Source organism: Monodon monoceros, unplaced genomic scaffold, assembly GCF_005190385.1.
Source record: "Monodon monoceros isolate NGI ecotype Baffin Bay Population unplaced genomic scaffold, NGI_Narwhal_1 Super_Scaffold_19, whole genome shotgun sequence".
Lineage (NCBI taxonomy): Eukaryota > Metazoa > Chordata > Mammalia > Artiodactyla > Monodontidae > Monodon > Monodon monoceros.
Window position 1 is genome coordinate 54,443,497 of NW_021703775.1, and position 70,733 is coordinate 54,514,229.

At 49.2% G+C, this 70,733-nt stretch overlaps 1 protein-coding gene and 1 long non-coding RNA gene across 2 annotated transcripts; one reads left to right on the forward strand and one right to left on the reverse strand.

Annotated features, from left to right (window-relative positions):
* Positions 1-1,161: 1,161 nt before the first annotated feature.
* On the reverse strand, positions 1,162-11,232 carry PKDCC (protein kinase domain containing, cytoplasmic). Its single transcript, XM_029232674.1, has 7 exons — positions 10,400-11,232; positions 6,053-6,175; positions 5,186-5,457; positions 4,435-4,514; positions 4,074-4,181; positions 2,259-2,432; positions 1,162-2,063 (listed from the first exon to the last, which is right to left on the reverse strand). Exons 1-7 carry the CDS (start codon positions 11,051-11,053, stop codon positions 1,978-1,980), a joined length of 1,497 nt encoding a protein of 498 aa, XP_029088507.1. The 5' UTR covers positions 11,054-11,232; the 3' UTR covers positions 1,162-1,977.
* Positions 11,233-15,975: 4,743 nt separating this feature from the next.
* On the forward strand, positions 15,976-41,924 carry LOC114900965. Its single transcript, XR_003794975.1, has 5 exons — positions 15,976-16,461; positions 25,738-26,069; positions 27,064-27,184; positions 40,210-40,414; positions 41,651-41,924. It is a non-coding gene; the product is annotated as an uncharacterized LOC114900965 (long non-coding RNA).
* The last annotated feature ends 28,809 nt before the right edge of the window (positions 41,925-70,733 follow it).

Here is a 70,733-nt window from a genome sequence, read left to right on the forward strand (position 1 = left end):
GAATCGTGGTGTGAGGTTCTGTGGAGGCTCTGACCCTCCCCGCCCTCCACGATCAGCAAGCCCAGGTAACCAGAGGCAAGATGTAGGGTGCGTGGGCTGGGCATGGTGGTGGTAAGGTGCAACCCTGAGGGTCTGAGCGGGCATCCACGATGAGGACTCCAGAGCTAACATCGGCTCTTCAACCACTCAGAACTACGGGGACGTCCTGTGCATGAGAAATTTCACCGACTGCATCTGCTGAGAAAACACTGGGTTCTGAGTTGAACTTTGGTTATTCTTTTTTAAGCCCTCAAAGGCTTGTGCACGTTGAGAATATTCTAGAAGTAGAATGGTGTACAGGGGAGAAGATGTGGGATTTCAAGTTAGAAGACTTGCATCCACACTGGGGCTCTCTCTGGCCTCACTGTGATCTTGAACTCTTTCACTTTGGGCTTCCATATACTCGGGCCTTTCCCTGTTAGACCCTCCCTCCCAAAACCCAGGAAGAGGGGACCGGGCTTTCCATTGACTTTTCTGTCTCCCCACTTTCCATATATTTATTTCTTGCTCAAAGAAAGACTCTGAGGGCTTCCCTGGTGGCGCAGTGGTTGAGTCCGCCTGCTGATGCAGGGGACACGGGTTTGCGCCCCGGTCCAGGAAGATCCCACATGCCGCAGAGTGGCTGGGCCCGTGAGCCTGTGCCTGTGCTCCGCAACGGGAGAGGCCACAGCAGTGAGAGGCCCGCGTACCGCAAAAAAAAAAAAGAAAGGCTCTGAGAAAGGCAAGTGTGCATTACCACGTGGTGGGCAGTGGTGATGATGGCCAGGCCCAACCCTGCACAGAGGCAAAGCTGACCTGAGTGGAGGCTGCCCAGAGCACCCTGGAGTGGCTGACATCCCACCGTTAGGACATGAGTCCTCTGGGTAAAGGCTTTGTATAGAAGAAGCGAGTGTGTGTTAAAATTTTAACCTTGTTAGTCCCTCCTGTCTTTTGTTAGGACATGGATGTGGAGGGCCAAGGATGCAGACGGGAACCATGGGAGCAGGGCCTGAACACACACTGTGTCAGCCTCAGTGTTTGCATGGAGACTTCACTCCTTCATCACACGCTGCCCCCGCCCCCAAACAGACACCAAAGACAAAACTGAAGACGAGAAAGGCAGCCCAGGAAAATGCGGCTTGAGAAGAGCCCTTGCCATGAAATGTCCTTTTATTAATTGATTTTTTTTTTCTTAAAAAAATAAACATTTTAATGAACAAGAAGTACAAAAGCTTCTGGATATACAAACTCCAGGAGCAGGGAGAGGCTGCTTTTGGCTGCTTTGCGGCTTTCACTGAAAGCAAATGAGGCAGAAAGGCCCCGGCCCCACCCCTGCCCCAGGTCCTGGCTCAAACTGCTACCTGCCCCTCAACCCCATGACCTGGCTCATACCTCGCGTGCTCCTGTGCCCCTGCTCCTGGGCTGGCCGGTCAGCGCCCCTGTCGGGCCCAGAGGCGGCCTCCCCAGGTACAGAATCACCCATCTCTCGGAGCATCCCTTCAAGTCTCCAGTCTGGAGCTTGGCTAAGAGAACACTCTGTGACTGACTGTCCCCACGCGGCCCCCGCCGGGCCATGGCACAGGCAGCAGCAACGGCAGCAGGGTCTCTGGCTACATTCTCACGCTACGAACACAGTGATGGGGCTGCCCACAGAACTGTCCCAGTGAGGGGCAGAGCCCCCAGTGGCGAGACCGTCCTGAGCTGAGCCTCGCTGGCAGCCCAGAGGGTGAGAGGGGCAGTCAGCCCTCCGTGATTCCTGCCCTGGAGCCAGCAGTCCCAGACCTAGACTGGTAAACTCACATTTTAACATGTGGCATTATTGCACGTTGTCCTGGTCACCTCGGTCTGTCGGGGATGTCAGCCTTGTCTGCAGGGGTGCCCAGGTGACATGCAGTGCTGCCAGTGCAAGTCACAGGCAAGCCCAGCTGGCAGGGATGGTCAGCTGAGCCCACAGACAGGTCAGCCAGAGGCCCTCACATATGTGGTCTTGCTGGGATCAGGGACCACGTGGCTCCATCCTGTCTTGAAAAAGACTAGTTGCCGACCTGGGGGCAGAGGTAAGAGGTAACAGGACTGGATGATTCGCTCCCTGGATGCAGGGCCACTCTCCTCATAACGCAACTGCCCTGAGGACACTTGTCTTCTCACCATCGCTGGCTTCTGATGGGGGACCGCTACCTGTCAATCTCTTCCGGGGAGTCCAGTCACCTCCCTCAGGATGTCCTTTCCCACTGGCTCACCTGTCCAAGTGGTCTGGTTGGTGACCACAAAGGCCTGGCACTGGGCATGGCTCTCACAGATGTCCACAGCCTCGGCCAGGTTGAACACTGAAAGCAGGCAGCTTCCGTGGTGGTAGGATGGCCAGCAGCGGTAGTCTTCCTGGGGGATGGTACTGCCTGGGAGGTGCTGGTACTCTGTGGGTTGGGGATGGAGCTCAGATGAGAACTCTCTGTGCCCAGGGGTAAGGGCTGGGGTCGCTTTCTTTTAAGGGCTGTGAGCCACATTTCCTAGGTGAGGGCTGAAATCCAGCCCAGTCCTCCTAGCATGGAGATGAAAGCAGCTACCACTGTGAAACTGGGATGACCACACAGGAAAGGCAAAGCTCAGGTTTACTTTTTGGGAGACACACGTCTCCCATATATAAGGGCACACAACTCGTTCAGGCTACACGTGACGGCGGGCACAGGCATGGGATAAGTGCACACACAGAGCCATCGGCTGACCAGGAAGGTCACTGAGCTCAGAACATTTTAGACATTTAAAGCCGGGCTTCTCAAACTTCAGTGTGCATGTGACTCTCCAGGGAATCTTGTTAAAATGCAGATTCTGATTCAGAAGGTCTGGGGTGGGGCTTGGGAACTGGCATTGCCAACCAGCTTCTGGTGCTGCTGGTTGGCAGACCACACTTTGAGTGGCAAAGAGTTTAGAGCTGCCCTTTGGTCCCATTTCCTCCTGGCCTTGGGGAGAGAGGCTAGGCCAGTTCCTCAGACAGGGGGTCAGTCATGGAGTTTTTGAAGTTCAGAGGCGTGCAAATGAATGTAAAACACAAAAAATGACCATTTGGGAATCCACACCTTGAGTATTTGGGGCAGAGGCTGGAGGAAGAATGTGAAATCTCCCCATTTCACAGAAAGAGCCCCACAGAAGCCTCTGAAATCTCCTCAATCCAGAAGCTGCCTAGCCGCAGGCCTCCTGTTCCCACGAGTCTTTCCCGCTGCCTGGGGAGCCCCAGCTCTGGATTGATAATGCAGAAGCCCTGGGCCTCCGGCCACCCCACCCTCCTGCCTCCGTCTTCTACCAGGGACTAGACCAAAGTCCAGGGCTGGCTGTGATTTATAGCCCCATAAACAGCGTCCTCAGGGACACAGCCAGCCATTGTTCACCTCGTTAAACTTTATTTACAGGGCTAACGAGGGCTCCCCCACCCTTAAGACTGGCCAGAGCTCCTTGAATACAGAGGCTGCCCATCCCTCGCCCCCCTGCCAACCATGCTAAACCCCAGGGCCTCAGCAGGAGAGATCACAGCCCACAGGCCGTGGCTAGAATTCTCTCTCTGCCCTGGAGCTTCTTAACTGGTTTCAGTGTGGAGCCCCTTCTCCACCTCCAGCCACCCTCCCAGCCCCAGAAGGGCGAGGAAGGAAAGAGTAGCAAACATATATTGTGTTCAAGCTGTGTAACAGGAAACGAGTTAACTGCTGTCACATTTCACCTGCCATTTAATCCCCATAAGAATTCTTAGGCAGGTAATACTGAACCCAATTCACTGATGAGGAAAGTGAGGCTCAAGGTGTAAGTTAACTTGCTCATAGTCACGCAGTCAGTACACAGTGGGGTTTGCAGCCACCCAGAGAAGGGGTGTCAGCGCCCACCCCCCAGTTCAAGGCACAATTATAGTTGTTGTAGCTCAGTCGAAGTGAAAGGTAAACAGCGGTCTCTGCAACACTCCATGTGAGTCTCAGAGGGAGGATGAGCCACTTCCCCGATTAGGGGAATCACCCACCCTCGCACCTGTTCCCCACCTCCCCAGCCCCTGGATCCTCGCCGGGGCCACTCACCGGCTCTGCCGCCCTCCGTGGAGTTCTGCAGATACTGCCCGCTCCGGTACAGGTGCAGCACCTTCTCCAGCTGGGCCAGGGTCTCATCCACCCCCCAGGTGAGCTCTCCTGCAGAGTGCACGGTGCTGTAAGAGGGTACCTGGGCTCCTACTTCTCCCTGAGGTAGGCAGCCAGCTGCCTTTTCCCCTCCCTCTGGAGCCTGGGCCCCGATGACTGGAGGACTGGGCACTGAGTTTGCCACAGAATGCCACTTTGGGAAATGATGTTTCTGGACCATGGGCTGCCCTGGGTCATTCTTATGCCCATGCTTGCTGGGGGTGGGAGAGGGTGACGGGAGGCAGGTGGGCACTGGAGAGCTTACCTGTGGCGTTGACAATGCTGTCCAAGAGAGGCCGTAGTGAGGGTGGGGCACTATGGGGCAGGAGGTATGTGAAGAAAAACCTGGGGCAGAGAGAAATCAGGGGCTTAGTGCTTCAGCCTTTGGGGACATATCCTTCTTCTATCCCAACTTGGGACAGAACCCCAATCTGGCCAGGGAGCCTGCCCTGTCAGGCTAACCAACTGGGCCTATACCCCCAGAAGTGTGCCAAAGAGTCTTCAGACTCAGGGTCGGGGTCTGGGCACATGCTAAGGCCACAGATAACTTCATACCAAACTGAAATCTGAGGTCTGTTTTCCCCACCCGTCCCAGGGACCTTCCCACCCCTCAGCCCCGCATTATCGCCCGGCTGACCCGTGTCAGAGCAGCCCCATGGCTTGGCCCTATGAGGAGCTTCCAGAGGTGAAGGGCCAGGGGAGGAAGGGGCAGGGCCTGTCCCACCAGCCCTAGGCTCTGAGTCTGACACTATTTTAAGAAGCCTCCAGCTGCCACCCCCAACCCAGATTCTCCTTGGGGCTGACTATTTTTAGCCTCATGGTCAGGAGCCTGAATGTTCCCTTCTTGAAGGGGTGGAGGCCTTCCCCCGCCCCTGCTACTCCGCTGGTCACGGCTGCGTCTCCCAGCCTGGCTGGCCTCCTGGACCCCATGCTGGCTCCTTTCCTGCGAGCCCCCACCCCCACCCCGGGCTCCCGCTCCCTCGCCGCTGGCCTTCCTGAGTGGAGATGGAGGTCACCTGTAGGCATTGTAGAGGTTGCGTTTCTCATTCATGGCCTCGCACCAGCCCTGGGCTGAGCAGGGCAGGGTGAAATTCCTGGCTGGGAACTCGAGTGTGCAGTCAGCACTGTCTGTGCACGGTGTCTCCTCCACGCGGGCGTCATCCAGATCCGTCACCTTCAGTTCCCCATCCACCAGCACGAACTGTCGGGGGCGGAAGTCCAGCAGAGTGACCGAGCCCAGCGGGGAGTGGGCCAGGTGGTGGAGGAGGCGGCCCAGGCTCAGGCAGATCTGAGGGGCAAACACCAGGCTGCTCACGGCTTCTCTCCTGGGAGGGCGCCTGGGGGCTCCCCGCTTTGGTGCTCTGGACTGAGCTTGGGGGTTTGCCTTTTTCTTCAAGGCTCTGGAGCTCACTAAGGACTGAGGCCTGGGGCCTTACTGAGCAAGCCAGCGATTTTCTGTTACTCCCGGTGGGCCTGACCCTGAGGGTAACATGGAATAAGCGGGAAATGGGCAGTCTGGGCATAGTGCATATTCTCCCTGAAGCTGCAACTTCGGTGTGCTTTCTGTGCAGTGTATGCAAATAGAGGGAGGGTCAAGATGACCTTAAGCTCTTTTCTAGTCCTAGGACACTGGCCCTCCTGCAGCCAGGCTGAGAGTATGCCTGAGTGTGTGTGTCAGGGCGGCAGGAGCACAAAAACCTCAGGATCCTCTTTGCCTCGTTTCTTTTTTTAACCTTTTGGCCGATGGCCGAGTCAGCTTTGCTCCATCCTTCCCTCCCTCTCCCTCAACTGAGGAGGAGTTGAAGCTGCTCTGGAGGGCTGGCCTTCTAAGGGAGAACCATCCCAGCAAGGAGCCCGGGGCCCTGGCCCTCTTCCCTGCTCACTCGGAAGCGATCCTCCCAGGAAGTCTGCAGCAGCTGGATCATTTCCACAGGGGCGCCCAGCTCCGTGATGGTGGTCAGGGTGTCCGGGATGTCCTCGCTGTCCTGGTAGCAGTAGCCATAGAGCTGGAAGAGGCCCAGGCGGGTCATGAGGTCACAGGATGGGGGTGGGGACAAGGAAGGGCTGGGTTTTCACATGCCCCCCACCCTCCCATCCCTAGGTCTCTGCTTCAGCTTGGGCCAGAAGAGAATAGCAACGTTGCCTGGGAAGCCTGCCCTCTGTCCCAGCAGCCAGAGTTCCTACTGATTCCATCAGCCCCTTACCTCTGGCCACTCAGGTAAATGGGCAGGTCTGGCCACCTTGTGTTAACCATGTGCCAGGCACTGTGCTAAATGTTTTACAAGCAGAACTCAATTCTTAGAATAACCTTAAAAGGGCATAGTAGGTACTATTAGTGTCTCCGATTCACATGTAAGGAAACCAACTCAGAGAGGTTAAGTTACCTCCCCAAGGCCACACAGCTAAGAATTGCAGGAGCTAGGATTCAAATTTATGTTACTCTGATTCCACAGCCTTGTTCTTTCCATGAGTACCATTTGCTAATCGCCCAGCCAACAAATGGATGTTATACCTCCTCCCCTGCTCTAATCCTTGTCTTTGCTTCATCATTTTCACTTTCTGGCACCTTCATTTTTCCTCTGCTCTGGTCTTTCTGGAGGAAAAGCAATCTCCCTTGGGATTGGTAACAAGTGTCGATCAGAACAAAAAGTATCCAAGGGGCATATCATTGGGCGGTCTCTGCATAGCTGGTGGGCAGGGCGGGGTGGGGTGGGGTCACTCATATCAACTGGGGGAGTAGTAAGAGTGGTTCCTGGGGAAGGTCAGTTCTTTGAGGGCAGGGTCACAAGGGCCGGCCCGCTCCATGTGATCTGGGGGAGGGGCTCCATACAGCTCAGCTGGCCAGGGGCTTCTGGGAAGCACAGCCTGACTCTGTCACTGACACCTCAACCAGCATCCACAGAGATCTCTGCTTCTCCCAGTCTCTCTCACCATGCTGCATATCAGCTAAGGATCAGCCGGTGCTCAAAACAACCAGCACCCTGTAGGGAGGAGGAACACAAAGGCTGAGTTGTCTGGGCCAGAGTGGGAAGAGGGGAGGGCTGCACGATGGGGGGTGCCGGTGAGGTGAGGCGGTGGGGGAGTCAAGCCCCTGGGCTAGATGTCCCTGCACACCGTCACCCTTCACACCCTTCCCAGCTCCACTCCAGGTCCTTATATGCTCCCTTCCATCCCAGGAGTGCCCTTGCAGCTCCCCGTCCCTGGAGTCAGCTACCTCAGTCCTGCTGGCACGAGGGAAGGCATGTCTCGGTGTCGCTGTCAGATCACTAGGGCTGCAGCTTGGGGGAGGTCAGGGGGAAATCCCCGGGGCCCCCTTCTTCCCTCTCTCTCTACCCTCCCCACCCCATATCAGCCCAGGGAGACCCCAGACCCCAGTGGGGCAGAGGTAGGGGTGAGGTAAAAGGAGCAGCCCTGGAGCCTGGTTCTCATTTTCTTGCCCAGAGTCTGAGCCTTTGTGGGAAACTTCTGAAGGTTATTAAACACCCGGAGGTCGTTAAATGCGCTGTTAACGAGGTATTAATCAACACCCCTCAGGAAAAAATAAAAAGACACCATTAACTCCCCCCCCCACCCCAGGAAGCGTGAGGCTGAGCATTTCAGTCGAATCTTTTGTTCCTTTGGGAGAAGAAATATACTCTAGCAGGGCCAGAATCAGGGCCCAAGTAGGCCTGGGGCCCCATCTGAGGCCTGAGGCCCTGGGAACGACAGTGATGCAGGGGAGGGAAGACCCTTGTGCCCTTTGACCCTGGGCTATAGAGGCATCTATCATGTGAGGGAGTGGTGTGTGTGTGTGTGGATGTGAGAGTGAGAGAGAGAGAGAGAGAGAGAGAGAGAGAGAGAAAGAGAGAAAGAGAGAGAGGTGGGTTGGGGAGGGGTCACAAAGATGGATGGAGAGATCTCGCCCAGGCAGTCCCCGGACTGAGCAAGCTCTGAGAAGGGCCCAGTGGGACATGCTATCCTGGCCCTTTTCTATTAGAACCAGCACCAACTTTGGGGCTGCCAGAGAGGAGGAGGGGGCCTCGGGGAGCGGGAAACACTCTCTGGCTCCTCCCCGGTTCAGCAAACAGTCGAACAGTTTTGAAATTTTAAACGATTAAGATGTATTAAAACAACATTATTTCTAGTTCCCTGCACACCAGAACTGGAGCCTCCTGAGCAGGAAGTCCCCCAGGCAGGCTTACCTGGAGCAGAGGTGGCATTGCTGAAGAAGCCAGAGGGATACTGGCCTGGGGGTTGGGGGACGAATGTAGGAGACCCAATACCAAGGCAGTCCCGAAATTCACACTAAGGTACCTCTACCTCCCCGTAATGGTAGCTTTTCACCTCTCCCCTGACAGAAAGGACCTGGCACCCTCTCCATCTTGTAACACTTCTGTCCTAGGGCAACTAACCCCAGTCTCTGACCCTGTAAGAGTAACACAGCCAACCCAGTTTCGGTCTAGAGAGAGAATGAGTGAAAACTATTCAGTTGTAATTTTTTTTTTCCTTTGGCACCTTCAGCATTGGGCTGGGGGCCTGACATATGCGTGAGGGTGGTTAGCTGGATGTTCGTCTTGAAGTTTGGGTGGGGTAAGAGAGGGCGGGAGAAGTTCCTTAAGAGACAGGAAAGCGCATCAAACCTCAAATCCCTCCTAAGGGAGGGGGGTGGGGTCTTGAGTCAATTAACTAACACTTAATATCCTGCTAACACACTCAAGACCTTCTCCACTGCCTCAGAATCTGGCCTACACCCCAGGTTTCCAAAAGGTTCCCAGGAGCTCCTGGGAAGCAAAGAGAACAAGATCCTCCCAGTTAGAAGGGCCACGTGACCAACTGCTCACTCCCTGTAGCTCCAGTGTCAGCCGTGCAACAGTTGGCTGACACTGGAGCATAACCACCCATAACTGTTGGCTCTGCCTGACCTTCTGCAACCAGTTCAGGGCCCAGGACCCAGTCAACGTGTGTCTGACCAGGGCTGGAGTAGCCCAGGGAGACTGGGAGCCAGCAGTAGTATAAACAGCTCTCCGGCTTCTCTCTCCTATTCTGCCAGGCCCACCCAGATCCGGTGTCCATCTCACTCCTGAGGAAAGGAGGGAGGGATTCCTGGGTTTCTGACCAGTTCTGCTGGGTGCAGAAAGGTTAATTTGAGTGCGCTAGGAGGTGGAGGTGCGGGCAACATTCCTCAGCTGGGGAGTCTGAACAAACCCTATGCTCACCGGGCCAAAAGCAGCCAGGGATTCCCCTCTCACTCCGCTCAGACATGTGCTAAGGGAACGGTTCATCTAATCCTAGGGCTGACTCAAGGACCATGGAGAGCTGGGGGAGAGAAGGAAGTGGGTGTGTTAGGGCAGTGCTGGGACTATGAGAGGCCCACTCTCTTAGTCTAGCCTGGAGGGAACAAGGTTGGGTCTCATCTTTCCCCTCTGTCCCCCAGTGAACGGGAGAGACAGAGTCCCATTTAGTAGGAACCTGGGCATCTGGTCTTCTCAATCTTCCAGCCTCTTGGCCACATTTGCTCAGATAATGTGACATGCAGACCCTCAGGTCCTCAGCCTGTCCCCCGAGCATTGAGCTAGGACCCCGAGGCTTCCTCAATACTTCCAAAGCCTACTTTGAGGCCAGGGTCTCTTCTGGGAAGGGCCATGCATTTTCTGGCCTACTATCCAATCCCCTCCAGTCCTTTCAGCAGCTTCTGGGTGGGGTACGGGATATTCTCTGGGAATCAAGCCTGGTCTTTTTCTAGCTCTTCCCAACCCCATTGCAGTTCCACCCCAACTTCAAAGCCAGACAAGTCACTGTCTGGAAGTTGAGAGAAGTGGGGTTCAGATTCCATCAAGAAAGGGGACCCTATCACTGTAGTTGGGACCCTGACTCAGGGATGACCTCTGTTCATTGTTTTGGCTGGGGTCCCTTCCCCGGTGCTCAACACACCAGCTCCAGCCAGAAGCAGGGTCCTAAGCCCGAATGGACCCCCACCCCTACCCCGAGTTTGGGGACCCTCTGTCCTGTCTTCAAGAGATACGGTTTGGAAGCTGAGAAACCCGGGAGTCTCTCCGTAACGGGACGCCCACCCAAGCAGGGTGGTGTAGCGGGAAGCTGCCATGGTCCGGGCTCTGCCCCTAGCTTAACCTGGGCAGTCATCAGGGCTCCGCTTCTTTATCTATTAAGGCCAAGGCTTCTCTTCCAGCCCGAGTGGTCGGGCACTGGCACGTCCAGCCAGCACCCTTATCCCTGCACCCGCCCCCTCGTACCTGCAGCACGTTGGGGTGCCGCAGCCGCTCCAGCAGCACCATCTCCTTGAGCAGCTTGTGGGCCGCCAGCCGATAGCAGCCCCTCCGCGCCCCGAACTCGCGCACACAGCTGCCCAGATCGTGGCCGCTGAAGTCCACCGCCTTGAGCGCCACCGCGACGCCGCCGGGCAGGCGGACCCGGTACACGGCCTTGGTGTAGCCGGAGCCCACGTACTGTGCGCCGGACACGTTGCGGAGCGCAGCGCAGCCCAGGCGCGGGCCCGGGCCGGAGGATCCCGGGCCGGGGGAGCCCGGGCCAGGAGCCGGGGGCCAGCCCGGAGCGCCGTCGGGCAGGGGCCGGGCCCGCGGGGGGCGGGGACGCTGCAGGCCCGGGCCGCCCGGAGCTAGGTCCATCAGGCGCCTCCGCTCCGGCCGGCCGGCCCCGGGACCGGGGCCCCCGCGGGAATAGCGCTGCACCTCCTCGTAGCGCGCTCGGATCTGCCGGGCCAGCTCCCCGCGGCCCCCGCGACGGCCCGGGCCCGGGTCTGGCGAGGGCCCGGGGGACTGGCCTGGCCGCGGAGGCTCCGAGCCCGGTGCGAAGAGCACGTTGAGGACCGAGCCCAGCAGGAAGGAGGCGCAGAAACCCGCGGCCACCGCGGCCCGCCGGCGCCGCATCGCTCCCCTCCCCCCGGCCGGCCGGCCCCGCGCGGCTCCCGGGCCGCGGCCCCGGGAGGCTCAGGCTCCGAAGCGGCTACGCTCTGCGCCCCGCGGGTCCCCTGCCCAGCCCGCGCGCATGGCCCCGGCGGCCCCGACCCCGGCCCCTCGCGGGCTGCACATCGGCCTGACACTTGCCTCCCTCCCGCCCTGCCCCCGCCGCTTATAAGGCCCTGAGCCGCCCCCCGCCCCCGCCCCCTCCGCCTCCGCCTCCCAGCTCCCGGCCAGAGCCCATCCTCGGCGCCGCCCCCTTCGGCTGCCCGGCCCGGCCTTCCCCGCTGACTGACAGCGGGACCTCCTCCCGCGGCCGTCCGGGCCTGGGAAGCGGCGCGGAGGCGGTTCTGGCCCTGCCCAGCCCGCGGCCCCCGAGCTCCGGCCGGCGAGAAAGGGAGGGGGCGGCAGCGGCCCCGGGACGCGCGGGGGCTCGGGCCCAGCGCAAGGGCGGATAATGGGGTCGGGGCGGCCGGATAACGGGACCGAGAGGCGGCTAACGGAGCCGGCCGGGCAGGGTGGGGGGGAAGATGAAGGGGCGAGGCCAGCGGGTAACGGGTTCTGGAGGGGACGAGCAGCTGGGTCCGGGGTGCTGAGGATCCGCGTGGTCCCAGAGCGCCCTCCCGGGGACCCGGGGCCTTGGGGCGGGCTGGGCGCAGGGAAGGAGCGTGGGTCCCGCCTCCCGCGAGTGGGACTGCGGGTGGCGGCTCCTGGCTCAGTCCCGGATTCGGGGGCGGGGGATGGGGAGGCGGCGCTGAGGGAGGGGCTGGCACCTGCGAGCGCGGGTGGGACGGGAACTCTGGGATCAGAAGAAAAATCTTGAGGTTTTCGGTGATGCCCTCTTCAACCTCCTCTACCAAGTTTTCTGATTTTCTTTGTCCCCGAAGCACCAGGTGGAACCGCTGCCCCGGGATCCCCGCAGTCAGACGCGGTTAGCAGCGGATCACGAACCATATTCGTGCTAGTAATTTACAAAGAGTGCCTTTGTACCCACGGACGTGCGTGGTCCAGATTGTCTCTGGAGTGTGTGCATTAGTGTATCTGAAGGGGCTACTGTGTCCGAGGAAGGGAGTGTATACCGCGTGTGTAAGTAGGTGCTGACTCCACCAGAACTTCTGGCCCCTCCTCCTCCCTCCCTGATTGCATCATTAGTGCTAATTGAGGAGCTTTCACACGCCAGTGCATTAGTTGTTTGGAGTGAGCTCCCCCCTCCTGGGAGAGATAAGCCGCTGCCCCTCCCCCTCCCAGCCCTCCACTTCCCCACCGCCCAGGAACTGTCCACCTAGATCCTCCCACCTTCCTTGGCACCTTCCTGCCTCCTGGTCCTCTACAGGTTAATCTCTTTCCGCCCCGCAGTGTCAGAGATCGGCTGGAGAGGAGTCAGGGAGGAGGTGGAGGGCTTAGAAAATCTTTCCTCCAGGAGGCTGAAGAGGTTCTGGCCTTGCGACAGAAAGCACAGTCTCTGTGATGAGAGAGGGGACAGGAATCTCTGGCCGGTTCTTTTGGACCTGGAAGAGCAGAGGACAGCACTGAATTCTTGATCTCCAGCCTGTGATCCCACTGATGAAGGGACAACCAATCCTGACTCCTGGGGTCCCCTAAGACTCGGAGAGCTGGGGCCTAGTCTAACTTAGAAAACGTGAGAGGGCTGAGAGAAGCCACGATTCTCCTGAGGACCTTGGGTTTGGTGGAGTTTGGTCTGGTCCTGTTTAGCTGCTCTGCCCTGCCCTGGCCCTTGGCTGCTCGGTGTAGGGGGGAGGCTCTGAGCAGATGCCCTCCCCAGCCCTCACACCAGATGTCTTTGGTCTAATTAACTGTGCTGGGAAAACCAACCTGGGTTTGTAAACAGAGCTACTGGCTAAAGTCAACAGGGAGCAGCAGCAAACAGCAAACATTCCCCTCACACAGCTACAGTCCAATCCAGCTGCCTGGGGAAGAGGGGAGCCTGGTTGATCATGGGGCCCCCCTGGCCGACAGCTGAGTCAGGGAAAGCCTCTCTACCTCTGTGACCCTAATATGGCCATTTCCTTACCAGTTCCAGGGCTCCTTTGCTGGGGAGGAATGGGGATTCTGGGAAGACAGAGTTGCCATTTCAAGATAGGCTCTGCCCCCCTTCCAGAGATCTCTTGGTATCTATTAGCCAAACCTCCTGATCCCCAAGGAAGCCATTGTGGGGGGAATATTCCTTAACGAGCTTTCTCTGGGGCCTGCTCTGCTCTAGGGTCTTGGAGGAGCCTCCTAGGTAGGACTTGGCATTGAGAATCTATAACTCGGAGTTGGTGAATATAACATGAACATTGTTGAGTTCGTTACACGTCGTGTAGGTATTATAATAACATGTTCTGAAATTAGATAATTGTTCCTGTAATATCTTTGCCAAGCTTCAGTGTTTCTGTTATGGTTTGAAAGTTCAATGCACACAGGGCCTGAGAAACAGGCCTGAGTGTACATACATACAATGTACACACATGAGCCCACGGAACAGTGGCCTCACACACAGGAACAAAGGCATTTCAGAACTCGTTCTCACACTCACTCTGTCTCCCTTGCCAGCTCTCAGACATACAGACATATACAATCTTTGATGGAAATAGGTTTTTGGACTCTGAAAAAAAGGGATTGAACTTTTTGAACAGATTAGAGTTTCTGAATTGGCAGTTTCTTGAGTTCTTAACCAAATTGTGCTTGTTTGCTTTTCCTTCTTCTTCTTCATTTTTTTTTTTTTTTTTTGCCACCCAAGGAGTGGAATCATCATTTCAAAGAACTGAAAAAGACACAGAACTCTGGCTGAGGATCCAGATCTACCGTCTGCCCATCCGCCCTGTCTCGAAGACCTGGCAAGGCCAGTAGCCTCTTTATTGTCTGCCTTTTCCCTCCAGCCCGGGTCTCAAAGACCTCTTTTGGAGTATCATTCTCCTGCTCGGCAACCTGGAGGGTAAATTGAACTGGGCCTTCAGGCCTTTGTGAGCTGGCCCCAGCCCTCCACCTGGCCCAGTTATCCCCTTTTCATTTCCCTGCACAGAACCAGACTCCCCCAGCCTGCCGCCTGCACTAGCTCCTGACTTGCAGCCATCATTAGTGTTTTCCCCTGTGGCCCTCCCGGTTCCCTTTCCTGAAATGCCCCCTTGTAGCCTTTCTGTGTCATCTTTGCTAGCTGGTTTTTCAGGGTCTCCCAGAAAATAGTGAATTACAGACATTGCTTCTCCAACCGGGATACACGGGTCCCTGGGACCTTGAAGGTCTATTCTTAAGAGTTTTTGTGGATTTATTTTCTTTAAAAGGAAATGTACGAAATACATTTCTCAGGTCTTGGAAACCTTGATGTAGAGCAAAGAGCTTTGGGATTTGGAGTCAAAGACACCTGGGTTCAAATTTCATTATTCGAGTTACTTTGGGTGAGTTAGTTAACTTCTCTGGGTATTTGTTGTCTTATGCAGAAAATGGGAGACGATATAGTAGTGCCTACGCCGTAAGGCTGTTGAGTGAATGAAATGCAAAGACATAAAAAGTGCTTGGCACAAGCTAAGCCCTCAATATGGGTAATCTGTAGCTAGTATTAATGATGATATTAAACAAATAAACATCTGTGACAACATGTTAGACAGCTAACCATAACTCTGCCTAGAGGCAAAAATGACTTTACCTACTCTCCTTCCTGGTTCCCACTGGTGAAAGCTCTCAGCTTCCTGGGCTCTCTCTGTGTCTGGAATTTTCACTTTTTCCCGAATCAGTAAACCAGTGGTGGATCAGAAGAGGCCTCGTTGCCTCCCCCAGCCCATGGTGAGCTGCACAGGGGAGACTATGAATCAAGGCCTGATTCTTGGTGCCACAGTGACCAAGCACAGGGAAGGCCTTGGTCTGTCCTCCCTAGGGCAAGGAGCTGGGGGAGGGGATGGGCTCTGAAAAGGAAGGGGGGAGGGAAAGGGGTGGAGCCGGCAGCCTGCGCCCCCACCCCCCCTTCCCTCAGGTAGGAAGTGAAGCTGACGTTTCCAAAATATAAAAAACAGATGAGGAGGGTCAGGTTTCCTACACACTGGAGAGCGGGAGCCCCAAGGCAGAGTCCCCAAGAAATGATCAGAGACAGAGATGGGGGGCAGAGAGAGAAAGAGAGAGGAGAGGAGAGAAGAGAGACAAAGATGCAGAAACATGGAGAGAGAGAAAAACGCCCCTGAATCCTGAGGGTAGTCAGACAAAGACAGAGACAGAAAGCTGTGGCTCAGGAAAGATCTTTCCACCCGTTTCTGGAAAAGAGCTTAGTTCCTCTCTGTGGGTCTCAAGTTGGGAACGTGAGCCATTTTGGCGCCATGACCCTGGCTGAGGGTGAGGCTCTCCAGGACCCCAGAAACAAAGAGGCCCTCTGGGCTCAGAGCTCTCCCTGCCCGGGCTGGTCTCTGTCTGTCTGGGCCTCCAGATCTGTGGTCCAGAGTCTCTCTCCCGGAGCCAGCCTCACTCTTCCCCCCTCCTCCCTCCTGCTTAGCTTCACCTACCAGCCCAGAGAGATGCTCTGTGACAGCTTCTCTTTCTCTCCCTTTCCTGGATGTCTGGGATGTGTGTCCTCTTCCATCACTGGTTCCTTTGATTGGAGGAGCTGGGGGCATGGGGCTGAGGACAGAGAAGGCTGAGAGGTACCTGTTTAGAGCCATTACCTAGGGGAAGGAGGGAGGCGGCTGCCTTGGCGTTGGACCCAGGCCAGGGGAGGGCTAAACCCTAGGGTCTCTGTTCCCTGGGCAGATGGAGAAGCAGGTAGAGGGATGAAGAGTTGGCCACTGGATCAATGGGTGATGGGTGGACTCTGGTGGCAGGGGGTGGTAGAGAGGAGGCCTTTGCCTTTGTCCAGAGGCCTTTGCAGGGGAGAGGGATAGGAATGGGAGCATAGGGGCCAGGTGATCCGATCTAACAATTCACACCTTCTCTGACCAAGCCAAATGTGCCCTGAGTCAATGGGGCAACTTTTCTCCCAGGCCATAGTCAAATAGAAAGAACCAGTTCTTTTCGAGCAGCCTCAGGGCTGTGGTTTGGAAAGGAGAGAAAAAAGAAGAAGAAAGAGGGGCTGTTGAGTTTGTGCATCTGGTCTTGGACCTCCAGAAGGCTGACAATTCTCTCCCTCTTCCCCAGCTGCCCCGGGAGGCTGGCCTGGACCCAGGCCCAGAAAGAAGACTGTTCCTTACAGTTAAAGAGGCCTTGGCCCTGCCTCTGCCCTGAGGAGTTTACCGTGTAATTGGGAAGATTTGCCGTCAGCTGTTAGGGACAGAGGGAACTGTGCAGGGTCTGGGGCAGGTAAGAGCTGGCGCCTACCTGGAGCCCTGATGGAGAGTTATCATGTACTGAACACCTGCTGTGCGCCAGGAACCGTCTAACCTCTTGACACGTACTGTGAGGTCAGTATTACTACACCCATTTTATAGATGGGGGAATTGAGGTTCATGAGATTAGGGAATCTGTCGAATGTCACACAAATCTTAAGTGGCAGAGCAGACTACCATGAAATCAGGAAGCAGCAACTGAGACCCCGCTTCGGGTCTTCTCTCAGCTCTTTGTTGGTTGGGGAAGAAAAGAAAAGTTCCTGTCAAAAGGAGCAGCAGAGGCAAATAAGTGCCACCAGTGGGAACCAAGATGGAAGCGCGTTACGGTGATTTTTGCCTCCAAGCAACAAAGTTTGGTCATAAAGATTTGCTATTTTATTGTTCTTATTTATTCTAATGATAGAGTATACTCATTAAATGCCTTTCATCATCATTTAACCCACTTAATACCTCTCAGAGATAAATACTATTATTATCTCCAATTTTCAAGATGAGAAAATTGATGTATAGAGCAGTTAGATAACTTGCAGCAGAGCTGGGATTTGGACACAGATGCTGATGGCAGAGCTGTACTCTTGCATCTTCCGTCCTGTGTCCGTTGTTTAGTTCATGATCTGGGCTGGGCTAATTTCAGCTATAAAAATCCCAAGGTCAGTCTTTCCAAGCTCAGTGCTGCAAACTTGCTTCAAAGATGGGTGTCTGATGATGTTTGAGCCTTTAAAGGACAGAGGCAAGTCCTGATGGGCTCACAGGGCAGTGGGGAGAGAAGGAGGGAGACACTGAAAGAGGTACACACACCCCCCTCCCAGGGAGAGCCAGACTCAGGAGCTGAGACTAAACTCCTATGAAGTGTTTTTTCAGGGACCCCAGCAGACTCTGTAAATCATTCTCCCCTTCCCCTTCCCTGCAGAGGAGATGGTTTACAAAGGGTTAACGAGACTCTGGGTGTCTGCATGGAATTAAAATAATTAGTTGAAAAATTCCAAAAAGCACCAAAAGGAAGTAAAAATTACACAAAATCCCTCCATTAAAAGAGATTATATATCATAAGATACGAAAGCCACCTTGCCTGCCCCTCCAACCCCACCTGCAGAGGTAACCACTGTGAAGGATGCTGCATGCAAAGACGCCCTAAGATGCCCCACGCACTCATCACCTCCTTCCCCCCACAGGCTTCCCTTGGTGACTGTTTCATTTCTGCACCGGCAGGCTCCAAGACACCTCAGTCTCTTTGATGCTTCCAAACCCAAATTTAAATCCTGTGCTTAAAAAAAAAAAGTCTCTTGGATTTGCCCCTTTATTTCCTCACAGCCTTCCTCCCCAGTCTAGGCTCTTCCTCACACACCTGGTCTGTTGACTGTGTCCCCTCGATGTTCTCCTCCCATCTCAAAGCCTGTACGGGCACCAGGTACATCTGCCAAAAACACTGCTTCCAACACATCATTTTTCTGTTCTAAAATTGTTGATGGTTCCCCATGATTTGGAGGATAATTTAGCTTGGCATTTAGAGTCAGTTGCAACCTACCTCTCCTATTCTTGTTTCCACGAGTACTTCCTGATGCTGTGTTGCAGCCTAACTGGTTGCTTCACCCATCTTAGGGCATTCTCTGCTTCTCCTGCCTGACGACATCCTTTCCCCACCTATCCAAAGCTTGCCCATCCTTCAAGGCCCACCCCAAGACTTTCTTTTTCCAGAAAGCTTTCCCTGACTGCTTTAGTTCACGTCCATTGCTCATTCCCCAAATGTCTGACCACAGGGAGGCTGTACATCATGGTTCAGAGTCCCCTTGTTGGGAGAGACCTTGGGTATGATCATCAAATAGTAGTTCTCAGCCTGGACGCCAAAGGTCTTCAGGAGTCTGTAAACGTATTGGGGAAGGGGGAGCTATTGTCAATATTCCAGAAAACCTATAGGAAATATTTCATGGTAAGTTTGCCCAGTCAAGGGAAACATTGACTTTCTTTGCTTGTGGCCAGGATTATGTCGTGCCTTGGGTCTCTTGTGCTGATGAGTGACACTGTTTTTTTATTAAGAAAAATGGGGGGGGGAATTATGTTATGGAAATGTACTCTGGTAGGCAGACTCTTTAAAAAATCTGGGGTTTGTGGGGTAGCAGGATGGATAAAAGGAATCCTTGATGGTGAAAAAGTTGGAGTCACTGATCCTGACCATCTCCTGACTAAAGTAGGACTCTTCCCTGACATTGGGATAGCCCAGTCACCCCTAACCCCCAGCCCCGTGATGGACAAGCTCACTTTCTTATAGGTAGCCAAGACATTATTTGATCGTAGTAAATCTAAACTGTCTTCCTCAGGACAGCTCTTCAAATATCTGAAGATAACTTAAAACTGTCATTGGCTTCTAGTTTCCTATAGGCCAAAGACAAACCTTCTTTCATGTTTTCTGAGGCCCCACATGCTATAGCCTTGCCCACCTCTCCCACTTTCACCTGCACTGTGCCCTTCCTGCCTGTCTCTGCTGAGGCCCGTTTACCCTCCCCTGCTCCTCATTTGCACCTTGCTCTCTATCCCCATTTACGGTGCCCTCTGCTCAGAACACTCTTATCTCCCCTCTTTGCCGAGTTACTCCGCTCATCCTTAGAGCTCAGGTCTTAAGACACCTGCTCAAAGAAGCTTTCCCTGACCACCCCCAGTATGGATTCTTGTTCCCCGTGTACCTGTCTATTGCAACACTCATCGCAGTTGTCATTTCTCTCACTTGTGTCATTCGATTGAAATCGGTCTACTCTGGACTGTGTACTCCGTGAAAGCAGGGCCTTGTTATATTTCTTCTTCTGGCATATCCCCATCACCTAGCATGGTGCCATGGTCTATAGGCAATTAGTTAAATATTGATTAATATTGTTATTTTTTTATTGCACATGGCTGTTAGAAACAGTAAATGTATGCAAAAGCATTTTGTAAGCTCCAAAGCAGGGCCTATAATAATTTTAGGACTGATTACTTTTTTTTTTTTTTTTTGCGGTATGCGGGCCTCTCACTGTCGTGGCCTCTCCCGTTGCGGAGCACAGGCTCCGGATGCGCAGGCTCAGCGGCCATGGCTCACAGGCCCAGCCGCTCCACAGCATGTGGGATCCTCCCAGACCGGGGCACAAACCCGTGTCCCCTGCATCGGCAGGCGGACTCTCAACCACTGCGCCACCAGGGAAGCCCAAGGACTGATTACTATTACTGTTTCTTCAACTACACTTTAGTCTCCTAGATGGACCTAGAAGTATAGTCCCCATGCCTTCCTTCCCTGAGCCTCCTTTAGCTTGATAACGAATGACCTAGCATATAAACTGAGCCTTCCCCCCCCTTCTTTCTCTTTTAATTGGCTGTTGAATTAAAAAGTAATCTGACTAAATGAAGCGCCCTCTAAACGTTCAATCTCCCCCTTCCTCTCATTCCTTTCCCCCCTTTCAATTCTACGTTTATTGGTCGCCTACTCTGTGTTAGACATCAAGCAAATAACCAGGGACACAAACATGAATGATGAGTCTCTGTCCTGAGGTATTTCTTGAAATCTTCTTTGTGTAAGAGGGTCTCCTGGCCCTCTCCCAGATCATGCTCGCCTGATTACTTAGTTGTTTGATAATGCTCCTCCCAAAATGTGGCCCTAGGACCTTTGCACTTGCTGTTCCCTCTGCCTGGAAAGCTCTTCTCAGGAGGGAAAGCTCTTCCCTCCTGTGGCTCCTTCTCTGTATATTCAAGTCTTGGCTCAAATGTCATCCCATCAGACAGGCCTCCTCCGCCCACTCTCTACCACATTACTCTGTTCTGTCTGCAGAGCATTTGTCATCTGAAATTATCTTGATATGTCTGTTATATTTTTACTTTTTTGTTGTCTGTCTCTCCCCTCATTAGACTGTAAGCACCATGAGATCAGGGTCTGTGTTTTGTGCACTGCTGTTTGCTCGAGTCGCCAAGTAGTGGCAGCATATAGCAGGTACCCAGTACTAAATAATTGTGGATTGATTGAACTTGACGTTCCAGCGAGCTTCCAGAGGGCTCAAGCTGAGCCCTTCCCCTCCTGTGGTTTGGACACCATATCTCTTGTAATGTGCTTGTCCTCCGATTTTTTTTTCAGGGGTATTTGCCTCTTGCCAGAGGCTAAGTAACAAATGTTCCCTCATCAGCAGAAAGAAATCCTCTCCTTCTGTCTTAACCAAACCCGGTCTCCTTATCGTGAGCCTGGCTTCCTGCTTCTGGAAACTGTGACCCGAACTGCTTCCCAGGAATTTACCTGCCTTGTGTCTCTCCCTCGGGGCTCTACATTGTGACTTTTAAGGTGACAATCAGCTAATCCAATAACAGAATCCTGCTAATGTGCTAAGGGGACAGGGTGAGAAAAAGGCTCCCAGCTCCCTTCCTTCTGACTCAGGTTACATCTGTGCATTTAACAGGGCCCTTCTGGAGACAATTAAATAAATGCTTTATTGAAACAATAAAATTAATAGGGGTCTCATGGAACTCAATGAAAGGTTTTTTAAAATTAACTTCATTGTTTTTTAAACTTCAGATTAAACTTTGCTAGGCAAGGGGGTGGGGCAGGGCCAGATTTTCATTAAAGCTGGTCCCTGACCACAGGGCCTCCTGTGTGTGGGGACAGTGAAGACCCCAAGCCTAAGCTTTCCCTACGGAAGGGCCACTGCTGCCATTCTGAGGGCCTGGCTCCAAAGGGCTACCCCAGTAAGAGGCAAGGCTATTCTAAACCATAGGTCTGGCTCTGGTCCTGGGACTCTGTGACCTCATGGATTGACTAACCCCCTGCTTCATGAGACTTGGGTGCCTTAGGTCAGTTGTCCCATCAAAGGAAGTGTCATGACGATATTTGTCATGTCGAACGAATGAAACAATGAAACCGGGGCTACTCATTCTGCCAGGAAGTGGGTGGGACGTTTGTCTGGTTCTGCATTTGTCTGGGTCCAGGCCCACCCACCTCATGATGTTGCCTCACAGCCCTTTCCCTGGCTGTGTAACCCATGGTCCCCTATTCCTCCCTAGGAACCATTTTCAGCCTCAAGAAAGGCCTAGGAAGTCAGAGTTTGTCAAATCAGAACCTGAGGCCAGAGATTTTGGAAAATCTGTGGAAGGTTCTGCTGGGGGGGGTGGGCCTGGGGAGCAGGTGTGATGTGGGACCTGGGGACTTTCCCATGAGGGATTTGCCCAGCTTGGAGGGCACTGGGACCCTGGATGGCATAATTCTTGTGGAAGATGAGGTTCTCTGTCCAGATGGATGGAGCTGGCATAAGACTGTCTTCAGGATTCCTCATTATTCCTATCAAGGTAGCACGTTGATTCAAACCATCTGTGGGCTTGTGAGGTCTGATTAGACTTGGCGTTTCCAACTCTGGGCTCCCGACTTACGCCCTATGTGAGTGTGACGAGCAGGCTGGAGGTGCGGTTGAAGTCCGGCGTGGACCCTCTCTCTGACCCTCAGCGTCCTTGCCCCCAGTGACGCAGGGCACATGCAGCTCCAGTCCCCTCCCTTCCCCTGGGCTGCCAACAGGCATTGGGAGGCGTTCTGAGCTAAAAGGCAGAAGGCTTCAGCACCCAGCTCTGCCCTTAACTAGGTGGGTAACTTAGAGTAAGTTATTCAGCCTTTCTGGGACTCAGTTTTTTCGTCTGCAAGATGGGGATAATGATACCTGCTGTGGTTCTTTTGAGGGTCAAATGAGGCACAGGTGTGGATCACTTTGAAGTGCATGAAAAAAAGATTGTACAAATGTTGTTGTTTTCATTAATGGCGTTCCCTGTCACAGGCAACAAAGTTTTCCTGCCCTGGAGTTGCTATCCTCTGAGTACTGAGTTCAGGGCATCTTTGGCATCTGGAAGGGAGAATAAAGCTTTTGGGGGCTTTGCTTATTTACTTCTCTGGTCCCTCACTTCCCCTAGAGGGCTTCTACCCTCTTTCCCCCTCCAGTACTACCTAGTCTCCCAGACCAGAGGTTTTGGAAGTATCTTTAACTCTTCCCACCCTTTTATCCCCTGATATCTATTCTGTCAGCACATCTTATTTCTTCCTTTGAAATCCATCCCCGACTCACCTTTTCTTTCCTGGTCCCACTGACGTCACCTTAGTCTAAGCCATCATTTCCTGGGTTTCCCCAGGAGCTCCTCAATGGGTCTCCCCGCCCTTCCTCTGTCTCCCCTCCGTGCCTTGCTGCACAGGGCTATCAGCTTCATCTCCCCAAGGGCCACCATTTATCAGGTCACTCCCCTGCTCAAGAAGAGCCAATAGCTCCCCAGTTATCTCATCAAGGCCATTGTCCTCTATGTGCTCTCAAAGTCTTCCACTCCTCTGCTACACCTGCGCTATGCAACTTGATTTCTTGCAGTTCCTCTGCATTGCACCCTACTCTACCACCAGACCAATTTGCTTACAGTCCCCCAAAGACGAGGTGCCCATTCCTACCTCTCTGCCTTTGCACGGACCATTTACTCTGCCTGGAGTGGGAATACCCTCTCCTAGACTCTCTGTCAATTCTCTCCAGTCTGCAGCATCCAGCCCAAGTCCCTGGTTCCCACCCACCCCCTGCCCCTGAATTTTCTTAGGAGGCTATCTTGTGGGACTATCTCCCTGCTCTATGTATCCTAAATTCTTCTTGCTTATATTGGCAGTACTGATTTAGTGTCAATTATCTTTCATTTCTTGTCCCCCTGCCCTGCCTCCCTTACCTTGATTATAAACTCTCTGAGGGCTGAGACCCTGTCCTCTATCTTTCCTATAACATCTAATCAAAGTCTGGATGTCCTGTAAAGTCGTGGTTGATTGAATGGACAAAGAGATCTGGTGTGATGCATGGAGACAGTGTGGAGATTCTCTATTTTAAACAGAGATTTGGTGTTCCCTTCCCTCCTCCCCTACCCCACTGCTGCTCTTCAGAATCCAACCCCCCCCCCCCACACAATCTTCATCCATCAGTAATAAAGCAGGAACAATAGGGGGTTTCTTTCTAATTAAAGGGAGCAGTTAGTGTTTCCACTTCAAAGCCCCAAGAGAGAAGACTTTTGTTCACAGGGCCTGGGAGCTCTGGGAGCCCGGGCAGGGTGGGGAAGTGGAGCTTCAGGCCCAGCCAAGCATTAAGCTCGTGAACCTGAGATCCCCAACCCCTTTCCCCCACCCCCCACCCCCGTTTGCAGGCAGAGAAGCTCAAATTTAAAACAACAACGTAATTTGGTAACTCGGGTTCTGATAAAACAGTTGGGGGAATTTCTTCTCTCCTAGCGTCTGAAGCCAATGTTATTACAGGTGTGTGCTTGTCTCTCCCAGCTTCCCCAGCCCCTGTCGCCCCGCCACACACACAGAGCACACACACGTGCCACACCACACGCTCACACGTATGTGGGACTCACAGCATGGCGCTCGCCGCCGAGTGGCTGCATTCTCTTACCCCCGTTCCCAGGGCACTCTGGCCTGGACGATCCCACACTCCCAGTTACTCTCACACGTGTCATCCACCTCTAAGTGCTCAGGAGCAAGGTGCTGTGGCTTGAGACTGTCCCGTTCTCTACTCAGCTGCGAGTCAGCTTGGCAGGGAGGCGTTCTGTTCCTCAGACATCCACCGGCCACAGACTGATCCCGTACGCTGGGCCCACACTGATTCCCACCCTGATTATAAGCTGGCTCCTACCTCTGACCACAGATTGAGACCCCAAAGTGGCCACAGACTGAGCATGGATATGGTCATAGACTGAAGCTCCAAAGTGCCCACAGAGTGTGTCCTAACAGTAGACCCAATAAAGAGCATAGTGGGTCTTTGGTCTAACAAATCATCTCACAAATTTGATCCATTGATAAGGGAGGTGGGAAGAGAGCTCTTGGTCTAGTTCCACTGCTGAAACTCTGTAAAGCCCACATTATCCATCCCTCCATCCCTCCATCCCTCCATCCTACACTGAGCACCTATTCTTCTCCATATAGTGCTGAACAAGGCTAAATACAGACCCTGTGCTCAAACATCTCAGCGTTAGATAAATATCATGGGTCTGGGCATTTTACAATCCTGTGTTCAAGTTCCTCCTCCTTGATTTACTAGCTGGATCACTTTGGACAAGTTACTTAACCTTTCTAAGTCTCAACTTCCTCACGGGCAAATGGAGGATAATAATAATAACGACCTCTAGGGACGTTAAAAGGATTAGATGACGTGATCTGTCAGGTGCAAACACAGTGCGTGGCGCGTAGAACATGCTCGATAAATAATAACGATCATTCGTTTAGTTTGTTATTCATTCTAGTGGGGATGTAGACAAACATGCCTAAAATTACAAAACAGCATAAGATCTGTCCTGGTTTCACGTACCAGTGAAGGAGGAACCCAGAGGAGACTCTGGGTCTGTTGGGGATGTCGGGGGGGGGTGCTTTTGTGGGAGTGGGGCTTGGGAGTGGGGTGGAGGCAGCCCTCGGATAGAGGCTTGTGGAAGTACGATTTTGCTTGACTGACCAGGCCTGTTGGGTCCAAGTGGAGGAAAAGACGTGCGGATTCCACTGGGGTCAAGAATGGCATCCCCTGCAGACTCTGGGCAGAAAGTTTTAAAGGTCACAGGGAGGTACTATTCTTATGACATGCCACTAACTGGTGAAGGCAACAGCCCTCTGTGCATCCAGGACCGTCTCAAAGGGCTTCTGATGATGGTGAAGGATGGTGATATTGACACAATGTTGTGATTGTGGTAAAGCAATGACATGGTTAAGAAAAGGATGGCTGAGGTCTTCTGGCTGCACACCTCCCCTCTGCTCTGACCTGGCCTTCTGTCTCCTTTTCTTTCCTGCTTCCACTCCCTTCCCACTTCCTTCACCCTCTTTTGTCTCTGTGCGGCACAGAGAGACACCTTCGTCCTCATCACTTGCCTTCCTCATTCCCCCAAAGGCCCCTGGGTCCCAGCTCCAGTTTGGCTTGACCGAGGCGGGCTGTTTCCGCACACGTGATGACGCCGGTATGGGGCATGGCCGCCCTGCTGCGGCCTTGCTTACTCCCCTGATTATTTCTCCTTAATTGAGCGTAAAGAATGTGAGGAATGCGGAGTAGGCCGCATGAGGAGGGCTGCTGCGGCCCCCGCGGGGATCCGGGGATTCGGGGCTCTGGATGGGAGAACTGCAGATGGCCACTGAGCCCCACGGAGTGTGTGTCATTCCTGGCGCTCCCACTCCCTCCCCACCGTGATGGGCCCAGTTCTCCAACCTTTGATCCATCCCTTCACTGTTCCGGGGCTTTCTTCTCCCTCCTTTCTGCACAAAGAATTTCACTTCTTTGTAAACGGGCCACAGTCTCCTCTCTTCCCCGGAGTCTGCCTTGATTTAAACCCATTTGACACTGACAATCCTTACCAATCTCTAAATTCCAGGTGGAACTCTAAAAGCCATTTACTCCCCTCTGGTGAAGGAAGGGGAAGCGATGGCTACCCCACAGCTTGCTGGGCTGTGGGAAGATTTGTGAGTCCAGGTGTGAAGCCGGATGCTTACGTTTCAGGAAGGCAGCCAGGTGAGTCACAGCTGGAGCGTGACTGTGAGGGAGGTGCTATGTGAGTCTCTCTGTCTCTTTCCTCTGCCCACTCAGGGTCCAGCCTCCTGCCTTCTCAGGTGGAGTGTGACGTGGAAGAGAAAGCGCAGGTCGGGGACTCAGACCTGAGTTCGAGTCCTGCCCCTGCCCCATTGTCTAGTAGCTGTGTGACCTCAGGTGAATTATTTCTTCCTCTCTGAGGCTGTTCCCTTGTGTTTAGGAGGATGGTGGTATTTCTACACTTGCAGAGTTGTAAAGATGAAATTAGATGCGTTCAAGCACGTGAAGCACACAGTAAGTACTTAGGAAGTATTAGTCTGGCTCTTTCGAGGAGACTGGAAGAAGGGGGTGAATTTTTCTAAAAGAGATTTTGCTTCTGTGGTAAATGCACTAGGCTATCCCTGGAGATCATCGAAGGGACAGAGCGATACTGAGGGACCCAGCGCTAAAATTTCCACTCAGAGGCCAATGGATCCCAAAGCTGCCAAAGAGAAGTGCCGGGGTGGGGGGGACCTGGCAATTCCGGAGCTGCCGCTCTGGCTCCTTAAGAGAGGACAGTGACAGCTTTCTTCCTTCACCTCCCCTCCCCCAAGGCTTGACCAAAGGCAATGGCCCATCCTGCAATGGGAGGGTCTATTTAAAGAAAACTTCCTGCCTAGGAGAGATGTTCTGTGTTGAGATAGCTAATCCTCCCAGAATAGCTGAGCGTGGGCTGGTCTCCTTATTTTGGCAAGCAGGACCTGGATGGGGCCTGGCTGGGGTACAGGCCAAGCTCACCCAAAGGCGGGGGCTGGGCAAAGTGGAACTCCCCAGCCCCTTCCCACGTAGCCTCTGCTGGCTGCCTGCGGCCTCCTGATTCTTCCATTCACTGGCAGGCGGCTCCCTGGAGGTGCTCTGTCAGAGGGGCAAGGCCTAGAAGGCACCGATTATATTCTGCAACCTTCCTGCTGTTAGCGATTTGCAAACTTCTCTTGAGATGAACGTTCAAAATCAAGTGGGAAGTAAATGGGCCTCGTGAGTGATGGCATAGGGAGCTTTGTCACTGGCGGTGTTTATGAGCAGGGCCGTGGGCCCCTTCGTCTTTATGGCACCTGGAATGCTGGGTATTAGCGGGGCTTAGGACAGAGGCTGACCTGCCGGGCTGACACTGACATGTCCCTCCATTTCCCAGAGACAGACGCAGAGGCAGCATTGCTGCCCTCCCCTCTGTGGCAGGAGGTACCCGAGGAGGACCCCAGGGTCACCATCAGAGAAGGGTCCCAGTGAAGCTGATCCTGCGGCTAGAGGCTGAGGTAGGAGAAGGGCACCAGGAATAGGAGGGGAGTGTAGAATGAGGGTAACAGGCTTGGGGTGGGTGAGGGTGGAGGATTCATCTGCAAGAATCTATTTGCCCCGGGACCAGGCTGAATCTTTCTGCAAAGTCAGCCACTAGACCTCTCTCCTTCTCAGAGCTGCAACCCTCCTGGAGCAACTCTGTGCATTGTCCCCTCCTCTGGCCCCCATCCCCATTCCCATCTGGGTCTGCATTCCTGTTCATAGCCACAGCAGTCCTGGCAGCAGCCATGGCTGAGCCACATCTGGGGCTCTGATGGCCACATCTGTATCCGCCCCTCTCAGAGCTGGTTCTTTCTATTCTGACTTTTATCTGCATCTGTGGAATCTGGAGGGGATCTGTGCATGGTGGATTCCCAGCCCCAGGAGCTGTCAGTTTCCGGGGGAGGGCTGGGGAGGACTCCATGTCACCAGGCCCAGAGGAGCTGTTCTGATGGGCTTCGGTCAGGGGCAGCGGCTCCCACCTCTCTGCAGTCATGGATTCCTGGCTCTTTGATTCCAGGCAGAGACAGCTGGGAAGGAATCGCAGCAGAGCCTCACATCTCCCTCCCCAGGCTCCCACCCTCCCCCAGTCTGACTCTGCCTGTGCCACTGGCCCCTCTCCTCCAGGAGCTAAGTATACTGATGATTGTTACTGAGTCTGGGTTATGGTTCCCAAATGACACCGGGGGTGGTGTCAGAAGAGAAAGACCATGCATGCTGCATTTGAGTGGGAGATGGATGTAGGGAGGGAGGGAAAACAAGACGGGACTGGGTGCAGGTGCTTTGGGGGGCCTCCTGGGCTGCCTCAGGGATCCCTGGACTGGTGTGGAAAGGCTCCAGGTAATGTCAATGTGCAACACTAGGGGCAAGGGTTGTGTGGTCAAGATGTTCTGTGCTTACAGGCCAGGAGTATCCAGGAGAGGACGTCTGGCTTTTAAGCCAAAGCACCTTGGGCCATAGGCTGGGTCTCCCAGCTGGCTTTTTGGTGGCTAGAGTTCCCTGGCTGGGTCACCTTCTCAAGACTGCTGGAGAGTGGTGGGGATGGGGGTGGGACACACAGAGCATTTCTTGCTGTGGTCCTTCATGGTGGGACAGACACCCTGGCCATGAAAACCCAGACAAGAAGCCTGACCCAGGAAGGGATAGAGGACTCCAGAGAGCCGATACCTTCCCTCTGGTCTGGCCCAGACCTGCTGATGTCCTGGGAACCCTGCAGGCCAGTGTCTACCTGAGTGAGGTCCTCTAGGATGAGGGAGGTAGACCCCCTATTGGCTCCCCTCACTGGACTAGAGAAGACATAAAGTTCGGGGCAGAGAAAAGAAACCGGAGAGGTCCTGAATGGGAGAGTGTGTGAGAGTATGAACGAGCCCATCTGTAAGTGTGTGTGTGTGTGTGTGTGTGTGTGTGTGTGTGTGACAGGGATCATCCTCTGTGCTTAGAAGGCCATCATACCTGTCCTGATCCAGGATCCCCCCTACTGTGTTCTGGAAGGACCTTGTGATTTAGAGTGGCATTTTGCCTGGCACACTCCTCAGGATGAATCAGAATATTAGCTGAGCCCAAGTTAGAGCTGGCTGATTTGGAAGAGCACCCCACAGTGGTGGCATGAGGGCCGTGGTGGAGGGTCTCAGTGGTTCTGTAGAGCTGGGAGTTAGCAGGTCTGGGGTTGCTTTCCTGGATCAAATCTTCCCACCTATGAACCTTTTGTCACTCCGCAGTGGGTTTCCAGGCTCTGCGACCTCACAGCCAACTTTCACTCAATAGCCGAGCAGAGACCCTCATCTGTATCTCATCTGATGGGAGTTGGTTTGGCTTCTAGAACGGCCATAACCTTCCTCATGCAGACAGAAGATATACCAGTTGAGGTCCCATACTTACCCTGTGAGATAATCCTGATGGGAGCAGTGACTCCAATCACATCCAGGGTTGGTGGCACTTCACCTGAGTAACTAGCCTAATCTTTCTGAGCCTTGGTTTTCTTATTTGTAAAAACGGTAGTAACTGGGCTTCCCTGGTGGCGCAGTGGTTGAGAGTCCGCCTGCCGATGCAGGGGACGCGGGTTCGTGCCCCGGTCCGGGAAGATCCCACATGCCGCGGAGCGGCTGGGCCCGTGAGCCATGGCCGCTGAGCCTGCGCGTCTGGAGCCTGTGCTCCACAACGGGAGAGGCCACAACAGTGAGAGGCCTGCGTACCGCAAAACAAACAAACAAACAAAAAAAAAACGGTAGTAATAGTAATGCCTAAGGCGTCGGGTTGGTATTAATTAAACGAAACAAGAAATAGAAGAAACCGGTTACAGTGCCTAGCACCTCATAAATGCTCCATGCATGTTAACTCTGCTTGGTAATTCCCACCCCACCACAGACACCTCTGGGCCAGGCTTATGATTTACAAAGACCAGGATGAGAGTCTGGAGTTGGGGCTACAGTAAGGTTTTGTATGAGGATTAAGATATGGGGTTAAATTCGCCAGTTTTGAATAGTGTTTGGGTTGAGACTGCTTTGGGGTTCCTGGGAGGTCTGGATGTTAACACTGAGTTTGAGGTTTGGATGACATTTAGGAAGGAAGGTCCTGGGAGAATTACAGTTAGGGATGGAGTTGCCCTTGAGGAGGCCTTTTTGTTGGGAGCAGAATGGCTACCTCTGTCTACATCCCACCATGCACTCAGGAGTCACACTGGGACTCTGCAAGTCTGCCTTCTGAGGGGTACCCCAGCCTGCCGAAGCCTGGAGCTTTTCCCAGGATGACCCCCACCCCTCAGCCTCTGTTTGGTGGAAAGAGCAGTACACAAGGTCAAGGCCTTTTGTGGGGAGCCCTAGGAGGTCAAGGCTGGAGAGAAGGCAGGGCCAGTGTTCTGGTTTTGCTTTTGGGCCAGTCCCATCCTTCCGACACACTAACACTCTGTCTCCCCGCCTCCAGCCCTCCCACTCTCAGCACACCCACTGGGATCTGAAGGGCCTCTGATCGCAGGATCCTATGGCCCCAGTTCCCTTGCACATCTCACAGGGAGCAGACGGGGAGAAACCCTGGCCTGGCCTGGGTGCCCTCCATCCTACCCCTCCCCACCTCCAGCCTCCGCCTTCTGGGAGAGGGTAGGACACAAAGACAGATCTTTCCTCCAGCCCCATCCTCCTCCCTCTGGCCTTTCTCCCTCTCCCTCTCCGGGCTGGCAGAGGCCAAAGAAAACAGAGCTTCTCCAGCTCTCTCTCTCTCTCCCTCACTTCCTGCTCTGGGAGGATGGTTTACTCCCTCCCCCGCCCTGGCTCGGGACCTGGCCTTGGTGTCAAGTTTCTCCAGAGCTTCCAGAAGCGGAGGCCCTGCCTGGGCTCAAGCTGGACCCCTCACCTCTCTCCATTCTACCTCTTCCGTGTTGTTTTCTCCCTTAACCCAGGGCCCTGTGCCTCAGTTTCCTCAGAGTTAAATTTTGTTCTTCAGGTAGTAGAAAGGTCCAGTGGAAGGAGGTTTTCTTGGGGGTAGGGGGTATGTGGGATGAGAGTAGGGTAGAGGAGGACAGAGCTGCTGGGGAGACCCTGTGGAATGGGTGAGAGAGTCCTGTGGACACAGGGATCAAATAGACTTCCTTTTAGCGTATCGACGCAGTAGAGAAAACTCCTCTTCCAGCCCAGTATGAATGATGCCCCTGGAACTGTGTAATGGGGGACCCCGGCCAGTGGGCAGCCTTGATGACCTTCCCCAGAGGTCCAAGACCCCCAGGTCCATTTGTGGCCTCCTGAATTTTGGATCCCTGCTCAATCCACTTTCAAGTCCACCTACCCTCCCCCAATTCCCTCAGAGGATTCTCAGCCTCATTTCCTCTGTTCTGGGTAGAGCTTCATGGAAGAGACTCTCAGCTCCTGAGAGGGCTCCGGGGTTCTGAAGCCCTGGACTTCCACCTGCTCCACCTACCCACTCTCTCTCTCTAACAGCAGGACTCTCTTCTGGCCCAGATCATCCTTCCTACTCTCCTTTTCACCTGCGCTCCCCAGTTTCCTAACCCAGAACTTGGGTCCCCTTGAAGTTATTGCTCAGTTGACTCAGAAACAGAAATTAAACAGATGGGCTCTAGTGTCACACTCCCTAGATGTGAGTATTGGCTCCGTCACTCACCTTGGGCAAGACACTGGCCACCTTACTTGTGAAATAGGGATGGTAACTGTATCTACCTCCTAGAGCTGTTGTGAGGATTAAACGAGGTGATGCAGTAATGCATGTAAGGGACTTAGTGTGGAGCCTGACACATAGCATACATCTGGCAGGTGACAGCTATTATTATTATTACCATGTCTTCTGATCACTCACCTGCACCTGAAGGCAATTCCAGAGAGACTACTGAAGGATGGTAGAAGAATGAGGGTGTTACTCTCCATAGGACTGGTTGGTAGGAGTCCTGGTTTGCTGACCACTGTGTAATACCTATCCCCGCATTTAACGCGAAGTTGGGTCTTCCTTCTTTCCTTCCATCCTCTTCCCTTCCTCCCTCCTTCTCTCTTTCTTTTCTGAACTTAACACTTTCTAAGAATCTCCTCTGGACCAATGCTTTGCTATGCACTAAGGATACTACAATAGATAATAACAAACAGCCCGAAGTCTGGTCTAGGAAGGGGGTGTAGGCAAGAATATAAACCAGAAAAAACAATACTGTATCTTTGTTGCTGTGGTAGAAGTATGTACAGATATGGTGGAGCATAAAAGGGCTGAGTTAGTGAAGCTTCAAAGCTGAGAGGTCCTGAGCAGGTTTCCAGGCAGAGGGAACACTTGCGTAATGACACAGAGGTGAGAAATACCACATTTTATTGGGAATATCTTCTCCAGTCTGGAGTTGAGGACCAAGAGTGTGAACATGGGATCTGCAGAGAATATCTTTCTTCTGGAGAATGCTGGAAAAGCAAAATTTGCTTGCTCCTTCTAGAGTTCATCTAGGAAAGAGCTTCCTGCAGTTATCTGAATGGCTTACTCTCCTCTCCTCTTCTCCTTCAAGTCTTTACTCGACTGCCACTTTCCCAGGGAGGACTTCCCTGACCATCCTATTCTGAATGGTGACCTGCCCCTCCCTCCACAGTTCTATCCCCCCATCCTTCAACTTGCTTTATTTTTTCCAGAGCACTTATTGCCATCTAACTTTCTATATGTTTAATTGATTTATTTTTTAGTTTTTATTTTTAATTTATTTTATCAAAATATAATTGATTCACAATGTTGTGATAATTTCTAGCATAAAGCAAAGTGATTCAGTTATACATATATATATATGTACATTCTTTTGCGTATTCTTTTCCATTATGGTTTATCACAGGATATTGAGTATATTTCCCTGTGCTATGCAGTAGGACCTTGTTGTTCATCTTATTTTTTTGTTTTGTTTGTCTCCTACTACAAGAACGTAAGCTCCATGAAGACAGGGATTTTAAAAATTGAAATGTTGTGTTAGTTTCTGGTTTACAAAATGATTCAGTTATCCATACATATGTATATATATATTCTTTTCCATTATGGTTTATTACAGGATATTGAATATAGTTCCCTGTGCTATACAGTAGGACCTTGTTGTTTATCCATTCTACATACAATAGTTTGCATCTGCTAGTCCCAAACTCCTAATCCAACCCTTCTCCCTCTCTTTCCCCTTTGACAATCACAAGTCTGTCTCTACATCAAAGACAGGGATTTCTGCCTGTTTTATTCACTACTGTATCCCTAGTGCCTGAACAGCCTGGGGACTCAAGGAATATTTGTCAGGTTAGTCCTCATCCCTTGATTCATGGAGGAAACATATTTGACTCTTTCTAAATGGGCCAAGTATGGTGCTGGTGAGCTGCAGCCAATGACCCCCAAATGGTGAGCTGTAGTCTAATTCATAGACTAGCTGCATCAGAGTCACTTTAAGGTACTTGCTACAGATTCTGGAATCCCATTCAAAACCTAATGCATTAGAATTTCCACAGGTGGGTGCTGCATTTTAGCAAGGATGTTTGGTGATTTGATGTGTACCATGGTTAGAAACTATATCTAGACAATCTGGCAAACAGAACATGCCTCCTTCATCAGTAGGAGACTTAGAGCATCAGGAAAGAATGCAGAGCGACCAGTCAGGAGGCTATAGTTATGGTCTAGCTCAGAAACAAAAGTGGCTTTGACTAGGGTTGAGAGTATTAGAGATGGAGAGAAGTGGGTGGATTCAGGGGATGTTCCGGAGCTGAAATTCTGAGATGAATTGCATATGGCAGATGAGGGAGAGGAAGTGTCAAGAATGGGCTCTAGGGTCCAGGCTTATCCACATGCATAGATGAAGGTGCCATCATTCAGATGAAGGACCCTGGAAGAAGACCTAGTTTGGGGATAAGATTATGAGTTTAATCTTACATATATTGAATGTAAGGTGCTTTTGGCAATCAGGGGGGAAATGTCAAGTCAATAGCTATATGCCCAGAACAGGGGATTTCCAAAGCCAGTCATCTGAAAGCATGATGTTCAGAATGGAAGTAGTCGGCTTTCAGCTAAGCAAGAAAACAGATCAAAGGAGTTAATGTGAGCTCTCTCAGCATGTTTACCTGTCAAGTTAAAAAGTATGCAAACATATATATATAGTTTCCATCGTGAGAGGCAAATAAAGTAATGGAACCTAAAATAAAATTACATGTGCCCTGAACTTAATTATGCTAAGGAAAACAAAACAAAAAAGGCAGGAACTATACAACTGTGAAATGCATGTGTAGCTCTTAGTGAAAGGTTTAAATCTTGCTGACACCAATATGAAATGATGGGTTGTGATTCATAGGGAAGGTAATGTGATTTCTGCAGATGGGCTCTGACCTGGGGCGCCCCAGCTGGAGCTCAGAGAGTGGTTCTAATTGAATCAACACTGGGCTGGGTGGGGGTGGGGTGGAGATGCAATGTCTACTAGGAATGTGGGAAGAACAATCTCAATGCGTTTTAAACAGAAGGGAAAAAATTGACCAACAGACAAGAGGTGGTTCACACAGAAAAAGGAGTTTAGAAAAACAAGACGCGTCAGGCTTCTCCAGCCTGGCCCGGGGGAGGGAAATATAAAATGTAAAGATTGGGAGCAGCCTGGTGACCAGACAACGTCCATTGTTTTGCAGGGTGAGAGTTGTTTCCCAGGCGTCACCTAAGCTAAGGGGAACTATCACCTTAACTGCCCTTTGCTTTGATTCTGGGCTCACCAAGCAGCCTTCTGGTGAATAATTCTAGTTAATAAAGAACACTTTCTAAGCACAATAGAGAACATTCTTCTAAGCCCTTTAATACATTCTCTCATTTGATCTTCACAATAACTAATGCTATCAGTGACTATTATTATCTTTATATTGCAGATGAAGGAGTGGAGGTACAGAGGCTAATTCATTTCCCCAACATCACATAGGTAGTAAGTGAGAGCTGGGATTTGAACCTAGGCCATTGGACACTGAGGTCCCCAACTCTGAACCACTTCCTTGCCCTTGCATACCCAGTTGGTGGATTTGGTTGGGAATTTAAGTATTCTGGTTCCTGTTGAGGGAGTGAGGGGTCGATCCCATATTAATTTAATAAATTGGATCTCTTGTTTCCATAGCTGCTTCTGAGAATTTTGGTTATCTGAGATTGTTGCTGAGAGGCCAGTAGAACATCCAGTTTCTGTCCTGAAAGGCATGGGACAGAGCTGGAATGTGGTCTCTCAACATAATTGCTGCTCCGGGCAGCTCATCTAGTGCCTAGCATGTGGATGGAGGATCTTTTACTGAGGTACTGAATGAAGTGTGGGCATCACCTGAGGGACTCTGAGGGATCTCCAGGCAGCACCCTTGCTAACGGCCCCCAAACAAAAAGATGACACTATTTTTGACAATTTTTAGCAAATTTTCAATATTGAGAAAATATTTTTCCTGTCATTTGCAAACTCAGACTGCTTAAATGAATGTTTGTTAACACAACTCCATACTTGTGTTTGAAACGTAGTTATGGAAGAAGAAAAAAATTCTACTCGCAGATGTAAATCAAACCAAAAATGCGCACAGAATGTAGAGCAAGGCCCGACCTTTCAGTGTATTCAATTTTGGGGAGAAAAGTATCTAAAAAGGCTTCTTTCCCACTGCTACCCACCCCATCCCCCCACCAAAGGTTTCAAATGGAAGGAAAGTAGACATTTTACAAACTCTAAGTCTTGAATGGCTACAAATGTCTGTAATTTGGAGTCATTTGTTGGAGGCTGTGTTTCTATATTGCCGTCTGGAATGATAAACTTGTGGAAAGGAAAGGTTCCCAGCTTCAGTGTCTGCAAAACGCCACGTGAGCACTTGGATGGTGCCTGAAGGCAGGGTTAAACAAATCAAACTCCAAACCAACAGAGTTCCGTTACTTTTTTAATTAATTAATTAATTTATTTATTTTGGGCTGTGTTGGGTCTTCGTTGCTGCGCACGGGCTTTCTGTTGTGGCGAGCAGGGGCTACTCTTCATTGTGGTGCGCAGGCTTCTCATTGCGGTGGCTTCTCTTGTTGTGGAGTACCGGCTCTAGGCGCGCGGGCTTCAGTAGTTGCGGCGGGCGGGCTCAGTAGTTGTGGCTCGCGGGCTTAGTTGCTCTGCGGCATGTGGGATCTTCCCGGACCAGGGCTCAAACCCGTGTCCCCTGCATTGGAAGGCGGATTCTTAACCACTGCACAACCAGGGAATCCGAGTTCTTTACTATTTTAATGTTATTATTTTTCAACTTTTAAGTTTTGAAATAATTATAGACTCACAGGAAGTTGCAGAAACATGTACAAAGGCTCATGTGTCTTTCACTCAGTTTCCCGCAATGATAAATCTTGGATATGATTTTTAATTAAACAGAGAAAATTAAAAAGTGGCTCAAACCTTTCTGTGGCAAGCTTTCAGAAGACTGAATTTACACTTGAAAGATCACATTGATTTAAACAATGAGAGGAAAACATATTTTTTGCCTGGTAAACTAATTTGAAGAAGTTTATAATGTATATGGACATTTTATTTCTTTTCTTTTAAAAATGTAGAAATTGGTCCATAGTCATAGGTAAGTGAGCATCCAAGCTCCTCTTACTTACAGCTCTGTGTAATCTGAGCCCTGACCACTGGTCCAGACTCATTTCCAACTCTTCCTCCACTGTTTTCAGCATTCTTAATGCATCACTTTAGCAATTAAAAATGTCAGCTCCTGTAATAAATAGTTAGTTAAAAAAAAAAAAAGTCTGGAGTAATCATTAAAATTTCAGTGATTTGAGGCCAAATGAATTTGCAGGCATTTTCAGTAATATAACTACTTTCATTTATGGCAACTGAGAAATTCATGGCAAGGGAAATTAATAATTTATTGTGTTTATATGTGTCACTTACTTCCTCCACCCCACCCTCTTATGACTGCAATAGAAGAGAGGAAAATTATTTTAGCCATTTAAGTCACATTTGTGTCTCCCATATTTTTGGAAAAAAATAGCAAAGCATTTGCGAGGTCTTCTTTGGAATGAGGGACATTTTATGCAAAGCTTTTCCCTTATCATGCTCTTTTGTCCATCTCTCTCATAAAATAATTTGCTAACTTGAAGTCTCAAAATTTTCTTGAAACTGTAATTGGTTCTAAGAGAAGATTCAGTGGGATGCCTTGTAGAAATTACCCGTGTATTTATTCCAAGGTATTATTTCTCTAAGGCTCCTATTAGAGGTGAAACTATCACACAAATTGGTTGTGATACTTTAACTTCACAGAAGAGAAATCTTAAATCCTTGTTTAAAAAAATCCATCAGTCATAAAACAAAACCTTACTTTTTACAGAGATTTTTGGAGAGCCTGACATCTAGTTATTCAAAATCACAAGATACAATATTTAAAAACCTCTAAGTGATTGGAAACTACTCAAATGCCCAGAATAGGTAAATTGTGGCTTATTCATACAAAGGAATATTATACAAAAGTGTGAATCAATGAACTGCAGTTGTGTACATGGAAAAATATAGATGACTCACAACTCTAATAGTAAGCAAAAAGGCCAGACGCAAAAGAGTATGTATGGGTTGGTTACATTTATATAAATTTTTTTAATATAAATTTTAAAATAGGTAAAACTAATCAGTGGTGTTGTAAATCAGCCTTCAGGGGGTGGGGTAGGGTAAATATTCCAAGGGAATAGGAGAGGGGTTTCTGGGATGCTGGGAATGTCCTGTTTTCTTGATGTTGGTTACCTTGTGTGTTTGATTTGTGAAAATTCATCAAGCTACCTACTTAACAGTTTTTTCACTTTCACCGCGTACAATCCCATAAAATGTTAGAAAAAAAAAAGCCAGTAAGTACAATGGGATTATGGGAGAGCCTGGGTCGCTGGCAGGCATCCCAGCATCCTTCACTCCAGACATGATGGCAACCTCCGTTCAATTCTGTCTCAGATGGGGTGGCGGATTGTGGGGAGGTGGGGCAGGCTCCATGGAGACAGCAGAGATGGTCTCTAATTATACTTTTCCTTTTAGAAAAAGGAATTTTTTTTTCTTTTTCCGAAAGAAGGATTTTAAATGATAGTTCGTGGAAGAACCTCCTTGATGTCATCTACCCTTGGAACACTTTTTTCACTGACAAATCCGTGTGACTAAACCCGCACCCACATTCCTAGCTCAGCCTGACAGGGAGGGGCGGTGGCACCCAGAAGGCTTGGAGTATCACAAAACTACCTTCACACATCAACGCTGCTTCTCACCTGCCCTGGGACCTTGAGCAGGGTCTGCTCTCTATGCCTCAATATCCACCTCATAGGTTGACACTGAGGATTAAATAAGGCCTCCCAAGGGATATATAGTGTGCCCAGGACACTCCCTGACATGTGACAGGCATTTGAGGAGTTGTTCCTGACTTACTTCATCTCTGATTTTCCCTCTGCTCAGTAGGTATTATTTTTATTTTACAAATGAGGAAACAGAGCTTGCGTGAAGCAAGATCACACCTACTGAGTGGTAGAGTAGGACTTGAACCCCAAGTGCCTAACGTCTCTGATAGGCTGCCTCAGACTCTGTGCCTGTGGCTGGCCCTGCTGCTGCAGTTCCAGGACCCCTGGGCGATGAGCTCCCCGGACCTCTGATTATTTCATTTTCCCAGCTCCCTTGGCTATAGTTCCTGGAAGTCATCTTTCTTTTCTCTCACCCTCTTGCCTACACGACAGCCTCTTTCCTCTCCTCCCGCTGGCCCCAGGGTCCCAGATACCAGAAATCCACAGAATGATCTAACTGTGCCCTTCCCTGGGCCAGCGCCGATTTGCCCTCTGGGCTAGCAGTGTCCAGCTTGGGGAGGCGGTCCTGCCCACACCAGGCTTCCTACATCTGGAATTGGCCCAGAGGACCCAAGAAGAGGGCCCAGTGCTGTTGGGCAGGGCAAGTTATACAATTTTCAGGGCTCAGCGCAAAATAAGAATGCAGAGCTCCTTGTTAAAAAAAAAATTAAGAATTTCAAGCCAGCGACCACAGAGCATTAAACCAAGCATGGACCCTTCTGAGCATGGGATACTGGGCCTCCCTCCTTGAATCCTACCTTGTGGTTCTACTAAATAGAATCCTGATGTCTGTGGCCCTAGGTACCGGTCCAGACCCTAGGATCCGAGCTTGCTGGATTCCTTGGTTTCCTCAGAAGGGACTAGATTGTCAGTGAAGTCAATAGCCTGTGTGTGCTTAGGACCTGAGCAGAAAGACTGCAGTGACCTGGGGACTTGCAGCCCCAGTGATCTAAGGCTCTGAGGTCACACTAACCTCAGGTGTTAGGCCTCTGTTGTGTGGCCTCAAGCTCCAGGGCTGTGGCCTGGCTGGTGGGGCCAGTGTGTGGTAGGGGGTAGGGGGATGGGGTGGTGGGATGGTGATGGGGAGATGAAGTACCTGCGGAGTAGCTTAGAAGGCCAAAGGCAAGGGTGAGGGGGTGCTTGGGATCTGGACCTTGGAGGGAAGAGAAAGATATAGCCTCTGAGGTTAAAATGCTTCAGGCCAGACTTCAGGAAGCTGGGGCTGGTGCCATATAGACTCTCAGCCTGGAATGGCCTTTGGTTTCTGGGGCTCTGGAGGGCTTCCAGTGGCTTCCAGAACTTTGTTGGGCCATGAGTGGGGCTGATGACCTCTCTCTCTCTTCTTCACCAGGGGCTTCTGCATGTCCTGTATCCAGGGCAAACCTGGATGGACCTCTTCCACTCCCCTCCACCCCCAATTACACTACCCCTTCCTCTAGACCATCTTAGCACAGACTCAGACAGGAAGAGCACAGCCTTTGGCATTAGAGAGATCTGGGCTCCAATTCTGACTTGGTCATTTACTAGCTGTGTGACCCCAGCAAGGCAACTCAACCTCTCTGAGTCTTGATTTCCCCAAAAGAGGGTAATGAAAGTACCTGCCTCATAAACTGGATATGAGGATGAAATGAAAAAATATAGCCAGAGTGCGTGAGACTCAAAATGAAATAATGTCTGTGGGACAGAAGCTCCCAGCACAGTGCCTGGTGCCCAGTAGGGGCAAAAATGTAAACCATTTGTTCATCTTCTCGCCAGCTGTCCCTAGTGTCCCTCCGGCACTTGGGGCCTCCTTAGATCCCATCTCTCAAGTTCCCCTAGACAGCTTATGTCACGTGTCTCTCTGGCTCGGCAAGCAGCCATGATGAGAGGGTCTTGTGAACACATGGAGGCAGCAGTGTGCCTTGGCAGGAGGCCTGGAGGTCTGACGACCTTGGGCAGATCCAGTGAGAGGGGCAGCCCAGCTGGCTTACTCTGCCCACTGGTCCCTGCCTCTGGTCAGATATCCCAGTAATCTGCCACTCACCCCAGGCTGGTATAAACCTCCAAGCCCCCATGGGCCTCAATCTCTTTGTTCCTTGGCCAACAATTCAGACCCTAGCAGTCAGCTCCACTGCCACATTCTTCCTTACCCTCTTTCTCCTTAGCCAATCCTAATCCTCTCTTTACTCCTCTGGCCTTCATCTTTTTTTTTTTTTTTTTTTTGTGGTACGCGGGCCTCTCACTGTTGTGGCCTCTCCCGTTGCAGGGCACAGGCTCCGGACGCGCAGGCTCAGCGGCCATGGTTCACGGGCCCAGCCGCTCCGCGGCATGTGGGATCTTCCCTGACCGGGGAACGAAACTGTGTCCCTTGCATCGGCAGGCGGACTCTCAACAACTGCGCCACCAGGGAAGCCCTGGCCTTCATCTTTTTTCCAACCCCATTTAGCCCTCAGCCTGCCCTATCTCACCAGGTACTAATCCAAACCCAGCCCCCTCCACCCCTGCCTAGCATTTCCCCCTTTGCTCTCCATCTGCCCTCTCCCACTGGGCTCTGGAGAGGGTCTGTGTACCCCTCTGAGATCGCTGGAAGACCATGCATACCTCTAGCTGGAGGAGTGTTTGCCAGCCATTCCATTCTGGTGAGAGAGGATGCTCCAGGCAAGAGTGTGGGCCATCCTGCTGGCCCTCAGGCCGGGGGATGCCCCTGGAGTGTCCTCCTGCCTGCCCTCCTCCAGCCCCAGGGAGCATCATGGACTCCTGGGTACGGCGGCGAGTCAGGCCTCTCTCCCCTGTTGTTTATGTAATCCTTCCCTGCAGTAACGGGGTGTTTACTGTTGCACAAACACATTTTGGTTTAACGGCTGACAGTAAAACTGTCTGATAAAGTTTGATTTAGCGAAAGAAAGCAAAATAAATCTGGGGACACAGAGAGCTGTTGGGAGGAGAGACTCCTAGGGCTTCACAGAACGGGCAAGAGAGTGAGGCTTGGGGAGCGGGCTGCACTCCCCTGGCCATTCTGTGTGTCTCCCAGGAGCACCTCCACCAGCTCCTCTGCAGAAAGCTGAGTTCTTGCTACATTGGTGAGCTCCCGGTCCCAGCATTTCCTTGCCAGAGCTCATGCTTGGGCTTCCTCCATTGTCTGCCCTTTTGAATTGTCTCTATCCTTCAGTATCCGGGGTAATGTGTTCCTCCCCCTAGGGAGTCTCCCCTGATTGCTCCAGCTCAGATAGAGCTGGCAGTGTGGCCTGAGGGAAAGATCCTTGAGCTAGGAGACCTGAGGACTAGGTGTGATTCTGGGATTTATTAGCAGTGTAGCTGCAGGCAAGTAGCATTGCCTTTGGGGAACTCAGTTCACTCAGCTGCATGAGCAGGATAAGATACAGAAAAGGGCTCGGTTCTCGATAAAGCCCTAGACGTTCGTGTCTGGTTCTCTGAAATCTCACAAGGCATGTCTTGGCTGTGCGCTCAACTTGTACTCCCCTCACAAAACAAGGTAGGGTGAGCATCTGTCCCGTGTGCATGATGATTCCGCAGCCCGTTGCCAGTAGCTTCTTGTCGGGCTGTCTCCTACTCCTGATTTGTCAGTATACAGCGGGGGCGAGGCAGTAGGTACCTGCGGAATATTTTTGTGAACTTTTTATTGAAGTATAACATATAGACAGAAAAGAGTACAGATCCTAAGAATATATCTTGATGCCACTTCTCAGACCAAACACGTCCACGTAATCAGCACCCTGATCAAGAAACAGAACACTTCCCCCACTCCCGAAATCTCGTCCCAGTTGATACCCGCTCAAGGATGATTGCTGTCTTGACTTCACCATAAATTAATTCCACATGTTTTTGTTCTTTATACGAATGTACATAAATAAATATAACATGTACTCTTTTGTACCTGGCTACTTTCTGCTCAACATCATGTTTGTGAAATTCGTCTGTACTGCCGTGTGAAGTGGTAGTTCTTTCATTTTTCTTTGCTGTGTCGTATTTCATTCTGTGAATAAATCACAGTTATTTATCCATTCTATTGTTGGGTGGCCTTTAGGTAGTTTCTAGTTTATGTATATTATGAATCGTGATGCCATGAACACTCTCGTACGTGTATTTTGGTGAATGCATTTCTGTTGGATACGTGCCTAGGATGGAATTATTGGTTCAAATGGTATGCATACCCAAAGGGCAGCTTTAGAAGACACTGCTGAACAGTTGTCAAAAGAGGTGTGCCAATTTATGTTCCACTCAACCTTTGGTATGGTCTGTATTTTTCATTTCAGCCACTCTGGTGGGTGTCTAGTGGTATCTCACTGATGGTTCAATTTGTATTTCTGATTACTAAGGAGGTGGGAGTACATTTTCCTATGGTTATTGGCCATTCGTATATCATCTTTTGTGAAGTGCTTGTTCAAGTCTTTTGCCCATATTTCTATTGAGTAGTTTGCTTTTTTTTTTTTTTTGATTTGTAGAGGTTATGTATATGGTCTGGATTTGAGTTCCTTGTCATATATATACATTTCATATATTTCTATGAAATTTTCTCACCTCTCCAGTCTCTTACCTGTGTCTTTTGAAGAACAGAAGTTCTTCCTCTTAATAGAATCCAATTTATTTAAGTTTCCAGGTAATGTGCTTTGACTGGTTGAATATAGAGTCATCTTGGCTGACTTCATTCTTTCCTTCTGAGTCATCCTGTTTTCCATGTTCTGTTCTATGTTTTCTGGGGAAATACAAAGATGGTTTTCAAGGAAAACCCCGTAGTTCAGGCCCAAACTCTTCACCTTGAAGCCGTTTTTCACTTGGAAGTGTTGCCTGAGAATCCCTGGTTCCTATGTCTGAGGACTTCCCAACCCTTCCCCTTTTCCAAGAATCCAGGTTAGTTTTGAGGGCTAATCTTCCTTCTGCCACTTAAATACAGTTAGCTCACTCAAGAGAACCTAAAAGACCAACAAGCCAATGAAGAGTTGCTCCAACTCATTAATAATCAGAGAGATGCAAATTAAGGAATAATAAGATATCATTTCATAACTATTGGATTGGCAGAAGTTAGAGAGCTGTATAACACCAAGTGCTGGCTGGGACATGAAGGTCTAAAAATGTGAATGCTCTGCTGGGAGGAGCATATCAGGACAGCAAGCAGGACTACTGATTTAAAATTATTGACACCCTGTGTACCGGCATTCCCCCTCACACAGGCCCAGGAGAGGCATGGTAGGGGTGTGCATCACAGTATTGCATTGGTGACAGGGAGCATCTGGGTGTCATCCTTGGGGGAGTGGGTGGGTAGGATGTGATGGCTGCACACCGTGGAGTATTATGTAGCAACTGGAAGCAACAAATGAGATGTGCACTCAGGAGCTCGCGTGGATCTTTGAAACATAGTGCTGGGTGGAAAAGAAAAAAAAACAGGAGATATACAGCCTAATACCATTTGCATAAGTTAAAACTACTTCCACGCAAAAGAAATATAAACATTTTGCAAAAGCACAAACAAATCAAGAGATGCATATACACTCTACACATTAAGAGAGTTGCCTGTGGGGGTATGGGAGTGAGGAAGAAGGATAAAAGGGGATTTAAAAGAATTCTGATCCCTCCACCTTATTTTGCTTAATGCATCTTCTGGCTCCATCTTTAAAAATTTCCTTCTTCATAATTTCTCCCGGTTCTGTTCCCAAAGGTCTTGGGGCCTCACTTGTCAATCTCCCTTCAGACCAGCTCCTCTGAGGCCATATCTGACAACTTATAATTAACGTTTATAAATATCGCATTTATTCTGAGCAAGTACTCAGCACACTGCAGTGGCCAACACGTAGTGCCACGGGACTGGGAATTGTGGGAAACAGGAAGACCTGAGGGGGGACCCTGTCCTACTAGTCATGGTATCTGGCACCTGGGAGCCGCTCAGTCAGTGTCTTTTGAATGAACCAAAGAAATTCTAGCTCTGCTGTTTACCAGTTGTGTCAGCCAGGGCACATACCTTCACCTCTCTGAGCTTTGATATCCATCTCTGTCAAAAAGGAGATAATAATTATAATTTCAACCTCATAGGGTTCTTGTGAAGCTTAGATCGTTGCTTTGGAAAGCGCTTCATTAACTGTAAAGAGTTACCCATGCAATCGAAAAGGGTAGAGAGAAGAATGCAGGAGGCTCAAATCCCAGCACTTCCGTGTATTAGCTGTGGGACCTGGAAGAACATAGCATCCCCTCATCTCAGGTTTTAAATTCCGTAAAATGAAAAACAATAATGTCAACCTTGTAGAGTTGTTATGAGGATAAGTGACAATACATATTTGGTATTTAATAATAGGTGTTTAGAAAATGGGAGATCTATATCTCCATTCATTAATTTATCAGTGAATTCTCATTGAATGCCTACAATGGGCTAGGCAAGGTTCTAGACACTGGGAATGGAGCAGTGAACAAAACAGACATAAATCCCCAAATCCCTGTCCTTTGGTCTAGGGGTGAGGGGTCAAACAAGAAACGAAATTAATAAGATATGTAGTATACTAGTTGATGACAAAGGCTATGGCAAAAAACTAAGTAGGAAAGGGGAATAAGGGAGCAGCAGCGGGGTGGTGGAAGGGATTTCCTTTTTACGTCGAGTGGTTGGGAAAAGCCTAGCTGAGAAGGTGATGGTTTGGGCAGAGACCTGCAGAAGGAGAGAAAGTAAGCCTTGGGGAAGTGCAAAGGCCCTGAGATGGGTGCATACCTGGTGTGTTCAAGGCACAACAACAGGCCAGGGTGGCTGGGATGAGCTCAGAGAGCTAAAGGCAGCAGTAGGGTTGATGGTAGAAGCCCGTTTAAGATTGCTGTAAATTATACCTGGCTGCACTGGGATATCTCAGTGGGGAAGGAGGAAAGATTGAGGGAGCTGTGATTTTCGGGTGTGGAAGAGGAGCCAAGGTAGGTGTACTATTTACCTATGGCCACCTAACAAATTACCCCCAAACTTAGCAGCTTAAAAGAACAATCATTTATTATCTTGGAGTTTGTGTAGGTCAGGAATTCAGGTACCGCTTAGGTCTCTCCGATGGCTACAATCATGGTGACCACAGCTGCAATTATCTGAAGACTTGACTGGGAGAGGGCCTACTTCTACACTCATTCTTGAGGCTGCTGACAGGGCTCAGTTCCTTGCAGGCTGCTGCTGAGAGGTCTCTCTCAGTTCTCTGCCACTCCTAGTTCAGCTTCAACCTGGGAGCAAGAGAGCATGCCCAAGAAGGAAGTCACGGTCTTTTTTTTTTTTTAGTTAATTTTTATTGGAGTATAGTTGTTTTACAATGTTGTGTTAGTTTATACTGTACAGCAAAATGAATCAGCTACACATATACATATATCCCCTCTTTTTTGGATTTCCTTCCCATTTAGGTCACCACAGCGCATTAAGTAGAGTTCCCTATGCTACACAGTATGTTCTCATTAGTTGTCTATTTTATACATAGTATCAATAGTGTATGTGTGTCGATCGATCCCATTCGGAAGCCACAGTCTTTTAATAACATGATCTTGGAAGTGACATCCCATGACCTATTCACTAGAAATAGGAGAATTCACATGAATACCAGGGTAGGGGAGGCAGCTGGGCAAGCAGAGGTGAGGTTCCCTGCCGCCGGGAACTCTGATTGTCAGCTGCAGCAGAATTGCCAAAGACTACAGACAGATGAGTCATTTGTCCAGATGCAGCAGGGACATTTGAGGCTTACTGTGTCAGTACAATCCAGTTGTACTACTTTCTTCAAGAACTAGGAGCGATTGAATCAGTAGGAACCTATCTAGCTAGCTAGCTATCTGGCTGTCGTGTGCTGTGGTGCTATGTGGTCTTCCTAACGTGACTAATTAGGCCCTCTGGCTGCTCATTCTGGGCCCAGGTTTCAACTCGCAGAGGAAAAGGCATTATTTGTGTGTGCGCATGCATGTGCTCACATCTGGGCTTATCTTCTGTGATGTCTGCATCTGGGGTCCCACTCTACCCTGAGCCTTGAGACCCTTGGGTTCACCTTTCCTCTGCTTCCTCCTCTGCACTTTGTCAGAGGTCACGTGGGAGGAAACAAGCCCCACGCGGTTTTAATCATTTTGCTATAAAAGCCGAGCTGCTCTCTGCTTTGATCCAGGCTGAGCTGCTGGAGGAAGGGCTGGGGGCCAGGCTGGCCTGTCCGCGGAGCACCTCCGCACGGCTCCCACATCAGACGACAGCTGTAAAATGGAGCACAGCTCATTAATTCTCCCTCTTAACCAGGGCACCTGACAAGAAGTGACTTTGAAAACCCGGAGGACGGATGGGCGGGCGGGTGGGCAGCTCTGGGGCTATGCGAGGAACATCTGTTTCCAGGTCCCTGGCCATTAAATTGACATCTTTTTATTTGAAACTTTTCTTTTATTTCCCGACTTCCTGCAATTGGCAAGGTCTCTGTGCCAGGGAGCAGATGGCATGGTGTTGAGGGCTGTAGGAGCTGAGCAGCTTTGCTGTCCTGCAGGATAGGCTCCTAAGTGCCAGGGTGGGCATCCTGGCACTCTGTCTATTATTAAACCTATGTTTGTGCAGAGAACATCAAACCCCATAAAAATCCAAAACGGTCTTGAAATCGAAAACCCCGTGAACATCTGTGAGCCTCCATATGAGAAATATTACCGTTCCAGAACTAGAAAATTCACTGGGAGCCTGGCATTTTCCATCAAGAGTCTTCTCTCCTTGGGACCCAGCAATCAAATTTCCTTAACAAGAATGATCCAACTTCTGTGACTGCAGCCTGCATCCTGGATGCTGAGATAGCTATTGGTGACCAAAGACTCAGGTTCGACCTTTAAACTCAACCTGGCCAAGTTCACTAGCAAAGGCTGGGTTGACCCTTCTCAAGGTGACAGCTCTTAGGATGGGGGATTGGAAGTGGTGGATGGATGATTCTATTTATTTCTACTTTGTCCTGGGGGCCTTTCGGTCATCTTATATTCCTGGCAGTCTGATCCACATGTTTTATCCTTCACCCTTCAGGGTCCATCTTTGGCTAGGTGGATCATGGTCAGCAGGACAGATAGCAGTCAGTGTTTGAGAAACAATGGCATTGCTGAGTCCCAAGGGATCACCAAGAGAGAATTGCATCTGGTATACCCTTTGGCATGCACAAGTGTGTGTGTGTGCACATGTGTACATGCGTGTATGGTGCCACAACGTGAGTTTGAATGTTGGTACATCTGTGTGAAAGCATGGGTACCATGATGCCTGTGCATTTCTGAAGTATGTGCCTATGAAGTTAGTGGAAGGGTGCATAACGTATCTTTGTCAGAACGTGTTTCTGTGTATTAAGGTGCATCAGGAACTGCAGGGATGAAGTGACCATGTGCCTTTGTGGATATGTGTGAGGATGAGAATTTCCTCATTCTCATGCTTCCTGAAGGTGGTGGAGATGTCCTTGTTGGTTCTGCTTTACCAGTGACCCTAACACTCATGCCCCTTAATATCCAAGACCTTGGGTGTTCCTATCCCCAACCCTTTGAAAGTCCCATTAAGATTGCAGGCTCGGGCTTCCCTGGTGGTGCAGTGGTTGAGAGTCCGCCTGCCGATGCAGGGGACATGAGTTCGTGCCCCGGTCTGGGAAGATCCCACATGCCGTGGAGCGGCTGGGCCCGTGAGCCATGGCCACTGGGCCTGCGCGTCCGGAGCCTGTGCTCCGCAACGGGAGAGGCCACGGCAGTGAGAGGCCCGCGTACCGCAAAAAAAAAAAAAAAAAGATTGCAGGCTCTTGAGTCAGGTTGCCTGGGTTTGAATCCTGGCTCCATCTCTTTCTAGCCACACGATCTTGGGCAGGTTGCTTAACCTCTATATACCTCGGTTTCCTTGTCTGTAAAAGGAGAGTAAAATAGTGCTGAACTGGAGAATCCAGAAAATAATTCATAGAAAGCAATTTGAAACTCCCTGCACTTGGTTAGATGTCATCAGCACCACCCCTTGTCACGTCCATCACTCCCATCTCTCATCCCAAATTCTGTACTTCCATTATGCCATGATAACCTTCCATTCTGCCGCATCTCCCTTCATCACTTTATCAACCTCCGTCAACTCGGTTACCCCAGCCCCTTTGCCACTGCTATTGTACACCACCTCTCTAATCCAGGCCACCAAACTAGGGAGTTTCCAGGAAGGTGAAACCGGTAGGGTATGACCCAGCCAAGATGGATCACTTCAGTGGCAGAACCAGAGTACCTGTATCAATGCTTCTTGATTTCTCAACTACTTGGGTAGAGAATAAGAGCAGATAAGTGCCGGTAGGAAGTAAGCCACCCAAACTGGCCCCTGCAGCAGGCCTCCTTCTCCCCCTCTCCTCTTTCCCTTTTGGGCTTGGCTTGGGGTGAGGAGGGAGGCCCCAGGGCTATGCCTGTTGTCAGCTCACTACCAGCTTGGGAGTATCCAAGAATGAAAGTCAGTGTTCTGGTCATTTTAGCTTTTCCGTTCCAATTTGAATATATTAAAATGTAGTCTTCCAGCTGTGCAAATCCCCAGGTCATTGAAATAAAAGGTTTTTAACTTTAACCATTAAAGATTTAACTAGCCAATAAATCTAAGCGTGTGGGGGGTTGTTACCAAACGTTTACTACATTGCTCTTGCTTTTAACTGAAGAGCAAATGTCAAGTGTGGATTTCCATGAAAAAGACATTTCCTTATGGTCAAAACTGATCTCAGCCCCCGACCAGAAAAGCAAGAGATCACTGTCTCCAGAAGGGTCCGCTCATTTACGTCTCAAATCCCTTTAGGAGTTAAAATGGCTATATCAATTTTACAAACCAGTTTTGCTTGCTGCAGAAAAAGGCCTATAGTAGCCTCTTCTTGCCACGGTCAGAACGCGACTGACTAAATTAATCCAAAGGTCTAACTTTCGGTTTGAGCATCTTGGCGCCGACTTTTCCACAACCAGTTTTTATAAAGGCACAAAGGGGATGTAGCTTTGGTGAAGAAAATCGCAAGATCTTTCTCTGTTAGTATCTTCTGGGTGAGTTGGATCATCAGGGTCTTGAATCATAGGGCTTAGTTTGGCCATTTTTACCTTTCAGGCAAGCAGGAGATCCGCCCAGTAGTGAAATATGGCTTTTAATTTACACAAATGTAAACGTACAGAACTTAACAATCATATTCACCCTGGACTTAAAAAATGAAGAGAAGCCAGTTAAATCTCGGCCATTAAAAAAAAAAACCACACACACACACACACACACACACACACAGAAAAAGATCTGACGTACATGTTGAGTTATACCAGCCAACGAGGGGACACAGCCACATTCCAGATGTGCTATTTTCCTGCCCATTGACAGTTCTGCAACCCACCCCAGCATTAAAAATTCCTGAAGTGGATTTTTAAATCTGGCTTAGACTCCTTTTTGCCCAAGAGGCCTGCTGGGTGGGTCCTCTGGGTTTTATTTCTTGCAGAACAAACCAGGAGCCCTGTTTGTGGGAAATACATACAGTAAACTGGGCTTTGCTCACGTAACTTCCCTCCGGAGCATTTTCCACATCCAAATAGGAGGTGAATTAAGTTGGTAAGCAGTTGCCTTTTTTTAAAAAGTGATTTTACGTTTAGTGTGAAGAGTTTTAGCTCCATGAGGCCATATCCTCTACTCCCTAAATTATAAGGCAGAGTGAAATGACAATGGTGAGGTGTGTGCTTTTCTCTTGCCAGTTCAAATTGTGGGGGACACTGACAGTTGCCTTTTGACTGGCAACCCCTCTCCCTGGCTTCAGCCGACGAAGGGACATTGGCTGATTCGAGGGTTCTCTTTCTGCTCACACCATCTGCATCTTTATCTCCGTCCTCCATTCCACTGCAATTGCCTAGAAGGAAGAGTGAATTCCAGGCACCTGGGGTGCAGAAGCATTTTCCCTGGAGGTCCCTAGCAGTGTCCTTTGATATGGGTGTGGTAGGGAAGGGCTAAGCTCAATACATTTTAGAGCCTCCTCGGTGGAATGAAGTGGAGGCACTGGAGACATTATTTTCAAACCAGACTGAAACAGAAGGGAAGCACTGGCTGATTTGCTGGGAATCTCTCTTAAGGCTGAGAGGCAATTCAATCCAGAAACTCCAAAGACCTGTTTCAGCCTCAGAAACGGGAAGAGCCGGCACCATCCCTTAGGGGCCTCGGGTGGGTTGTCTGCCTTCCAAGGCTTCTAAATTTCAAGGATTTAGAACCCACGTAGAAAGCACAGGTGTCTCACACCAGCCTCTCCCTGGGGCACTTCCAGATCGACTTTGCTGTCCCTGCTGCCTTCTCTGATTTTCAAATCCCAACCTGTTAAACCCAGAAAAGCAGGAGAGCGAGAGAGAAACTTCTCCACCTTTATTAGATTTTTTTTTTTTTTTTGCGGTACGCGGGCCCCTCACTGCTGTGGCCTCTCCCGTTGTGGAGCACAGGCTCCGGACGCGCAGGCTCAGCGGCCATGGCTCACGGGCCTAGCCGCTCCGCGGCATGTGGGACCTTCCCGGACCGGGGCACAAACCCGCGTCTCCTGCATCGGCAGGCGGACTCTCAACCACTGCGCCACCAGGGAAGCCCCTATTAGAATATTTTGCTTTCTGAATGACAAGCCACTTTGGAAGGAAACTTCTTTTTTTTTTTTTGATTCCTCATACCTGTGCAACTGTACATGTCAGCTTTATTTTGGGGGGTGTAATCTTGGTAGTGATGGAGCAGAAGTACCCATACTTCCTCCCAGAAAGAATACAGTTGCTTAGGAGACCCTCATCTTATTCATTGATCCATTCATATATTAGCTCGTTCATTCATTCTAAAAATATTGCTAGCGGACTTCTATGAGTCTCTGCCAGGTGTTTGGTTCAGGGGTGTAGGCAGAACATAAGCCAGTGCCTGAGTAGACAGTCAGCCAGAGGAAAGTGACCCTTGACTCCGTCTCTAAGGATTACTGACTGGGATCCTCCTCTGAGGGTGTTCAAAACCAGGAGAGCCTTGCACACATTAGAGGTTGAATTGGGCTTTCGTTGTCTCCCTAAAGTTCCTCGTGGTACTATTTCAGATCTCCCCACCATCTATAACACCCAACTTCTAGGTCTCCTCCATATTTAATTCCTGTTTCTAGAGAAGGCAGACAACGTTGATTAAGCTCTCCAGCTCATTTCCTCACGCTCTGTTCCTCCCAAGCGCACCCACTCACCGTCCCAGCCTGGGTGTCAAAACTGATCCCTCCTATTTCCCTCTTCATCCTTTTCCTCCCACCCTGCTCTAGAACCCCCTGAACCATGAAATTCCTGCCTGCCTCCTGCATCTGTTCAGTCTCTCTTCCCCACCAGGACTTCCGAGGCTCATCCCTGCGTGGTGGCCCTTCCCCTCCCAGGCCCATGGGCTGCAGCCTGGGACCTGAGGAAGGGGACAGCCTCCATCCTCACAGGCTGGGATCATTCCCCCTCCTGCCCAGACACTGCCCCAAACACATTTCTCTGCTTCTTCTTTTTCCTTTTTCCCTCTGAAAATAGCCATTTAAAAAGGTTGAAATGGGCTTCAGGGGTTTATTAGTTTTAAAAGCCCTGTTCCCTGTTTGGAGGGAGGGGAAACAGCTGCCTTCTTTTCACATTACGTCAATCCACAGGTGTCTGTAATTTACATTTTTTAAACTCAAATGTTCAGAAATAATGGAAAGGCGGCTTGAAAAAGGCAGATGAAATAAAAACTGGGGGGAAATGTGTATTATACAAAAACCAGACCCGTGAGCCTGAGGCGAGACACCCCGATGACCTGGGGAGCTGATTAATGAGGCAAACCTAAGGCAGCCCAGGTGAGTGTGGATTCCAGGGTTTTCTCACAGTCACTGACGTCCATGTGCTGGCATTTCATTTCCCACGCACGACTTCACGGATGGTTTTCATTCGGAAATTTTAGAACCACTGATGTTTCTGCCCTGGGAGAAGAGAATCCTGAGCTGTGGATGTTGGGCAGGTGGGGGAGTGGAGGAAAGGAGGTGGGGGTGGGGAGAATGGGAACATCCTGGGTCCTAGACTCTGCATCTCTTGGTTCTTACAGGCAATCTTTCCTGATCCAGCCTCAACCTATTCAATGCCTTTTTTAGTTCTTCCCCTCCTCACTCTCTGAGCAAAAGGAGATGAAGGTCAGATGGTAAGACCAAGGTAAGATGTATTAAAGTTTTCTTTTCTGACAGTCTTCTAATATAGCCACTTCATTAAAAAAAAAAAAAAAAAGAAACCTAACGTCTGGTTACATATCAAATGTCAAATATAAAATAATTTATCCTATTTTTGCATATAGTTTTTTCTAGGTATTGTGTCTCTGAATACTATTTCATTAATGTTCCTTTGACAAGTATTTTTTTAACATCTTTATTGGAGTATAATTGCTTTACAGTGGTGTGTTCGTTTCTGCTTTATAACAAAGTGAATCAGCTATACGTATACATATATCCCCATATCTCCTCCCTCTTGCGTCTCCCTCCCACCCTCCCTATCCCACCCCTCCAGGTGGTCACAAAGCACTGAGCTGATCTCCCTGTGCTATGCGGTTGCTTCCCACTAGCTATCCGTTTTACATTTGGTAGTATTTATAAGTCCATGCCACTCTCTCACTTCATCCCAGCTTACCTTTCCCCCTCCCAGTGTCCTCAAGTCCATTCTCTACATCTGTGTCTTTATTCCTGTCCTGCCCCTAGGTTCTTCAGAACCAATTTTTTTTTTTTTTTAGATTCCACATATATGTGTTAGCATACGGTATTTGTTTTTCTCTTTGTGACTTACTTCACTCTGTATGACAGACTCTAGGTTCATCCACCTCACTACAAATAACTCAATTTCATTTCTTTTTATGGCTGAGTAATATTCCATTGTATATATGTGCCACAGCTTCTTTATCCATTTATCTTTTGATGGACACTTAGGTTGCTTCCATGTCCTGGCTATTGTAAATAGAGCTGCAGTGAACATTGTGGTACATGTATCTTTTTGAATTATGGTTTTCTCAGGGTATATGCCCAGTAGTGGGATTGCTGGGTCATATGGTAGTTCTATTTTTAGTTTTTAAAGAAACCTCCATACTGTTCTCCATAGTGGCTGTATCAGTTTACATTCCCACCAACAGTGCAAGAGTGTTCCCTTTTCTCCACACCCTCTCCAGCATTTATTGTTTGTAGATTTTTTGATGATGGACATTCTGACCGGTGTGAGATGATATCTCATTGTAGTTTTGATTTGCATTTCTCTAATGATTAATGATGTTGAGCATCCTTTCATGTGTTTGCTGGCAATCTGTATGTCTTCTTTGGAGAAATGTCTATTTAGGTCTTCTGCCCATTTTTGGATTGGGTCGTTTGTTTTTTTGATATTGAGCTGCATGAGCTGCTTGTAAAGTTTGGAGATTAATCCTTTGTCAGTTGCTTCATTTGCAAATATTTTCTCCCATTCTGAGGGTTGTCTTTTCATCTTGTTTATAGTTTCCTTTGCTGTGCAAAAGCTTTTAAGTTTCATTAGGTCCCATTTGTTTATTTTTGTTTTTATTTCCATTTCTCTAGGAAGTGGGTCAAAAAGGATCTTGCTGTGATTTATGCTTTGACGAGTATTTTAAGTGCATACCACGTGCCAAGGATGGTTTTAGGCTTTGGGGATCCAAGGAGACCAACACAGACACGATCTTTGTTGCCTACTTTGGTGGGGACAGAAGGTTGGACAAAACCATCAGTGTAGGATGAGGAGACCTCTGATAACAGAAGTACCAGGTGTTATAGTAGTAGATCTCGTGGGAGTGGAGTAGTAGGAATGAGGGACTAGAAAGCTTCCTGGAGGAAGTGACATCAGGTGCCTGGAAGAAGTAGGATTTAGCTAGGTAAAGGGGCTCTGGAGGGGATTCCAGGCAGAGGGGATGAGATAGGCTAGGACCTGAGACCAGGGACCCTTTACTGGAGTGCTTGCACCTGGACAAACGTCTCCTCTAGCAATAGAATACAAGAACCTACAAGGGACTAAAAATAACTGCATGCATGCGCAGTTGGGGCGATTAATGAACAACAAGATACAAAAGGCCACAAACCAACTGCCATTTCTGAGGTGCTGGGAGCAAAAGCAGGGGACTGCGCATGATCCCAGCACACAGCACCACCAAGGGGTGGGCAGAGCACCTGAGCCACCCCTCCGGCCCGAACCATCAATCGGCCCCCACCCTCACCCGGTTTAAGGAACCAGCCTGCGTCCTCCTCAGGTGAGCGAGCAAGGGAACTTGTTACTCATTCTCCCTCCTGCCTGAGTGCCTCGTCTGGCCATGTATCAATCTCTATTGATTAAAGAGTCCAAGGACCCAGGTCGGTAACAGGGAGACAGTGTGCCTGGCGCAGGGGCGGAGGATTTTGGAATGTAAATTCTGTTGAGTGGTGGTACTGCAACTGGCAGGAGATGGACCTTGGGGGTGGCAGGAACCCAACCATGCAGGCTCCTTCCAAGGAGCTTAGATTTCATTCTGTGGGCAATGGGAATTCTTTGAAGGGTTTAATTAAGCAGGAGAGTTTACATCTCTTTGAATCACTTCCATACTGTGATGGAAGTCGCCTTAGAGATTGTTTAGTCCCACTCTGTTGTTTTTTTTTTTCAGCTGATGAAGTTGAGGTCCAGAGAGGGAAATAATCATTACGCCTCTTACTACTATTGTTACCAGCTGGTATTTATTGAGAGCTTACAGATACCAGCCCTGTGCTAAATGCCTCTGCTCCCTCATCCTCACAACACCCTCTGGGGGAAGTACTGGAAATATCCCCATTTTACAGATGAGGAAACCGAGACCCAGACAGATGAAGTCACTTGCCTAAGGTCACTGGGCTAGCAAGTGTTGAAGCCAGTATTTGAGCAACGTCTGTCTGACTTCACAGTCTTAGCTGGGCCCTCTCTTCTCCCAAGATTCCAAAACTAACAGCAGGGCTGGAATTTAAAACCAGGCCTCCTGATATAGTCTGAACTACTGCGCTAGCTGCTCATGGCATATACCAGGTCTGCTTCCTTTCTTAAGAGGTGGGCATGCACCTCGTGTCATCTTCTCTGCTTCTGTTGGCCCTGTTTGCGCTGATTCTGTGTACTCTTTTGCCATAGTGACTCCTCTGAATATGCCACTTTTGTATCCTGTTCTCATTTATCTTCTCATATGTATTTCAGGAAGATTATAATAGTCAGTGTTAGTGTTCCAAGGAGAACAAGAGCTGAACTCAAGGAAGCTGGGGTGGGGAGAAATTCTGAGCATTGCGTTAAACAGTTTTGTGGGATTCCCAATCTCCTGGCCTAAGGATACTGGCTGCGGTGGCGGGGCTAGCCCCTTTCAGCCCCAGGTGGTGAGCTGGCCTGTCCCTCTTGAGGTCAGCAGTCTCCAGGATGAGGACCTCCCAGGGCTGGCCACTGTCAGGTCAGCTGTTCCCTGGGACTGTCACCTTCAGGTTCTACAGGGCTCGTGGCTGCTGAGCCTGGTGAAGCCTCAGCCACTGGTCATTGCTTCCCAGCTACTGGCTTCCTGGCCAGGCCACATCTTAGCTAATTTCTGCAATTAGGGAAGCTTGTTTTCAGAGGCTGAAACAGGAACTTTTCTGAATTAGCTTTTATGGTTCAGAGCCTTTAATTTGAGATTTAAAAAACATCATAGCTCGCCAAAACCAAATAAACTGCAGCTAATGAAATTCGCAGAAGTTCTCGGAGAATGCTTCTTACTGGTGCTTCTGCATGATTTATTGACAGCCGGTTGTAAAAACAATCTTATTAAAGGTCATAATGTTGGGGGGAAAAAAAAAAAAGCCCTTTAATTTATAGCATAATTAGGCTTCCTCCAATAGTTCTGCTGCCAGGGCTGTCACTTAGGGCTCCGAGGAAGCACTTGGTGTTTTTCATTATATCACAGCGAAGGAGATCCGGAGATCCCTGTTCCTAAAGGGCCCACTGACTTTCTCTTTATGGCCCTTTTATTGCTGCTAAAATAGTCAAAACAGGGGGTTGATTAAAGCCGACTGACGCCTAATGATTATGGGAACACCTCTTGTGGGGGGAGGGAGAAAAGGTAGGAGGGGGCTCAGGACTTCAGGACAGGCCTCCGACAGAAAGGGATGGACTGTGAAACATGCCTGGGAAGTGTGACCAGGTTTCCTGGCTCTTCCCCCAGACACTTGTGGATTGAAGGCTGGCCCCAGGCAGGTGGGGCTGGGGTGATAAAAGGCGTGGGGAAGGTGCTAATGCCTCGAGGAAGAGGACAATCCCAGGACAGGATGTGTGTGGGAATAAGAACCTTAAAATGCTAATGGGTCCCTAGGTGGAGAGCAGCCCCGCAAGAGTCCAGTAGAAGGTCTTGCCTGCTGCTGGCTGTGCAGAAGGAAACGAGGACTCAGTATTTGTGTATTGTGGTGAGGGCAGATCCTGGTCTCCCGCTTCCAGGAGCCCCAGGTGTTGTTTTCTGGAGCCACCTCTCCAGGGCTGTGCTGGTGCAGGGGAGGGGCGAGTACCTGAGGGAGGCGGGGAGTCACAGCAGAGCGTCAGGGATGTGTGATGACAGCCAAACCCCAACAGAGATGCACCCCCCCCCCCCAGTTCCTCTCTCCCTCCCCAAATCTGAGGAGCTGAGAGCTGCAGCTCTGAGCCCACCCCTTGCCAGCCTGAGCCCTGACCACCTACTGTCAGGCCATGGGGAACATGGGTCCTGGAGCTGCCTTAGCTCTGCAGGCTGTGTATGTGTGGAGGATGGACTGTCCTTCCATCAGTGTACAGTGTGGCCATTGTGATGGGGCCAAGGGGTGGGAGCCTCAGCAGTTATGCTGACGTTCAGTCTGGGCCCTGAGTGCGGCCTGGAGCTGGCCTAGCGCCAGAAAGACTGGGTGACCGTGTGGGGCTTTGGCAGCCCCAGGGATTGGTCTGTTTCTTCTGAGTCTCCTTTGCTCCAGGCTTCATCCAGGCTGCCCTGTCTCACCTTACCTCATCGTGTCCAGTCCTGTCCCTTCAAGTCCCATGCAGTCTGTCTGTTCTCTTCTGAGGTTTATCAACCACTCAGGTTTCTCCACCAGCCTGCATGAAACTGGTGAGGACATCTTGGTCTCCCTGCATCTGCTCACCCTTTGGAGGCCCGAGGAACCCACTTTCTGGCTCCTTGAAGATGAAGGTCGGACCTAAGCCTGTGGTGATCTCACTTTGGAGATGCAGCCACTCTGCCACTCTCCTTCTCTTCATCTTCCTTCCCTTCCCCCACCCCTTCTTCTCTTTCAGAATTAACCATGCAGAAAGTTTATTTGGGAGTAATATTGTGATGGGGCAGGGGGAGCTCTGAGACCAGGAGGCAGAACTGACAACGTCCCTTCTGCTTCTTGTCCCAAGGTCACAGGCTTCATGTGCACGTGTGAACCAGCAGGGAAGGCTTGCCAGGTGCTGTCTGTCCGTGTCTACCCCAGGAGGGGGCGGAGTCTAGAGCTGAGCTGGGAAAACTTTGCCATAGATTTTGGCATATTCTGAGGGGTTCCCTTAGATACTTTTCCCCCAATTTCATCCTAAGGGAGAAAGAGGTCTGGAAGAGGATGACTTGCCCCTTGGACCAAAGTCCTTAGTCATGGCTTCAAAGTTCATATAGTGAACACTGTTGAGCACCTACTATGTGCCAGACACTGTGTAGGGAGATGGGCTTAGAGAAATGAACTTAGGAAGTTTCCAGGCTGAGGCAGAGATGAGCGAGAGACATTATATAATTAATGACATTATATGGGGTAAATGCTACAGCTGACTTTACACCAGTGGCTAGAGGAGTACAAAGGAAGACGCAGGGTGTGTGTGTGTGTGTGTGTGCGTGTGAGTATATGTATATGCGTGTGTAGTCTGTAAGTGTATGTTGGTGTGATGTAAGCATGTAAGTGTGTGTGATTGTGACTGAATGTATGTGTGAGTGTGCAAGTGTGTGTATGATGCTGTTGTGTGGGAGTATGTAAGTGTGCGTGCACAAGTGTGGGTCAGTGATATGTTGTGGGACCGACCACTGGTAACCATTGCTAAAGGTAGACGTGCCCAGAGAAGGGATGGTATCTGTGTGTGCTGAGCACACTGGAGATGATCAATACACATTTTCTGACTGGAGAGCTGCCTCTCTTAGCAGGGCAGGAAACAGGATCTGGTTGGGTAGCATCAGCTGTGGCCTCGGTTTCTTTTCAGGAGGCTTTGTCCTCTTACACAAAGAAAGGGAGTAGGAGTTTTTTTCCTTCTAGATGTTGATAACTGAACCTAGAGGGTAAAAGGATAAATCCTTGAAATAATTAAATGCTAGTAACATCCTGCCCTTTTAAGTGACCATAAGTCGAGAGGTTGTAGTTAATTTTAATTTGCTTCTACAAACTTTTTATACCTTCTAAATATTCTTCCATTTTTTTCAATCAGAAAAAATGTTTATTAAAAAATGGACCTGGCTTTTGCATGTAAACTTATGCTGAAAGGGTGTGAGAGCTGCTTGGGGTGCTGGCATCCGGACCCTGGGATTACTCCAGACAGCTTGCCTGCCCTGACCTGCAGTTTCCCGTCGGCCTTCACGGCTCCTGCCGCCCGCCCTTGGGCTTTGTGTCTCAGCCTCGGTTATTTGCCTTGCTTCCCCTTGACTGACAGCTTATTTCGGAGTCACATTTTCAGACTGACCTTTGCCTTCCCCCAAAGAGCACAACTCTGCAACTTACCTAAGGGCCTCCTGCTCTGAAACCCCACTTTCCCTGCCTCACATTCAGCTTTGCAGCCCTTTGCTGCTTTGGGTCACAGGCTGGGCACCCCTAAGCACCCTTTCAGGGTCAGGTGGAGGCTGGAATTAACTTGGAATAAAACATGCTGGTGTCTCTTTAAAAAGCTAGCTTCTCTGTAAAAATCTAACACCTCCTTTGGGATTCGTCTGTCTTCTTTCTTCTTAGAAGCTGGTAATTATTCATCATTTATAAATTGAAGATAATCCATCTCCTCATGACTCCTGGCAGACCAGGGGTTGGGGCAGGAGAGTTTCTTAAGAACTTTCATCCCCAGTCTGCTGTTTGTAGAGGGAATAACTAACATGCCTCTATTTCTCAGCCATGGACTTCCGAGGTCTGGCTCTTTCCAAATGGATTTCTGTGTATTAAATCCTTTAATAACAGCAATAGTCTCCTACCAGAGTTTTCAACCCAAAGGACAATTGTTTAGGGTATGTTTCAAGGTACAAATTGCAGACAGCTGCCAGTCGAGGCCACCAGATTGTGGGGCAGTGGTGATTCTCTCCCCAGAGATCATTCCTTTCTGTCTTTTTTTTTTTGACCTAAGGTGAGGTTGGAATTGGAGTTGAAGTTAGGGCTGAGGGCAGGATAGGATCGATTGGGGTTGAAGTTGATGTGGGAGTTGGGTTAGAGGAGGCCCAGGCTGGGATTCAGATGGTTGTGTGTTAGAAAAGAGGCGGAGGGGCACGTGGGGCTTGGGTGAGCATGTGGTTTGCTGTTGGTATCGGGATTAGGCCAGGGTCAGGTGCTTTGCTGAAATCTCGGAAGCTTACTGTAGGGACCCTCCATCTGAGGGCTGTGACACGCCTGAATTTTCACGCTCACTGGGATCAGACCCATAGTCCTGCCATCCAGTTTTGGGTTGAATAAGATAAGGACATGTTGTTTTCCCTCCAGGAGTGTGTGGGAGTTGAGGGGCCACACAGGAGCACCATGGCAGCCTCCTGGGGAGCCTGGTAGGACCCAGGGTGGGAGAGTTTCTCTCTTCTGAGGCAGGAGGGGAGGTAGAGGCAGTGGGTCTTGATATTTGTCTGTCCCCCTGCACTGCCAGGCAGTGGGGACAGGACTCAGTCTTAGGACCTGAGGCACAGAGTCAGCCAGGTGGATCCTGGGGGCACCTCTGGCCGGAAATGAACCCCACCTGGTGTCCAGCAGACCCATTTTTTTTTCCCATTTCAATCACTTTGAAGTGATTGAAATGTGCTGATTCCATCTCAGCAATGAACTGATTCTCTTCCTTTGTCCCCACAAGTAGACAGGCAGGGAGCATTCCAGTGCCTTTCTGGGCTATTTCTGTGAAAGGATACTGGGCAAAGCCAGGTAAAGAACCCACACGCCCCCAGGCCCACTGCTCAGGCACGGGCAGACATGGCCATGTGTCTGAATGCTGCCTGTTTTGTTTTTGCTCTTGCCAAGTCCACCCTATCCCACACTCTAGTCATGCTGTCACTCCCCTAAACACCAACCCCAGCGTGCCTCCGTAGCTTTGCCTGGGCTGCTTGTCAGCCTGGGACACCCTTCCCCCCTTCTCTCCGTGCGCCTAGAGTCCCCTCAACTTCCAGGATCCAACCCTTGTGACATTGCGTTGCATTTATTTGTTTATGGACTAAATGCAGGGACAGTGTCTCACACCGTCTCCTCAGGACCTGGCACAGGGACTGAAAGAGAGTGGGTACAAAATCAATATTTGGTGAAAGAAGACAGAGAGGAAAGAACCGGGCCATCAGGTTGATGCGTTGTACCGATTTTATTAAGACTTAGACCATCTTATAGAGCACCCTCAACTCCTCCGTACTTTAGAAATCTCTGTATATTTTTTAATTGCTCTCTTCTCTTTCACTTGACTTGAATTCAGTAAACCTAATAGGTGACCATGTCTAGGTGCTATGGGGCATGTAACATGCTTAAAGTATGGTAGAGCTGCAGAGCTGGAAGCATAAAATACCTCCTCAACGTCACTGACAAATAGAACACAGATGTAGAGAGGGAATTGTTTCTCTATCCCCTAGAAGGGCATTTGGTTTTCAGACAAATTTGTCTCCTGTAAAGTTTTTTTTTTTTGGCTTTAATAGCTAATATTGATTGTATCCTTAGTGTATCCAGAAAGTGTTCAAGGCTTTTTGAATATATTAACTCATTTAATTCTTTCAAACAACCCTGTGATTTAAGTACAGTTATTATCCCCATTTTACAGATGAGGAAACTGAGGCCCAGGGAAGACAAGTAATTTTTCCAAAGTTCTCACAGTTGGTATGTGGTGGAACAAGAATTCAAAACTAGATGGTGTGACTCAGAGTCCATGTTCTTACTATTATTCTTTATTGTTTCCTTAAATCTCTCTCGAATTCGTGCCTTCTTTTCCCTTTCAGTTGATACCACTATCATTTATACCTTCATTTTTTGCACTTCTTTTTCTAGTAGGTTCTGATTTGATCTCCTTAGCTGAATTCCATCCCTCTTCATCCTTCCTGGACACTACAGCCAGGAGGACCATTGAGAAAAGATAAGTATCACTTCCCTGACCCCCTGCCCTTTTCTGTGGCTTAGAGATGCCTGCAGCTTCTTTGACATTCTTCCCATTGAGAGGTGGGGTCTAATCCCCTTCCCTTGAATCCGGGCTGGCCTCAGTGACTTGGGTGGCCAATAGCATGCAGTGGAAGTCTAGAATTTTCAAGGTGGGTCATAAATTACCTTGAAACTTCCACCTGGGTATCTTAGAACACTGTCTCTGAGTCACTACGTAGAAAGTCTGACTACTCTTAGGACAACATGCTGGCGAAGCCACTCAGATCAGTAGTCCTAGCGGAGTCCAGGCTCCTAGCCATCCTAGGCGCAATTGTAAGCAAAGCCATCTTGGACCCGCCAAAGCACGTCACCTGCCAGCTGACCCCATTGAATGATCATGAATATTACGTGGAAGAGATGAATCACCCAGCTGATCCCTCCCCTAAGTACCAACTCACAAAATTGGGGGATGAAGTAAAACGGTTGCTCTTTTAATTTAACTAAATTTTGGGATGGTTTGTTAGACAGTAGTAGATAATCAGAATGCCATTCTTTTCTCTTCTTTCTTCTATTTTTTTTAAACAAACATGTTTAAAAAACATGTTTTTTGTTACAATCACAAGGAATATAGTCATGAGCAAGACATGGACAGTCTTGCCTTCAGGGGCACACAGTGTAGTGGAAGAGGTGGCATTACAAATAAATACGTAGGCCGGGATGAAGTGAGAGAGTAACATTGACGTATGTACACTACCAAATGTAAAATGGATGGCTAGTGGGAAGCAGCTGCATAGCACAAGGAGTTCAACCCGATGCTTTGTGACGACCTAGAGGGGTGGGATAGGGAGGGTGGCAGGGAGGCTCAAGAGGGAGGGGATATGGGGATATATGTATACATATAGCTGATTCACTTTGTTGTACAGCAGAAACTAGCACAACATGGTAAAGCATTTATACTCCAATACAGATGTGAAAAAAAATTATGAATTGTACTCAGTGCTGTCAAAGTAAAGTTCTATGAGTAAAGTAAAGGCAGGTTTCTCAAAGGACATAATATTTGAGATGAGACTTAAAGGATTTAGTAGGGATACAGGGGTGGGGGAGGGGATAGGAGAGCATTCTTGGTTGGGACAAGAACTAGGGTGAAGGTCCTACAGGCCAGAAATTGCTCAGCACTTTGGGGCCATGTGGCTGGGGTAGAGTGAGAAGGGGAAGTGGCCAGAGATGAGCCTGGACCCTGTGCACCCGAGTGGCTGATCCGTATGCATCCCTCATCACCGGGCACTGAAGCATCACTCGGGGATGTCTGTGTGCCCTGCTACATGGGAGTTTCTGGAGGCTCTGTTTCAAAGTTTTAAATGATTCCTCATTCTAGAAAAAAGTCCACAAATTTAAAGTAACATTAACCAGTTCCTTGAGGATCTGTCCCCTAACTCTGGTTTCCAGATGTTTTCCTTCACTCGAGGTGCTCCTGCTATCGAGGGCCATGTGGGGCTTCCTGAACAGACCAGTGCCCACCTGCACGTGGGCTTCTGCATGTCTCTTCCTTCCAGTGGGTCGTCCCCCTCCCAGGTTTGCTTGGCTAGCCGCTACCTTGTTCTCAAGACTCCCCATGGCAATCCCAATGTGGCTGGGGGCCCATTTTCTGGGCTCCCATAGCCCCCCATGTCTCCCTCTCTATGGCAGCACAAGCCACAGTGCCTTGTAACTGTGTACTTGTCTACTTTGCTTCGGGCCTCTGAGCTCTTGCAGGAAGAAACCTCTTTCATCCCCTTGGCTTCTTCCTTTAGAAGCTTTTGATAAAGGTTTATTGATTGAAAAGCCAATGATTCCAGCTTGATATTGTATGCAGATTTAGTAAGCAAACCATCGGTATCCTTATCTACATCGTTCATCAAAAGTTTGAACAGAGTAAGACAAGGGTGAATCCCGAAGCATGTATGTATCTTCTAACAACATTTCCTTCTAACATTTCTTCTTGGTAAAATTGGTAATTTTACCAAGAACTTGAAGAAATATAGGTTAAACATGCCCACTCCCTTCCCCCTAATCTAGCAGGTAGAGGGTCTATGAAAAAAAGTGGCTGGACAGAAGAACCTTAGTGAACCCACTTTACTCCCAGAGATCCTGGACTTCCTTTCCAGGAGCTCCCAAATACTCTTTAAAGGACATTTCATCTCCTGTCAGCCTCTCATGGTTTGCCCATTGCACCCAGGCCCTCGTCCTCATTTCCCAAGTTGTGTCTGGGGATTTCCAAATCCAAAGGGATTCCTTTGATTTAAGTTTTAAGCTCAGGATCTCTCAGCCTCTTCTCAGGAGTGGGACAGTTGTACACAAACAGTTCATAAACCACACCCTGCCCCTGTAGCTGAGCTCTGGGCATCTCCTGATACCACCTGATGGAGAGAAAGAAAAGCATTTGGAAAAAGTGATGGTTTACATGTAAAGGGAAGATGGTGTGATAGGATGAGGGTGGAGCTGTGAGAAGTTGAGGAAGGAACAAACCTTGAACTTGGAGTCAGAAGACCTGGGTGTTGGTCCTGATTCTTCCAGCACTTTGCTGTATGAGTGAGCCCTTTTCCTGCTGTGTTCTCAGTTTCCCCACTGGGGTAAGGAGGGGATTAGAAGAGTCCAAAGACTAAAAAAAATTTTCCCAGAGGAAATCTTTCCTCAGTTGTTTTTAATCATTTTAGGGGTCACAGACTTTTCTGGGAAACTGACAATGCTATGAAACCTTGACCCCAAAATGGACACAGACACACAGTGGCACATGGGCATACACACTCAAAATCTGTTACAGAATTTTGCCTGAGATTGATAGCCTACAGTTTTCAGTTTCGGCCTCTTCTGTTTTTAAAAAATCTGCTCAGCTACCAAAATCCAGCAACTCTCCCAACCTTCATGATGCACTGCAGTTACTGCACTGTTTCATCCACAAGTTCTTGTGAGTTCCTGCGATATGAAATGTGAATTTAGAGACTCTTAGAGAAGCCTCAGATCTCTTCGCCTAATTCCAGCTTCTAAACCAACTTACAAATATTTACTCTTTCTGATTTGAAAACCTTGCCTGGAATATGGAAGCAAAATTGGATTTGCCATACTCACTTTGCTTCTATGGCCATTGACATCACTCCTCTGCCCCAAGTGTATTCTCAGGAGTGGAGAGTGGGTCCACTGGAAAGTATTCTGGTTGGCAGTTCATTTTTATTTATTTATTTATATTATATATATATATATATATATATATATATATATTTTTGGCTGCATTGGGTTTTAGTTGCGGCACGCAGGATCTTTCGTTATGGTGCGTGGTCTCATTGTTGCAGCACGCGGGTTTTCTCTCTCTAATTGTGGCGCATGGGCTCCAGGGTGCAGGGTGCTCTGTAGTTGTGGTGCGTGGGGTCCAGCGCCCATAGGCTCTGTAGTTTGAGGCCCATGGGCTCTCTTGTTGAGGCGCGTGAGCCCAATAGTTATGGAGTGCAGGCTTAGCTGCCCCGCAGCATGTGGGATCTTAGTTCCCCGACCAGGGATCGAACCCGCATCCTCTGCGTTGGAAGGCGGATTCTTTACCACTGGACCATCAGGGAAGTCCCCGGCTGTGTATTTTTAGATCCCAGGGGGAAATGTGGTCCTTCTTGCTGGAGGCTGACTCAGAGGCGATTACCAGGACGCAAAAGAAGTTTGAGCTCAGAGCCCCCCACTTTTATAACTCCTTCCAAGGACCTAGGGGTGGGACACCTAGCAGTGCATCCATGAGGTGATATGTTTGGTAAAGTTACAAAAGTCAGATTTTTAACCATGATTGCTAAGATGTCTGTCTCTCTCCCTTCTGATTTCCTTGCCTGTACATTTCTGCTGTGTTGAGTGGCGTTGGAGAATGTGAGAGGATTTGTTGGGACCCAGCTAAGGGGAAAGCTAAGTTCAGGATGTGTTTAGTCTGGGTTCAGTGAGTTGTATTTATGAGGCTTCCATTCACTTTTGGTGTGTAGTTAAATTACTGCCGGCCGTCTGCAGTGGGAGGGGCTTCTTTGCAGTTCACTCTGCTGACCTACCTGCCCCTTGAGATACTGGCTGGAGGGCGTTTCAGGTTGTGATTTATTGCAATCCCACAAGAAATGTTTGGGTAATGGAGGAGGAGCAAAGTTTGGAGTGGAACCTGTGTTAGTTGCCTAGAGCTACTGTAACAAATGACCACCAACGGGGTGTCTTAAAACAACAGAAACATATTTTTTCACAGTTCTGGAGTCCAGAAGACTGGCACTCTTTTCAAAGGCTCTAGGGAAGGATCTTTTACCTTCTTTGCCTTTTTCAGCTCCTGTTTTTCCTTGGCTTGTGGTAGCATCACTCCAATCCCTGCTTCTGTCTTCACATGGCCTTTTTTCTATGCCTGGGTCTCCTCTTCTGTTTCTTATAAGGACACTGTCATTGGATTTAGTGCTCAACCCCAATAATCCAGGATAATTTCAAGATTCTTAATTTAATCACATCTGCAAAAGCCCTTTCTTCAAATAAGGTCAAATTCACAGGTTCAGGGGGTTAGGACATGGACATATCTTTTTGGAAGCCACCAGGTAACTTGCTACAGAATCATAAGCTACTCTAGGAAATTTGTTTTCATTCACTAGAAATATAAAGCTGTTAGAATTTGGTTCTTATCAAGGCCAAGTCAAAATAGAAATTCTTCCCTGCCAGGATATACTCAATTGTAAATGCACCATACATTTTTCTTTTTTTGTATGGAATATGATTTAATCAGATTTCCTGTGTTTGTAGAGTACATGTTTGCAGCAATGCTACAAATAGCATTGTTTGTGATTTTTAACCTATCACTGAATCCTATAAACAGTATTTAAAATTCTTGTTCAAGACTGATGTCCATGAGTTAATACAAAACTCATAACAAACTACTACAATGAGAATATCAGCAAACTGGTTAATGGATATTGTCAATTCAAAGAATATTTTTTTTTTTTTGTGGTACGCGGGCCTTTCACCGTTGTGGCCTCTCCCATTGCGGAGCACAGGCTCCGGACGCGCAGGCTCAGCGGCCATGGCTCACGGGCCCAGCCGCTCTGCGGCATGTGGGATCCTCCCAGACCGGGGCACGAACCCGTGTCCCCTGCATCGGCAGGCGGACTCTCAACCACTGCGCCACCAGGGAAACCAGGAAATATTTAAGATAAGTCACTCTGCAAGAAAACTTGACACACCCGGAAATACTATAGCTCATATATGAAAGGACTTTGATAGTGGTTTTCCCAAACATGACAACAATCCTAAAGATTTATGTCACTACCAACATCAAGTTGGGAACCTGAAAAAAGTTTCTCTGAACCATCAATAACAAAAGCCAAATTTTGATAAGCCATGCCAGAGGAGAGACTTGTTTCTGTCACTACCAACATCAAGTTGGGAACCTGAGAAAAGTTTCTCTGAACCATCAATAACAAAAGCCAAATTTTGATAAGCCATGCCAGAGGAGAGACTGAGTTATTTTTCTATACTCTCTATAGAAAATAATACCACAAAACCTTTGATATAAGAGTAATCAATAGAAGAGTATACAGCAAAAGAAATACTTTTTTCCTAAAAAAATTGTGTGTATCAGGCAGTTAATAAGCATATGTTATTTTTCTGAGTTTTGTGATTGTGGCATTTATCAGCATAAACATTTAAAAGTTTTCTTATGAGTTATTTTCTTATTCTAAATAAACATACACTTTAAAAAAGTTGAAGTATAATTGATTACAATGTTGTGTTAGTTTCAGGTGTACAGCGAAGTGGTTCAGTTTCATATGTATATATATACACACACACATATATATATTCTTTTTTCAGATTCTTTTCCATTATAGGTTATTACAAGATATTGAATATAGTTCCCTGTGCTATACAGTAGGTCCTTGTTGTTTATCTATTTTATATATAGTAGTGTATATCTGTTCATCCCAAACTCCTAATTTATTCCCCACCAACCTCCCCGCTTTCCCCTTTGGTAACCATAATAAACACTTCTGTATCTAACTTTGTATCCATAAATTTGCCTTCTTTTTGTTAAAGAGTCCCCCCTTCTCAGGTTATACCAACCTTGGGCCCATGTCCTGAAATCTGGACCACCCCTGGGTTTGACCCCATCACTTTGAGTGTCTTGCTCTACCATCCAGACTTTTTCGTTCTTGCATCTTCCATCGTGCCTTCTCCCCTGGCCCACATATATGTTCATGTTGTCCCTAACCCAAGGACATTTCCATCTTTGCAGTTACTCCTTTATTGGCAGTTGTGTCTCTTTCCTCTTGCTGCCAAAGAAAGAGAGTTGATGCTCCCACTCTTGCATCCTACCCTGCCACCATCCTATTAAAACAGCCCTTTTGGGCTTCCCTGGTGGCAAAGTGGTTGGGAGTCCGCCTGCCGATGCAGGGGACACGGGTTCGTGCCCTGGTCTGGGAGGATCCCACATGCCGCGGAGTGGCTGGGCCCGTGAGCCATGGCCGCTGAGCCTGCGCATCCAGAGCCTGTGCTCCGCAACGGGAGAGGCCACAACAGTGAGAGGCCCGCGTACCACAAAAAAAAAAAAAACCCAAAAATAGCCCTTTTCAGGGGCACCAACATCTCCTTACTAATTGCAGCATTCTGGAGAAGCTTGATCAGGTTCCGTGGCTTGACCAGCGTGCATTGGGCCCCTCCAGTCCTCATGAGTGGTCCTGGAGCGCTCTTTGATCTCTAACACTCCACTGCATCACAGGTGGTCTCTGTTCAGCATCCTTTTCCCCAAATGTCAGACCCTAGCACAGGGCCTACCCAGGAGGGGTGGGAAGGGAAATAAAAAATTCAGGGCTAACTGTGTTCTAGTCCCTGTGCTGGGCATGTTCATACATTTCATTTATTTTCATTTACCTTTACTTAATCCTTACAGCAACCTGAGATACAGATGGTAATAATTCCCCTTTTATAACCAGCTGGAAAGTATGAGATCCAACCAATTGGGAAATAGAAGTTTAAGTGACTTGCTCAGGATTCCATTATTAATTGGTAAGAGCTACGCTTAGACCCAAGGCTTATCTGTTTCTCCTTCAAGACCATATTTTCTACTAAGCTTTTCTGTCTCTGGATTACCTGGGGAACAGGGACACAATTATTTCTCAAGTAGAATTGAACTGAGAGCGCCTTCCTCTTGAAGCCCTGTCTTCCATTAACTGCTAATGTTTCACCTTCCTGATTCTGCTCTCTCTCGTTTCCTACCTCCTTTTCCCTAGCTTCTTATCCTCGAGTTCTGTCCTCACCCCTCTTCTCTCCTTTCTCTCTCTTGCGTACAGCATCTGTTCAGATAGTTTCAGCAGTCACTTCTCAGAGGACAATGTCTCGTGGAGTCGGTTATCTGGTCCAAGCCCCAGTCTTGTTTCTGCCAGGTGTCCTGCTAGGATTTCAGTCTCCACATAACCCACCCTCCCCTTCTCTCCTCTCCAAGCCATCCTCTCTTGAATTCCTGTCTTCTTAGTCGCTCATACTTTAACCCAGAGGGAGGGGTGTCACCTTTGTCTCTTTCCTATTCCTTACTCCTTTTAGTTCATCCCACAAACATTTTTGTGCACTTCCTGTGTGCCAGGCACTATGCTAGGCACTGAACATTCACTGGTGAACAACACAGAGTAGTCTCAGGAGCATATGTTCTAGCTGGAGTCTGCTGACATCAACTCAACTGTGTCTCACCCTTTGCCTTACTGCCATTTTCCTAGTTCGGGCCCTAGTTGGGCATGCCTGCAGTATTGCCATAGCCTCTGGTCTTCATACCATCCCGCCTCTCCCTATTCCTTGAGGATAACATAACAAATAATTATATTTTACCCTCTGTGCTGAGAAGGGCTGACCACATTTGTCTCTTTTATGGTTCCTTAGGAAACCTTTAGTCTCTTGATGAGATGTGGAACTCATTCTGGCCCTGTCGGTGGCCGTTTTATCCACCTTATGTTGAATCTATGAGCTTCCATTTGAAATGGTTGCATTGGCCAATTCAGATTGCATTTATAAAGGATCGTAAACAAATATCTTCTTTCAGCTCTCTCTCGCAGCAGGATTCTACCTATCCTTTGAGGCCCTATTGCTCCACTGTGAAGGCTTTCTGGATGACCTTTATACCAATGGATTGCCATTTTCCATTTGCAGAATTTTCTGTTGGTGCCTCTTTGGGGGGGGGCACTTACCGCACTGTGCCTTGTAATGTAGAATTACATCTTCCACAAGAAGGCAAACTCTTTGAGGGCAGGGGCTGCACTTTGCTCATTTTAACCTCTCTGGCTACCTAGCATAATGCTTTTCCCATAGCAGCTGCTAAACAAATGTTGGTTGAGTCAAATGTGTTTTCTGTCGGTCTCCCTTTCTTTCCGTTTTTCAGCCCTTGCTTCTACACTCTGCTTCTTTCTTCTTGCCTTTGTTCTTGTGTCATTCTCACATTCACAGAATGCTCGCTCTAAGAGAACTTTCAGATTCCAAGTCCAAAGTTTCCTATTTACTAGGCTGATCATCAGATATAGCTGGCAGTTTTGAAAAATGATTTCCCTTTAAAAATTATATTGGGGGACATTATGTCAATAGTGAAGGATATGAATCTTAAGTGTGCAGTTGGCTGGATTTTATACCCTTGTAACTACCATCCATAACAAAATATAGAACATTTCTATAGAACTTCCAAACCACAGAACATTTCCTCACACCTGCTTCAAGTTGAAACCAACCCCCCTAAAAGTAATTGCTGTTCTGATTTAGTTCATAACAGATTAGTTTTGCCTATTTTAAAAGTTCATATACATAGTCTTTTGTGTCTGACTTCTTTCTTTCAACATTCTGTCTTTGAGATTCATCCAGGCTGCTGTGTGTATCTGTAGCTTTTATTCTTTTTCATTGTTGTATAATATTCCATGGTATAAATCTAGCACTCTGTATTTATTCACGCTACTGTGGATGGGCATTTGGGTTGTTTCCAGTTTTTGACTATAACAAATAAAACTGCTATGAACATTCATGTACATATTTTTTGGTGGACATATGCTAGAGAAGAACTCAGAGTTCTCCAGAGAAACAGAACCAATAGGGTGTGCGCATGTATAAGTATGTTTGTGTATGTATAGAAAGATTTATTATAAGAAATTGTCTCATGTGATTATAGAGGTTAGCAAGTCCCAGGATCTGTATTCGCTAGACCCACACTAGAACTGATGGCGAACTCCAGTCTGAGTCCAAAGGCCTGAGAACGAGGAAAGCTGATGGTGTACATTCCGGTGCTAGCAGGCTAGCTAGAATGCTAGCAGGCTCAAGACCCAGAAAGAGCTGATGTTTCACTTTGAGTCCACAGGAATGAAAGAACTGATGTCCCAGTTCAGAGCAGGCAGGCAGGAGGAACTCCTTCTTACTCAGCCATTTTGTTTTATTCAGGTCTTCAACTGATTAGCTGGGGCCCAACCACACTGGAGAGAGCAATCTGCATTCCAGTTTACTGATTCTAATGTTAATCTTATCCAAAAACACCCTCACAGACCCACCCAGAATAATATTTGACCAAACGTCTGAGCAC

Coding starts and splice junctions, on each gene's coding strand:
- PKDCC (XM_029232674.1), bottom strand. CDS start 11,053: ATGCGGCGCCGGCGGGCCGCGGTGGCCGCGGGTTTCTGCGCCTCCTTC. Junction 6,176..10,399: donor GGCACCCCAACGTGCTGCAG/GTACGAGGGGGC, acceptor GGCCTCTTCCAG/CTCTATGGCTACTGCTACCA. Junction 2,064..2,258: donor CAACCAGACCACTTGGACAG/GTGAGCCAGTGG, acceptor CTCTGCCCCCAG/GTCGGCAACTAGTCTTTTTC.